At 35.9% G+C, this 62,327-nt stretch overlaps 5 protein-coding genes and 1 long non-coding RNA gene across 8 annotated transcripts; 1 reads left to right on the top strand and 5 right to left on the bottom strand.

The window, feature by feature from the left end:
* Nucleotides 1-2,998: 2,998 nt before the first annotated feature.
* LOC132622906 (F-box protein SKIP23-like) lies at nt 2,999-6,181 on the bottom strand. The gene has a single exon (XM_060337587.1). It carries the CDS (start codon nt 4,516-4,518, stop codon nt 3,235-3,237), a length of 1,284 nt encoding a protein of 427 aa, XP_060193570.1. The 5' UTR covers nt 4,519-6,181; the 3' UTR covers nt 2,999-3,234.
* Nucleotides 6,182-9,450: 3,269 nt separating this feature from the next.
* On the bottom strand, nt 9,451-10,992 carry LOC132623773 (F-box protein SKIP23-like). The gene has a single exon (XM_060338580.1). It carries the CDS (start codon nt 10,785-10,787, stop codon nt 9,567-9,569), a length of 1,221 nt encoding a protein of 406 aa, XP_060194563.1. The 5' UTR covers nt 10,788-10,992; the 3' UTR covers nt 9,451-9,566.
* Nucleotides 10,993-17,329: 6,337 nt separating this feature from the next.
* LOC132623733 (UPF0548 protein At2g17695) lies at nt 17,330-19,077 on the top strand. Its single transcript, XM_060338535.1, has 5 exons — nt 17,330-17,487; nt 17,594-17,674; nt 17,941-18,117; nt 18,233-18,431; nt 18,801-19,077. The coding sequence occupies exons 2-5, from the start codon at nt 17,616-17,618 to the stop codon at nt 18,978-18,980; spliced, it is 615 nt and encodes a 204-aa protein (XP_060194518.1). The 5' UTR covers nt 17,330-17,487; nt 17,594-17,615; the 3' UTR covers nt 18,981-19,077.
* Nucleotides 19,078-19,863: 786 nt separating this feature from the next.
* On the bottom strand, nt 19,864-21,843 carry LOC132623732 (F-box protein SKIP23-like). Its single transcript, XM_060338534.1, has one exon. It carries the CDS (start codon nt 21,783-21,785, stop codon nt 20,739-20,741), a length of 1,047 nt encoding a protein of 348 aa, XP_060194517.1. The 5' UTR covers nt 21,786-21,843; the 3' UTR covers nt 19,864-20,738.
* A 794-nt stretch (nt 21,844-22,637) lies between these two features.
* LOC132624637 (putative F-box protein At5g60060) lies at nt 22,638-26,005 on the bottom strand (the record flags this gene model as incomplete). The annotated part of the gene is made up of 2 exons (XM_060339385.1): nt 22,638-22,900; nt 24,464-26,005. Coding segments are annotated over 2 exons (1,584 nt in total), but the record flags the coding sequence as incomplete, so codon positions are not given.
* A 10,142-nt stretch (nt 26,006-36,147) lies between these two features.
* On the bottom strand, nt 36,148-40,797 carry LOC132623704 (uncharacterized). 3 transcript variants are annotated; one of them, XR_009576342.1, is made up of 6 exons: nt 40,459-40,797; nt 39,413-39,436; nt 39,150-39,270; nt 38,092-38,211; nt 36,868-37,053; nt 36,148-36,555 (listed from the first exon to the last, which is right to left on the bottom strand). It is a non-coding gene; the product is annotated as an uncharacterized LOC132623704 (long non-coding RNA). The 3 variants fall into 3 exon arrangements; XR_009576341.1 differs by having other exon boundaries at nt 36,148-36,524; XR_009576343.1 differs by lacking the exon at nt 40,459-40,797 and adding an exon at nt 40,023-40,451 and having other exon boundaries at nt 36,148-36,524.
* Between the last annotated feature and the right edge of the window lie 21,530 nt (nt 40,798-62,327).

Here is a 62,327-nt window from a genome sequence, read left to right as displayed (position 1 = left end):
CTAAGCTATCAAACTTATTTCAAACCTGTGCAGGCTGCTAGATCAAGCTGACAGGCTTCAGAGATTGGACAAGCAAATTATGGATTTCATGGATTCGTTACATTACTATAATGCAGGGGTTTTAAAAAAGAATCCCAGTATGACAACAAACAGTGATCAAGAGGCTTTTAGAACATAGGCATACAAAAAGAACAATCAAATATTTTGAAACCAACATCATTTTTAGTTAGAGGTTGAAAATATGCTCACTGCCAATTCTTTCATGGAGCAAAATGCTGAATCATAATTAAAGAAATCAAAAGGAGAATCCAATGAACAATCGAACAAACAAAAGTCAATTGAAATCTTCAGCCCATAACACAAGATTATACCAAGATACACACAACAAGCAGATTTCATTCGTGACAAGGTATATCACTTAAACAAACGGAGTAAAAGGGGGACAGTGCTGGCCTGTTTTAAAATCGTATACATGATATACCTAAGATATACACACCATAATGTGTATATCAGACGTATATCGAATGTATACCTTCGCCTTATCTTGATAGCTCATTGTATACCATATGTATATTCGGCTCTAAGTGGGTTCTAAGTTTTGGGAATTCAATCTAAACATCCAAATTACAGTATACCTCTTTTAAATTCATTTTGGCGATTAATGTTTTATCCTAACAGCTCCCAAAACATCAGAAAATAATATGACGACAAAGAAACTACATAACATAAAAATAGCAGAACCAGCAAAAAATTTAACCAAAGCAGAAACTAAAGACTCGAAGTAATAAATGTATCGAATTTTACCTATTTTGTGCGCAATGAACTGGGGCGTCGAGGCCTCAAATCTACTCTCTCGTATGAGCCGATTCGAAACTCGACTCGAAATTAAAATGATTCTGTCGTAGTTAAAGTTCTTTGTCGAACAGCGAGGGAAATTAATCGAATGGTGAGACCTTAACCTCTCATCACAAATCTCGGATTTCAACAAAAGTATTTTCCGATTTGAAGGGTTTAAGAACCGATTTCTGAAAATGAAAGAAAAACTCAAGACTTTTTTAGAAAATACTCATGTATCACCCCTCCCCCCCAAACGATTCAACTTAGGATCCCATTTATAGGGTTTTGTTTGTATTAAATAAAGGGGAGGAGCGTATGAGAGAGACGAAACGGACAGGCGTGAGGGGACAGTGGCGAGTGGAAGTGGCAGGTGCGTGGGGAGACAACAGTGAGTGGAGGTGCAGAGGCGTGGTGGAGACGATGGTGAGTGGGAGCGTGAAGATGACGATGAAAGAGAGGTGGGTAGAGAGAGGGAGGTGAGGGAGGCGGAGAAAGGGAAAAAGAAAGAGAAAGAGAAAGGGATTGGATTTAGGGGGAAAAATGGGGATTGGGCCGGACTGGGTCGGGTAAAAAAATGGGATTGGGCTGGGCGTTGTGGGCTATAATTTGGGCTGAAAATGTGGGTTAAAAATGTGGGTTGTTTATTTGGGTAGGGAAATAATATTGTATTTGTATTTCGGGTCATTAATTTGGCTGAAAATTGTTGGTCTTTCCTCCTCTATTTAATTATTTTTTGGGCATCTAATTTAAGTACTAGTACAATATATACTATGTAAAGATAATTAATATGTAGAAAAATAAGGATTTTAGAAAGTGTTGTCTAGTAATTAATTTAACGAATCCGAACCTGAAAACGAAACGATGACTAACTGTTTAAAATTATGATAAAGTAATGCTCATAATGTTGAAAATAAAAGTAGTGATATTAATAGTAGTAGCAATAAAATATCGTGAAAAATAAAGTATTTAGCTCGTTAGTAAATTCAGAAACCCGAGTAAATTAAATAAAAGAGGGACAAAATTGGGTGTCAACACAACGTCCTGTTTTTCATTATCAAAATCCAACAAGAACTAAAATAAATAGTTGTAAACACTACCAATACTAAAATAAACGGAGTTAAATTTATAAGAATAAAAAATTTTAGGGTAAAATTTGAAAAAGGAAAAACAAAAGCAGTGATCAGAAAGTGAAAATAGTGAAAACATAGTTTTGGTTGTTTTCCAAATTCATTTACAATTTCGTGACCAAACACTAGTTTTCAAAAAAAGTGAAAAAAATTTCGAGAAAAAAGTGAATAATATTCATAGCCAAACAGGTCCGAAACAAATGTTAATTATGCAGAGAATTTGTTCAGAAATCTTTCACAGGGTAAGAGAGAAACATGTGAACACTAACAAGTTTTGTGAGAAGTAAAAGAAATAATGGAGTTGGATTAGGTATAATGGCATGCTATTTTGATGCGCATTTGTTCTGGGGCATTAACGTACAAAACCTTGTATAAAAAAGGAAAAGAAACATGAAACTTTCAGAGTGTGCAGCTCAACACTAGTGTTTCTGTGAAAGTCCATTCATACTCTGCATTTTGTCCCATCCCATCTGATTTTCTTTCTGAAGGAAGGGTATCAGTTCAGTTTCAAGAAAACTTAACCAGAAAGTAAGTGGTTTCGCCAACCACAAATGCCTTTGAAATGCAAGTTAATTACACACTTCGCAGTTTGTACATGCTCCATTGTGGAATTCACTGTTTTCATTTTTGTTTGTCACAGGTCTGGTTCCTTTAAATATGAGAGCAGATGCAGAGGAGCTAATAGGTCAGCTAGGTCCTAGCCTTTTTTCCTTGTTTAACTTTCTTTTGGGCATGGGGACGAAGCCAGAATTTCAATTATATGATTTCTAATTTTAGAACGACGACAATTTCTAATGACTGAGCTCCAAATTTAATATATGTACATATTTAATGAACTTATTATCACAAATTTACTGGTTAAATAAGTGTTATTGGGTTCGAACCTGTATTTGGACTTCTACCTAGGGCCCTTCGTAAGGCCGATGGTCAAAATGGCAAACGGGAAGAGGAGACTTGCTGAGAAGATCACACTTCTATAATGTAGCAACTATCAACTAACAACTCAACGCTCCAGACTATAACTTAAATTGGTTCAAAACTAATTACAAATTCAACAGTACATATACTTTGCCACATTAGACCTCAGAGCTAATTATGAAACTAATGAAAATGTAGTGAATGTTCAATTCAACTAGAATAACTTTTGTCTAGAATTTACTGAAGAACCAGTGCTCTGCACATACAAAATATTTCTCACTTTTTAAGATTCAATTAATCACATATAATGGATCAATGAGTAGTATCTAATCATGGCATTGGAGAGAAGATCTCAGCTGAGCCAGCTAGGGGGTGGCCAGAAAAAATCAGTGTAACCTGGGAAACATGCCATTGGCCCAAGAAATGCATTCTCCATGCGAAATCCGCCAAGTGAGTAATCTTTTTCATGTTTTAGCGCATCCCAAAAATCATGAAGATCTCCATCCTCAGCTTTCCTGAATGGATCTGTGAAGAAAATCAAATTTCCTCTACTCCCTGGAAAATCTTTAGCAGAGACACAGTAGGACCAAAAAGATTCCTCGTCTCCTACAAATATGACTTGGTCGTTCAGGCTTGTAACCTCCTTCCAACATTGCTTCTCTTCCTCAAGTTTATACACTCTGAATCTAACTGCCATGTCATAAACTGGTTCCTTTGTATCATCATCAGAGGCTGCAGCATGTTGTTCGTCATAATTTGTTTGCTCCCATGATTTATCCAAGTATCGGTCTACTAGAATTAGATCTGCATTCCGTGATGATTTTACCAAGTATGACTTGTGGTTACAAGAGAAATCATTACTGTTTTGGAGAAACAGAGGATTTGTAACTAGACTCACGTTCAAACAAGAATCCACCATAACCCCTCGCCCGTATTGATCAATAGCGAACCATTTCCCCTTGTAGTTCACCACATCATGATAAACAGGCTTGTTCAGGTTTTGGTCTCTAAGAAGACGATCCGTTAAATCATTTAAGACAACTTCCCTTCCTGTATTACTTGTAAATAAAGACAATGCTCCACTCTTCCTAAGAAAAGCAGTTGGTCTCCTGCTAGAGGATCGCTGGAGAGTATAAAGATAAACAACTTTACAAGTACGATGAGGAGTTGTATCTGCACGCAAAATCAAGGAAGAATTATGCAGTACAGAGACGCGAAGTTTGTTCAAATTAATCTCTCTCGGAAATGAGGATATAGGAATAGGACTTCCAGTGATTGGGTTCAAGAGGCGGAGTTGGCTTTGGCCGTCTCCACAATATTCTTCCGCCACGGCTATCAAATAACTGGTGGGTGATGATGAGGAAGGTGGAAGTTCTTGAAGATCAAGCCGGCAAATGAATCTTCTCATGTATTTACTAGCGAGAATACGAGGCTTCTTACGGTAGTATTTAGGGACAACGAATAGTCTTTTATGAGGCGGACGTGGAACTGCGGATCTCCAAGCGGTACAAACAGCACGAAAATGACCAACTTGAAATGAGTAGTTTAGGCACTCGCAGATCTTAACAAGTAGTTCTTCAGGAAGATCAGCCCATATGGGCCAAGAATACAACTTCTTTGTCTTTTTCTCATTCATCTTCAGGAAAAGTATAGGTGATTGCAAGTTAAATGAGCTTGAAGAGTTGTTTATAATGGAGATGCATATATATATATATCATAAAACTAGGTGATGGCTTATGGTTTTAAACTCGCAGTTCAGTCCATGAATTACTAAAGCACCAAGCTGTAGCCAGCTGTTAATAGAGATTAAAATGGAATAGAGACATCAGACTTTCGGAGCACACAGCTCAACTATACTTCTTCTGTGAAAGTGTTAGAACCCGTATTTTTGTACAGTGGAATAATCCAGATTTATTTATGATAAGCTAAGGACAAAATTTTTTCGGGATACAAAGTCGGGATTCTTAACCTTCGATTTTATTTTGAGATATAAGTTGTGCATGAATTTATTGGTATGGAACAATTAGGAAAATTTGGGACCAAAGGTGATAAAATTTGAAGTGGAAAGTCATCCACAAATTCCATGTGGTGCCCACACAACTTTGTGTCATCTTTTGAGTGGAACAACTCTTTAATGTGGGCCAAGGGACAATTGTGCAATTCATTAAGTGATAAAAAGATGACCACAATTCATTTACTTCATTCTCCACTTGAACAAAAAAAAAAAAAAAAAAAGAGAAAGAAGCTCCCTCCATTGAAGCTCACGGACAAGAAGGCCAAAAATCATCCCCTCTTTTTAGCTCCTCTAAAATTATTCCATTGATGTAAACCCACTATATTGAGGTCTCTAAGTAGCGTGGAAGCATCGTTGGAGCGATCAACCCATTATTTTTCATCCATTGGAAACCCTAGCATTTTGTGGAATTGAAGAGGATAGGTAAGAGTTGATCTTGCTTTTGTGTTATAAAGGTTGTTTGTATCTTGTAGTATGTTATAATGGAGGAAAATCATGAAATATGAAATGTTGGAGGTGAGTTGTGTATGTGGAGCTTGAGCCGTGTAAATGGGTGTTGTTGTGTTGTGATTGAAATTATGAATTAATGCCTAGTTAGTTGATTATGATCATTGTAAGGTGAAGAACAATTGAGAATCATCCATATATGTATATGTGTAGTGTTAGCCGACAATGGGTCACCTTATGTGCCAAGAATTGAATTAGTATCGCTTATTGTTTAGCCGTCGTCGCCATGAATTCTATGTTGGAAATGAAAGTTTATTGACTCAAATTGATGTTGTAAATATTGCGGACTGATTTGGAAGTTGTTGTACATTTAATGTAAATTGTGTATTGATGAAAATAGCATTGTTAGAATGTAAATTGTAGATACGAACCATGATTTGGAAATGAAGAAAAAGTTAGGGGGGCTGTCTCGGTTAGGGGCTGTTTTGGGTAGCTTGGGAAAATTTATGGATTGTTGGAAAAATTGTATAAATTGCTTAGAATGTCTTGAAATGTTTTTGGTATGGGTTCGGGTTAGTATGTGAGCGTATAAGCGTCGATATTGTGGCTTTAAAGTAAGCCATGGAATTGAATAATTGGGAAGTTGTCGAATGGCGTAAAAGAGAGCTACCATTATTATTTTGCTTTTCGGATTGGTTGTCAATGTTACTAGGTTGGTTATTGTGGTTGTTGTTGTTGATTTTGAGCGAGTTAAATTCTCGGGGTAGCCTATTTACAGGGGAAATGCTGCCCGAATTTCTGTAGAATTAAGGGCGAAATTGGAATTTAATGCCCAAAAAGTCTTTAGCTAATGTTTGGCATTTTATGGCTTGTTTATAGGTCGTGGGCAGCCCGAATCATAGATTGGATTTAGCTTGAGTTTGGATCGTATTGGAGAGCGTTTGAGGTATGTAAAGTAATCTTCCTTCTTCGGCATGCCTTAGTTTAAATAGGCTATGATATAAGCCTCGAGGAAACTCTATTCTCACAATCCGAGCATGTTTATGAATCGCATTTGTTCTTTGGCATCCTTGCCTTGTCATGGCAAAACATTGATCCTTATGTTCTTGGAATCCATAATTTGTAAAGATTACATGAAAGCTGATTTTTGTTTTAAAGTTCATTCTTTAGCGATTCCAAAACTTCAAACGCCCATAATTTCCTCAGAAAAGCTCGGATTGCATTGAAATTTTCGTAGGAGTTTGTATGATATAAAATGAGTATGTTTTTCATAGGCGGGCTCAGTTCGGGTCTATACTCGTCCGTGGGTCCCGCGACGCCCTTTTTGAAATTCGATAACTTTGACACAAAAAGTGATAATTATTATTCCGATTTCGAATATGACTATTTTACTTATCCTTCAGATTTATAATAATGATTTTATGCATATGATTCCTCACTACTCCGCTCGTGCCTACTGTGATATCGTTCACCGGTTCCCGGGCTGGTTCTGTTGTCGTGCGCTTTGTGATACATTCCGGTGTTATGCTGTGATTATGGTTCACCGTGCTCCTCGCTCGAGGGCCGGGTCCCACTTATGTTTGGCGTTATGCTGTGTTTGGCGTTATGCTGTGTTGTGATGTGTGACGGGGATTCGGAGATTTGAAACTTTCTGGTGTTATGCTGTGTTGTGGCGCCATCGACAGGCGGGCGACCACATTTTCCTGTGCCCTATGCATAATTTATACTTTGGAAATAAACATTTTGATATTTTTTTTATATGTATTATTTTCTATATATCTGATTCGATTATTGTTCAGATTTATTTCTGTACCTTCTGCTTTGCATACTCAGTACATATTTCGTACTGACCCCCTTCTCCGGGGGCTGCGTTTCATGCCCGCAGGTACGGACGCACAGCCTGGTGATCCACCTGTTTAGGACACCCTTTCTGCTATTCGGAGTGCTCGTCTCTTTCCGGAGCTTATACTTTTGGTATATATATTTGTTTTATTAGTGCATTTGTATATATTCGTTCATGGGTACGGCGGGGCCCTGTCCCGTCATATGCTTCTGTCGGTCTGTTTAGAGGTCCATGAACATGTTTGTGGGTTAGGGTCTTTCTGTATGGATGTATGTACATGTCGTTTGGGCGATCCCATACGCCGAGGCGGCCGGTCCGCATATGTTTATATATTGCTTGGTTAGCCCTGTGTGGCTTTTGTTGGTATTTTCTGCGTGCAGGGTATATTGGATAGTCCGTAAAACAAAGGAAACTCTGCCGAAATTTTTCTGGAAATTACCTAAATTTGAAATAAAGCCTTGTCGGCTTCCGCCATATACTAGAATGAGTTGATAGAATTTGAGATAATATTTGATAGATGGGTTCGGGTGCCCAGATCGGACACTAGTCACGACCTACGGGGTTGGGTCGTGACAGAAAGTCCCTTCACACTTCTTAAATGTAAGCTACCTAATTTCCTTATAGAGGGAACCTAATACCAAACACATTATATCTCAAGAACTACAGTATCAAGGAGGAACATTTCTTTTACGCCTATATTTCAGCTTTGGTCCCACATTTGGAAAATGAAGAGGGCTAAAGGGTACTCGGTAAATACTTACTCGCCTAAAATTAATGCAGTATACTAGTGACTTAATTAAGTGAAAAATATATAGTATTAGTTAACCATAATTAAGTGATAGTCATATATATCCAAGAGTGCTGTTATTTGTGAGTTTAACAATCTAGCTTAGTATTTCAGTCTGGGTATTATAATAGTTAGAAATCCTATTCTCTAATTTGTGCTTTGGTTTAATTTGAAAGTATAATTCTCCATTAAAATTGGTTCTTCTTCTTTGGTTTCTCCTTGCTTTATCTTTTATTTCCTGCATCATTGTGCGTTTATCTTTAATTTCCAGCATCGTTGTGCGTTTATCTTTAATTTCCAGCATCATTGTGTATTAAAATAGTATGCTATTGGATCTCTAACGGCATGCCCATCTTCTTTCCTCTGAGGAATACACCTCATTTATTGATTGAAGGCAGAAAAAGGACTCAACTACTTGAGACCGTGATCTTTTTCTTCTTCATAACCAATAATAAAACTATAGGTGATGATCAAGAACAAGAAGACAAGAATCTAGAGGCAGTAAAGAACAATGCTTATGCGTTTTAACCGTACCATTAGATGGTCTCCAAATGTTAAATTTCTGCAGAGAATTTGTTCTGAAATCTTTCACAAGGTAAGAGGGAAACATGTGAATGTGTTAAACTGTAGCATTAGATAGTCTCCAAATGTTAAACATGCATGTAAACACTAGTATTAAGTTTGGTGAGAAGTAAAAGAATTAATGGAGTTGGATTAGGTATACGGCATGCTTTTTTTGATGAACACTTGTTCTGTGGCATTAAAGCACAAACTCTTGTGTAAAAAAGGAATAGAGACATAAAACTTTCAGAGCGTGCAGCTCAACACTAGTGTTTCTGTGAAAGTCCATTCAAACTCTGCATTTTTGTCCCATCCCATCTGATCTTCTTTCTGAGGGAAGGGTATCAATTCAGTTTCAAGAAAACTTAACCAGAAAGTATGTGGTTTCGTTAAACCACAAATGCCTTTGAAATGCAAGTTAATTACATACTTTGCAGTTTGTGCATGCCCCGTTGTGGAATTCACTATTTTCATTTTTGTTTGTGACAGATCTGGTTCCTTTAAATATGAGAGCAGATGCAGAGGAGCTAAAAACATACCTATTTTTATAGGTTAGCTAGGCCCTAAGCTTGTTCTTGTTTAACTTAGTTTTATATTTTATAATGACGACTTCAAGTGCTACTAACTAGGTTATAAATCTAATGTATGTATGTATTTAATGAACTTATTAACACAAATGTACTGGGTTCGACCAAACCAGTATTTAGGCTTTTACCTACGCCCCTTCGGAAGGCCAGTGGTGAAAATGGCAAACGGGAAGAGGAGATATGTTGAGAAAATTACACTTCTATAATGTAGCAACTCGATGCTTCAGGCTAACTTAAACTGGTTCAAAACTAATCACAAACTCAACAGTTCATATACTTTTCCCCATTAGACCTCAGAGTAATTATGAAACTATTGAAAATGTAGTAAGTATTCGGTTCAACTAGAATGACTTTTTCACTCTTCAAGATTCAATCCAACATATACAAAATGGATGAAGGATTAGCATTTAACCATGGCATTGGAGAGAAGAAGATCTTAGCTGAGTCAGCTACGGGGTGGCCAGAAAAAATCAGTCATGTGAAATCCACTAAGTGAGTAATCCTTTTTATGTTTTGGCGCGTCCCAAAAGTAACGACGAACTCCATCCTCCTCTTTCCTGAAGAAAATCAAATTTCCTTTACACCCTGGAAAATCTTTAGCAGACACACAATAGGACCAAAAAGATGCTTTATCTCCCACAAATATGACTTGGTCATTCAAGGTTGTAACCTCCTTCCAACATTTCTCCTCTTCCTCAAGCTTATACACTCTGAATCTGACTGTCGTTGGTTTGTTTGTATCATCATCAGAGGTTGCACCATGTTGTTCGGCGTAATTTGTTTGCTCCGATGATTTATCTAAGTACCTGTCCACTAGAAATAGATCTGCATCCCTTGATGATTTCACCAAGTATGACTTGTGGTTCCTAAAGTAACCATTCCCGTTTGGGAGAAACAGAGGATTTGTAACTAGCCTCACTTTCAAAGAAGAATCCACCATAACCCCTCGCCCGTGTTGATCTATAGCGAAAAATTTATTCTTGTAGTTCACCACATCATGATAAGCAGACTTGTTCAGGTTTTGGTCTCTCAGACGAAGACCCATCAAATCATTTAATATAACTTTCTTTCTTCTATTACCTGCAAGTAAATACAATTTTCGACCCCAAAGAGTGGCAGTTGCTTTCCGTATACGTCCCCCAGAGAATCGGTGGCCAGCGTTAAGATAAACAACTTTAGAAGTACGATGAGGTGTTGTATCTGCACCCAAAATCAAGGATGATTTATGCAGTATAGAGACGCGAAATTTGTTCAAATTAATCTCTCTAGGAAACAAGTTTGAGGATATAGGAATAGGACTTGCAGTGACCGGGTTCAAGAGGCGGAGTTGGCTTTGGCCGTCTCCGCGGAGTTGTTCCCCCACGGCTATCAAATAGCTGGTAGGTGATGAAGATGATGATGAAGGTGGAAATTCTTGAAGATCAAGCCGGAAAACGAATCTTCTCATGTATTTACCAGTCCTATGAGACTTCTTACTGGGATTATATTTAGGGACAATGAAGAGGCTTTTATCAGGAGGACGTGGGGCTGCGGCTCTCCAAGAGGTACAAACAACACGGAAGTGACCAACTTGATATGAGTATTTGAGGTACTTGCTGATCTTAACAAGTAGTTCTTCAGGAAGATCAGCCCAAGAATACAGCTTCTTGGTCCTTTTCTCATTCATCTTCAGGAAAAGTATACCTGATTTGCAAAATTGCAAGTTAAATGAGTGGTTTATTTATGGACTGCAATAACAGAAAACTAGGTCATGGCACAAATGCTTTTAATTACTAAAGTACTATTAGTTGAGACTTGAGATAAAAGTGGAATAGAGACATAAAACCTTTGGAGCACACAGCTCAACTATACTTTTTCTGTGAAAAGTCCCTTCACACGTCAAGCTACCTAATTTCCTTATAGAGGGAACTTAACTACCAACGAAGAACACCTCTTTTAATCCCTTTTTCGAGAATCCGCGACTTAAGTAGCACAAAAAAAGAAAAGTTGAACCAAAGTAGTACAGAAAAAAAAAATACATAAATAGTATTCACACATGAAATTCGTGCGTGAAAGGACTAAACTGCAAAAAATGCACTTTGGGCTTTTCACGCACGAAATTCGTGCGTGAATGTAATGATGCCATTATCCTTTCCTTTTTCTTCTGTGTAGTACACTTCTACATATAATAATAAGTGATCCATAGGTTATGCATACATCCATTCTTCTTCATTATGCATTTTTATTACATCTTTTTTATTTAGACACTTAAGTTTTAATTTAACAAGTATCTTTTTATTTTTTGGGGATTGAATAAGCATCTTAACTATAGTTAAAAGGCTAAATTATTGAGAAGTACTTTTAACTTTTGTTATTAAAAAAGGAAGAAGCTATCTCTCCACAATGTTTGGTATTATATCATTAACTACATAACAAAACACATATATGCAAGGTTGCCACATATCCAACTTATAAGCAACTTATAAGTCAATCCACACGGGCTCTAACTCATTTAATACGTAATGTATGATTTTTAAAGGATTTTGAAAAAAAACATGAGATAAAATATGGTTACTCTAAAATATTTATTGCTATTTAAAATTCCAATCATATAAATCATATATTTTGGGTGGGTGAAAGTAGATTCGAATTTAGAATGTTGAGACCGTACTACAATCATATACAAAATTAAATACAAAAAAAAAAAAATCTTTCAGCCCATCCTAACGCCCGCCCGAGTTTTTTTTTTTTTTAATAATAAAAGTTAAAAGTACTTCTCAATAATCTAGCCAATTAGAAAATGTAATTAATGATATAATACCAAACATTGTGGAGAGATAGCTTCTTCTTTTTTTAATAACAAAAGTTAAAAGTACTTCTCAATAATTTAGCTTTTTAACTATAGTTAAGATGCTTATTCAATCTCCAAAAAATAAAAAAATACTTATTAAATTATACTTAAGTGTCTAAATAAAAAAGGTGTAATAAAAATGCATAATGAAGAAGAATGGATGTATGCATAACCTATGGATCACTTATTATTATATGTAGAAGTGTACTACACAGAAGAAAAAGAAAAGGATAATGACATCATTACATTCACGCACGAATTTCGTGCGTGAATACTATTTATGTGTTTTTTTTTTTTGTAATACTTTGGTTCAATTTTTTTTTTTGTGCTATTTAAGTCGCAGATTTCTTTTTCGAGCAATGGTCCCACATTTGCAAAAGGAAGAGGGCTAACAGGCTAAAGTTCTACGCATATGCGTAATTAGGCTGCATCAGTGCACATGAGGTTTGTCTTGTGAGACACATCATATTCCTTTAGTCCTACATCACCATCAAATGTTGGATTTGATCATTTCTATAGAGAGCATAAACATTATAAAAAGCCAAACATAGCACGATTCTATTTTTTACTTTCAAGATTTATTTTCCCTTTATTTCTTCATCAATTAATTCTCATGTTGTGATTTTGCAACATATAATTTTGTAATAAATTATTTACATGCCATTTTTCCTTATTGCGCTAAAGATATCAGTCATTTCAACTTTCTCAAATTGAACTTAGTGTTTTAAATTAAAGGAAATTGGAGCCTCTCATGTGTGGTCTTGTTTCTACTTTATTGTTTTTCTTGGAAAGGTATGTGATGCTTGTTTTTATCTTAGCACAAAAAAAGGATGCATTTATTCAGATTAAATCGAAATATTTAACTGAACTGAAATTTTTATTTGATTTGATATTTTAGTTTCTTTTTTGGCTTTGGTTTGATTTGGATTAAGTTTTTGATTTTTGGTTTTAGTTTTTTTTTTAAAACACAATAAAAAAATCAACTTATTTAATAATTAATCTTGGTGTATAGAATTGATATTATTTTTGTCGTATTATGCGTGCAACTTTATTCTTGTCAGCATGTTGCTTTATGCTTTTTAGGAGACTAGGGCCTAGAAGGGGTATCAACTATCTCATCAAGTATGTATTAACTAGCAAGAGGTTATAGAAAATTCAAATGGAATGTTAAAATGAACTTTTTATATGATTTAGCGAATAGAGAAAGCATAATTGCATTTATATAAATTTAAAAAATCAATTATATATATAGATATCTTAGTAAAATTAGAGCTTAGATGGATGATATTTCGCTATTAGATTATATTTAAAGAAGAAAAAAATTTCTCAAGAACCTTTTCAGTATTTGCATTAGGGTTCAACTAAATTAGATTCGCGCAGCATAACGTCCATTAAATAATTATTTAAATACCCAAAGCTCGAACTCGAAATATCTAGTTAATTAAGGAATCCTCCTTTTTCAGTTTGAGCACCTATAATAAAAAAAAATCAACTAAAACTACATGGATAAAAATTGTTGAAATAACAATCAAATGTTAAAGACATACTCAATTGTTTAGTATACTCTGATGCACCATAAAGTCTTATTCCCCTTTTTTTCTGATATTGCTAGTGCAAATTGGAGCTATTATTTTTTTTATTTTTTTTGGTAATTAACTTGTTTTTATTAATCACCAGTAAGCTTTACAAAACTATAGCAAGTTTATACTCACTTGCTATTTCTGTAGAAGAAAACTACAAGGACTTATGCTAGGATATACCTTCTAGACTTAAAATATAAATTGATGAATAGCAACTGCAGTCCCAGGTCCAGCGCGTCCACTGCATATGTACGCTACTTCCCTTGCAACCAGCTCCCAATCTCGTCGTCTTTGTTCAAAAACTCGTTGGTTCCTTTCTAGCCAAACAGCGTATACAAACTCAGCATAAATCATTCTGAAAATGCATGCATTTGTTGACTTTCCCTTCCCCTTCTGTATGACTTGGTCTATGTACTGTCCCCAATTGTTAGTAGGACCAAACTGATTTTGTGACCAGTGTAGTAGTTTGTCCCAAATAGCTAGTACATAGTCACATTTTGTGTATAAGTGGTCCCTAGATTCTATATGTTGCTCGCACATGACACATTCCTCCTTCACTTGCATTCCCCATCTACGGAGTCGATCAGAAGTCAATAGTTTGTTTTGCAATTGCAACCACATAGTAAAGATAGCTTTCGGTCTAGCAGGATTGTTGAACATTAAGCATTTCCAAGATGGCCTTTGTTGTGACCCAATCAGCTGCAAATAGATGGTTCGGATAAGGGATTTCCCAGCAGTGGCATTACGTTGGATCTGGGCAGTTAATGCTCGAGCCTCCAATATTTTCCTCACCATCCAGCACGCCTGCTGTGGTATGTTTACCTCATGAAATTGCTTTCCTTTGATGTAGAAAGCATGGATCCATCTTATCCATAGCTTATCTGCCTTGTGTTCCAAATCCCAGCAGGTCTTGGCTATGGCAGCCTTGTTCCATAGCTGAAGGTTAATCAAATTCAATCCCCCTGCCGACTTTGGAGTACACACCCTTTCCCATGCCACAATGGCTCTTTTTGTGATGACATTTGTTCCCGACCAAACATAGCTTCGGCAGTATGATTCAATAAGTTTTAAGACCTTGTTAGGGATGATAAAGAGTTGGGCCCAATAGGCCTGAATTCCAAAGATTACAGCTTGCACCAATTGGACTCTACCAGCATAAGATAATTTTTTTGCTGTCCAGGTAGAGATCCTGGCTGTTATCTTTTCAATCAGTGGCAGCCACTGCACTATAGTTAACTTCTTGGTGGATAAAGGAACCCCGAGGTATTTAAATGGAAGTTCCCCACATGAATAGCCAAGCATAGCTAGTATCTCATCTTGCACAGTCTGATTAGTACCCCCAAAGTACACAGAGCTCTTTCCTAGGTTAGCTTGGAGTCCTGACGCCTGAGAAAAGGTGTTGAAACAGTGCTGAAGTGCAGTAACTGAGGCCATATCAGCCTTAGAAAATAGCAAGAGATCGTCAGCAAAGCTTAGGTGGGTGATTCCAAGCTTAGAGCACCGGGGGTGGTATTTGAAAGTTTTACAGTACTTGAGTGCATTCAGAAGTCTGCTTAAATACTCCATCGCTATGGAAAATAGATAAGGGGACAGTGGGTCCCCTTGTCGAAGTCCTCTAGCAGCATCGAACGGTTCAGTAGGTTCCCCATTGACCATGATCGTATAATTGACTGTCCTCACACACTCCATCACCCAACCCAGGAACTTGGTAGGAAATTTCAGCTCCTTAAGAACTTGTTCTAAGTATATCCATTCGATAGAATCGTGTGCTTTCTGTAGATCAATCTTAATGACACATCTAGAGGAAGTATGTTTTCTAGTGTAGGCTCGCACAAGTTCATGGGATAGGATGATGTTATCAGATATTTTCCTTCCGGGGATAAATCCAGCCTGGGCTTCACAAATAATCCCTGCCATAAGCGGTTGTAGTCTAGTAGCAAGAATTTTCCCAATAATCTTATAAAGAATGGTGCAGCAAGCAATGGGTCTAAATTCCTTAACTGTAGCAGGCTTTGGTGTTTTGGGGACCAACGTGATAGATGTGCAATTAATCGCTCGATAGAGTTTCCCAGTGGAGAAGAAATTTCTGGTGGCAGTAATAATGTCATTCTTAACTACAGGCCATGCTTTTTTAAAGAACAGCGAGTTATACCCATCAATACCAGGTGATTTATCATCACCAATAGACCACAATCCCGCAATAATTTCAGCTTCCGTAATCTCTCTACATAGTTGCTTTTGTTGGGCATGGTTGAGTACAAGCCCTTTTCTCATGATCTCTTTGTCAACAGCAGGTAGTGTATGAGAGGATGCACCCATTAATGATTTATAGAAGTTGAGGATTTCAGATTTGATTGCTTCAGGTTCAGTAATTTTTATACCTGTAAGGGAAGTAAGTTCACAAATCTGCTTTCGCTGTGTTCTCTCTTTGATGACCGCATGAAAATACTTGTTATTCCCATCACCAAGTTGTACCCATTTGGCTCTTGATTTTTGTTTGAGTGCACTTTCTTCAAGTAGCGACCATTTTTCCAAATTCAGCATAACTTGTTTCTCTTTATGTAGCAGCATATCACTTGCATGAGTATCAATTTGAGCCTGCACCTCAGCCAATTCCTGTCTAGCTTTAACAATTTTCACTTGTATACCTCGAAATTCTTCGACATTAAGACGCTTTAGGGCTGGCTTGAGTGCCTTGAGTTTCAGCCAGATGTTCCTAATAGTAATAGGATCCAAAGAACGTTTTCCATGTTTAACCAAACAGGAAACCTCTTGGATCCAAATTACCAACAAAAATTACTGATAATATATCAAAGAAGAAAAAGGTTTAAATACCAAATAGGATGACAACTTCCTACCTTTCTTAATTAAATATGGTGACATCTACAAAACAAAATTTAAAGCAACAAAATATTGATAAGGTTTTAAGCTCCAAGTTAAAAAATATTCAAAAATACTTTTTTTTTTGAAAGTTTTGACAAAGAAAAGAAAATCTACTTCAGTAGTATTTCGGATAATGAACAGAGAGACCCAAAGGAATTTTTTTGTCAAAGCATGAACTAATACCTGCATAGCAGATAAGAGCATTTACCTGATTAGAAGAAGCTCAAAAGATCAAATTTATCACAATGATTTCTTTTGTGGTGTGGGTTATAACTATTCACGTCAATTATTTCATATTATTAGAATACAAATTCATCTTGTAACCGAAACTTCAAGTGAGAATATATATTAAATAGGGGAGGGCTAAATATGAGAGCTGTAACCGAAAGCTCAAGCAAAACTGAAAGAGAAATCAATAATAGTAACTTTTCTAATTTTTGCATATTTAGAGAATTAAGATAAGAGGATAAAATGCAAAATATTAAGAAAAAAAGTAAATACCAATGCTGGTCATAAAAATGTGTCTCATCACTTTGTATATGCCTATCTTTATATTATATATAGATATCATCTTATCAATAGTGTGCATTATTCCAATCATGTTAATTAAATTTAGGAAAAATATTTAAGAGATCTGACATTACTATTTTTTTCTATAAGAAATATTCTTTTTCGTCATTTAAATATAACTATTTAATTATATCAAATATATATTATCTTACGTGATACAACCGAATATCAAAAAATATGAACCAAAAAAAAAATCAAACAAAATAAATTAATTTCGGCTCGAATTAAATAACATTTTTTAAACATTGAAAACTGAAGCTAAATCACGCAAGATCAAACTGAAAAAAAACCGAATACACACCCAAATAAATTTCCAATGCTATTTAGCTAATTTTGCTCGCACAGACGCAGTCCCACCCAAATCTGATTTTTACTATTTTCGTTTCTTTTAAAATTTAAAATGGCAAAAATCAGAAAAGAAAAGTGTCCCTAATTAGAATACAAACCCAATTCCAAATCTCTCATCTTCATCAGCTCACTGTGGTGGAGTCTCAACTTATCCGGTAATTTTTTCGCCAATCATACTCTTATCCTATTTATTTCATTGATAAATAATTTCTATATTCCTATTTCAATGTTTTTGATGCTCGTATGTTTTTTCTTTAGCAGAAAATTTACACATTAAGTAGTGATGGTATTTCTTAGCTGGACGCGTCCATCTCCCGAAGAGCAGAAAGCATGTATTAACAAGTAAAGGATATTCCATTATTTGTTATCGACTACTCCCTCTATATCAATTCATGTGACATGGTTCGAATTTGGAGAGTGAATTTTCAATTTTGACAATAAATTCGGACATGAATCTTTAATTTGTTTTGAAATAAAATCTACATATTTAGAAAACACTGCGGTCAAAGAAAAATTTGTTTGAGTCTCAAAATCTACCTCATAAATTGCATTTCCCTTTTAATTGGTTTAATTGTGGGAATCATTGTTGAACATTTCCTGTGTAACAGGTCTGGTTCCTTTAACTATGATAATAAATTCAGAGGAGCTACTGAAAAACCTGCTTCTCTAGTTAAGCAAGACAAGGAGCTTGGAAAGGATGGGTTCTATGTTAATTATGCTCGTGTTTTAGTTGGTTCAGGCCTCGAGACTTTTGAGAAGGGAAAGGATACTCTTCAAAATTGGAGGTTTAGTTATTCTTGAAGAAATATCATTCGCTTGTCTTTATGTGTATGATCACTAAATGCGATCAGTGGTCCTCAAAAGTTAAAATTTTGATTATGCACCGAACCAACTTTGCAGGCATTTTGGATTGAATTGGTCGTTTGTTGATCCGAAAACTCCAATTCAAAGTGGGAGTAAATTCTGTGTTTGTGTGAAGGAGGTCTTCCCGTGGCTAATGATGCCTCTACAAGTGGTTTATGTCAGTGAGAACAAGAACTTGAAAAAAGGGGTGGCTTCATTTAGTTTTGGCAGCGGAACTCTGCAAGGACATTTGCTGGTCAGTTTACTCTCCTTGTTGCAATTGTTTGCTGTTGCGATATTCCTTTCAACTGTTTTGGTTTTCTGGTTATGATATCACTAGCTTCATGTCACTCTAGATATAGTTGCAAAATAAACATTAAGGATTTAAGTTTCTGTTTCAATTACATTCTGCTAAGCCAGCCATTGCAAAATTTTAACATTGAGGAGGGTGGATGGGTTGCGTCTAACGTACTGCAATGTTTATTAGAAATGATAATTTTGTATCCTATTTTCCTTGTTTGATGTTTTAAGTTTGTCTTCACATCTGAGACCTATCACTCTCCTTTATATTGCGGCATGTATAACTTTTTAATATACCAGTTAGTGATACCTATTGTTTGAGCAGGCTGGTGAAGAACGTTTTTCAATAGCATTGGACGAGAACAATCAAGTTTGGTATGAGATACTTTCCTTCTCGAAGCCTGCACATTTGCTATCATATTTTGGATACCCTTATGTACTTCTCAGGCAAAAATACTTTGCTCATCACTCAGGTAGTGCAGTGAGGAAACATCTATCAGCTTAAAATATGTGGGACTGTAGCTGCCAGTTTCCCATTGTAGAAAAGAAACCTTTTAGTTGTAAAAGATCCCCTTCTATAATTATATTGGGTCTTGATTTCATGTTTTTTTGCATGACATGCATGACCTAGTTGCCTATAATGCAATTCTAGTCTATTAGCTCAATAATCAGTTTCACCAATTTAAGTGAATGCATAGAAGAAAATCCGTGCGACCCTTTAGTGAGTACCATTTCAGGAAAATCTCATCCCATAGCATGTGTATTTATCTACTGTTTTTGTCTTCCTTGAATAGCTGTTAGTTATTGTTGTTTTGGCGGATCCACAGAAAATGTTAAATTCAGTTTCATCAATCATTGGACAGTTAATGGCAATTGATCCCATTTTCCGTAGGGTGACCCCCACCCCCACAAACAACCAAAAGAAAAAGAACAAAATGGTCATATACATGCTGAGCTTTTTTTTCTTTTTGACTCTAAGGAGAATTACATTTCACATATTCTCATTTTGCTTTCTCCATTATCTCACAATCCGGATTCTACTGGCAGAAGCATGATCTTGCTGCTACCATGTTAAAATGTTTATCTAAGTTTCTAGGATAGTGCCCATCATGCACCTTATTTGAGCTTTTCTTCAGCTAGCTTAGGTTTTATACTTCGAAGATCCCATGGAGCTTTTAGGAAGAAGAGCATATTACTACAGTGGTCGAGTATGTTTTCTTCTGGGGGGTGAGTGGGTGTCACATGGAAAATAGTATAGGAAATCTTTACAATAAATTTTAGGGGGCACTTGTATATTTTTGAAAGTTAAGCTCAAGAAATGCCGCTGTTTGCTCCATCGTTGATATGCCATACAATTGGACGGTGATCTTTTGAGACAAATTCAGAGAAGTCATTGTAGCTAATTTATGTTAAGAAATCTTACTTTCACGAACTGTTTAGGTGTAATAATTCTAGATAAAAGTGGGGTTGGATAAATGTAAATATGGTGATTGATAGCTGAGCCTAGAGGGAGAGACCAGGGCAGGACTGAGAGTAGAGAGCGCTGCGCCAAAACTGATTCAAATATTCAACGGGGGCTCGCACTTGTGTGTCTGAGCTATGGAGGAACAAGCAGTATGATGTGATTAAGTTCTTGCTTAGTGTAAAGTGCTGAATATTGCAGCTCCCACCCATTATATATGTTACTAGACCTACAAAGCCAAGCAGAGCTTTGTGATTTACCATGTTCCTTTTAGACGTTGTGTAAGTAATAGGCTTGTTCCCAAGGGTCCTTTAGTGAGTTCTTGTAACCTCAAGTTTGGTTCTTAACGTTTTTTTTTATTTTTTTTTTTAACTTCTCTTTTGAGTTAACATGTTTGCTCTTTTGTGCATCTCATCTATGACAAAGCAACATAAAGTGAATAGCAATACCATAGTTGTTGCCAGTGAAAGGCAAAATCCAGGAATTTAAGGCAATATATGTGGAGTCTCATAATTTACTTAAATTTAATAATGGGTTTAGACATAATCAATGAAAAGGTACAAACAAATTAGTTTAAATTCTGAGAGAATATTAACTTTCAGGAAAATATCAAGGCATTGAACATATAGAGGCATAGATCTAACTGAAAAACACTAATATAGCTAGGAAGACAGAGGGTATGCCCTTCTGTCCTCTACTTAAATACCAGGCTTTGTGTAGAGCACTGAACATGTGACATGCGTTTGATCCACCCATCACATGTTGAACTCTTACCAATAGACCAAGGCTTGTGGCTTCAAATTATTGTCCTAAACTGAGGAGACTAGGGTGCTCAAGCCATTTAGGTGGAGGCCAGAATATCTCAAGATGCTCGGGAAAGGACGTTATTCCCCCAAATCTTCTGGTCTCGAGGTCATAAACTTCAGTCTTGGGTCCCCAAAATCTCAAGCGCTCATCATATTCTTTTCCTTCACCTCTATTGAAGTAAACACAATTACCTTTACATCCTGGAAATTCTTGAGCAGAAAGAGAGAAGGAGCAATTTTTACCAATGAAAAATATCCGATCGCCCAAATTTTCCACTTGAATCCAAGCATTTTCTTCCATGTTTAACCTGTAAACTTTAGTCTTCTCCTCGTAGAGCTCAACCAGAAACAGCTCCCCACATGATTCTACTAGCACTTTCCAGCTAACGAACTTGCTCAGATTATCAACCATCGGAGGTGAAATTTCTGTCTCTGCAAACGATGATGAGTCAAAAAGTAGTGTCCTTCCTTCAATGTCAACGGCACAAAACTGTCCCTGGTAGTTGATAATATCATGCCAATCACAGCATATGTCGTTTTTGGTCCACTTTTTTTCTCCTGATTTATAATGATAGAGTTGCATATCATCATCAATAGCCATTGCCGCCAATTCTCTGCCAGCCCTACTGATCTGCAACGCAGATATCCCGCTCTCTCTTTTAGGCGTATAAAACACCTTACACAATTCAGTAACTCGAAGATTCCACAAATTCAGTACACTGCCTCTGGACTCAGATGATTTTGCTCTGTTTTCCAATGGAGCATGGGAAAGAAGACTCTCAAGGCGAAGTTTGTCCCCGGATAATGGTTTACTAACCTCGATGAGGAAGCTTCGTTTAAATCCCTTCATTAGCGGCGAGTTCCATAAATCCTCCTGAATCTGGAGAAGGTAGACGGTTTTTTCGACGAAGTAAGGCTTCTTTCTTGTTTTCGGGCAAAAAGGATCAGGAAGAGTAGGCAAAGAAGGAAGTGGAGGTTTGCGGAGAGGAAGACTAGAGGATCGCCACAAAGAGCAAATTGAGCGAAAACGGAGATGATCCATCTTTCCCGGTACTAGCCTATTGCATATTGCATGTTTTCCAGTTTTTCTACTTTATAAAAGACTCTAGTGCAGCCATATAATCCTAATCTTTGGGGGATGGGTGGCGAGATTAGCCCATGAAAACATGACCCCACTCAAACTTTGGGCTAGTCGCATTTATTAGCTCAACCCATCCAATATTGACCTTGTGAAAGTATTTTTAAAAAGATATTTTTATTTTATATGTTATATATAGCCCTAGGGATTCCACCAGTCGTATCTTCGGGCTACTCCGTATTCAAAATTATAATATTATGATACAATACAATAGGTAACGACCATACGCACAAGTTGTTAGCAATAGTACTACGTCATACATGGAAGATCCGTAGGATTCTTCTTTTGATTCTTTCCTTATACTCAATGTACATACATCTTGTACTTCTAGCAACAATACACGAGAAATTTCTCCATTTCTTTGTCAGATTACACTAATAAATATTTTTGAGTTTACACTGGCAAATAAAAGAATTAATGAAATACATTCTCATTCCTTCCTTTTTCTTATTGAGAAGTGGTCACTAATATACATTCTACCAGTTAATGGGTACTTGGCGGATCTGCAAATATTTCAATTTTAGTTTAATAACTCTGAGGGACATGAGCATTATATGCATAGGTTGGTCGCGGCTATTTATTCATGTTAACAGCTTATTGGCACTTGTCACAGAACAAAGTGCGGTAAATTTTCGAAGGCAGTACCATTTGTGTTACACGGGTATGAGCAGCATTACGCTCGCTCCACTTTTTAACACAGAGTTTAACAATGCAGGCAAATTTTCCCAAATGATAATCAACTTAACGCCAAGGAAATTTATAAATAGGACATACTATAGATTAGTGGAAAAGAACAAAAGAAAATGCGAATAATAGAAAGGCAGCATTGAGTCTTAGAAACGAAGTTCCTAAAATCTTCATTTCATTAACACAAAAGAAAAAAAACAATAGCAAAAGCAAAGGCGAAACGACAAATTAGAAAGAATGGAGAGCCAATATATTTCTGCATCTCTGCCCCGTGACACGATCTTGCTGCCTCATCCTTGTTTACTTATAGATAATAACGACTCTGCAATTTCCTGTAAAGGTACGCACTAATTAATTTTACTAAGTAGTTCCCTGCTCACAAACTCCAGAAATAAATTAAGAAACAGGCCATCGGCAGGAATTGATCGGAGTTGCATGTAGGGGTGTACATGGACCGGGTTCGTTCGGATTTTTTAAAGACCAAACTAAACCAATTGCATCGGGTTTTTAAATCTATACACCAAACCAAACCAACAAAAGTCGGGTTTTTCAACCTCGGGTTTTCTTGATTTTTTCGGGTTGCTCGGGTTTTTCGGGTTTTTTCCGGTAAAGTCTTCATACAAAACATATAACTTGTACTTCAAATATTTCTTTAGTCCTAGTAAGATACGACTATCTAATTAAGATATTTATTAAGAAAATAACACAAAACGTGATGAGAGATGACATTGTACTAAAATATTTAACGAAAAAAATTAATGAAATTGCATAAAATAAAATTTTCATAATCTAAAAGTACTAAGTCATGCTACAATAAATACAACTAATTTATAAGGCATGTAGAAAATGATCATAATCTTAGAGGTCGTTTGGTTCAAAAACAAATTACGCTGGGATAAGTTATGATGAGATTAATTACGTTGGGATAAGTTATGCTGGAATTAGTTATTATGGAGTTATTTTTTATTGACTGTTTGGTATGTTGGACTAAAAGTATTATACATTGGATAATTTCTAAAAAGAAGAGGTTTCTTCCTTATCCCGGGATAACTTATCCTGGGATAACTTATTCCACCCTGTGGCAGGTATAAGTTATCCCAGCACTATTTTTACTCCTGGGATAACTTATCCCATGATTACTAACCAAACGAGGGATAAGAAATTGCTAAATTCTTATCCCAGGACTATTTATGTTTATCCTTCATACCAAACGACCCCTTAAAGTACTACGTCATGCTAAAATAAGTACGACTAATAAGTATTAATTACATGACTAGATATTAAAGAAAAAAATAAAATTAACTTATGTATTTTCACTTTCTAAACTAATATAAAACTAAAGAATAGATATCAAAATTATTGTCATTCTAGTGTTAGATATGAATTTCTTCTGTTAGCATTAGTATTGATTTGATTTTTGTTGAGTTTTATTTGAGTTACTAATATCATTGAGCTATAAAACTTATTAAACCATTCAAAATTTTAATTCCAAGCTTGAAATAATATGTTAAAAGACAAAAAACTATGAAAAAAGTTAAAGAAACATTTATAAATTACATTATAAATAAATATTTCTATGTATAAAATATGTTTGAAATTTTATAAATGTAATGTCGGATTGGTTTGATTCGGTTTGACTTTTTTTAGCTAAAACCAAACCAAACCAATAGTGTTCGGGTTTTTCTTTTTAAAGCCAAGTCAAACCAAACCACTAGTCGGTTTTTTTTTCCGATTTGGTTCAGATTATCGGTTTGGTGCGGTTTGTCGGTTTGTTTTGTACACCCCTAGTTGCATGTATATATTTATAAGCTACAATTAGGTCAAACATTTCTAAAAAGACTGACCATATATAAATTTCTGAATAATGAAACAGAGAGTGAGATTTGAAAACTTACATGATCATGTGAAGGAGTCTGATCCTCCCTATTAAGCCAAGATGGTGGTGGCCATAAAATTTCTGCATAATCAAGGAACGATAACAGCGATCCAAGTTTACCATCTTCTATGGCAAACACACCCGTGTTATGATCAAATACTCCTTCATATATATCTACCGGTTGTTTCTCTCTAAGAGGACCTGATTTGCTACTAGAATCATTAATCTTGTGTTCATCATTGCTAATACTGGTGTTAATCACATCATTCTCACGACCTGATTTGCCACCAGCGTCATTAATCTCGTGATCATCATTGCTAATAGCGTAGCTAATCTCATCACCACCACCTGATCCATTACCAGAGTCATTAATCTTGTGATCATCATAGCTAACAGGGTAGCTAAACTCATCATTACCAGCAACCGGACGGCGATCATCATCACTAAAATCGCAATAACAACAACAGCCAAAATCATCATCACTGTCTTCATCATCATAATACACACCTCCAGTTACATAGTAAATGCAGTTTCCTCTACACTCACCAAAATCACGCAAAGAAACAGAGAAGCAACAGTCATTAGCGGCGAAGAAAATTTGATCACCCAAAGTTTGCACTTCAATCCACTTATTTTGTTCTTCATCCAGTCGGTACATTTTAATTTCCACATTACTGACAAATTCTAAACTACTATCAACCAAAAACAACTGCCCACGTGATTCCACAAGCCGTTTCTTCCTACTAACATCGGATAATCTGGAAGCTACCGTTGTCTCATTAAACGAAGAATCAAATTGCATAGTCACTCCAAATTTATCAACAGCGCAAAAATTACCCTTATACACAATAATATCACCAATATAGGAACTGTCATTTTTTAACTTAGTCCACTTCTCGTCCCCCGACTTCAAATAACGTAACGAACCACCACGATCAATCGCCATTAAAGAAAAGCTACTACTATTGGTCTGATCACTGAGAAGCAAAATTTTCCTAACATGGCCTACATCAAAATCATGTTTGAAGGAAGGTCTGGAGGGATTGAAGTATTGGACATGATAAGATTTGCAAACTTGAGAAACACGAAAGTCAAGTAAATTCAATACCTTAGGCATATGATCAGGCAAAACCCTGATAAGTCTGCCTGTTAGTGGATTCAAAACCCTCAATTTTCCATCAGCTGTTTTTACAACCTTGATCAACCACCCTTTACAAGCGTGATCAAGGGGTTGAAAAATATAAACGGTGCTTTCGATGAGATGATAACCGGTCCTTCCTTTATAAGTCTGAGGATCGTCGAAGGGAATTTGGAGAGGTAAAAGAGGAGAGTTTGCCAAAGGATGCAGAGGAAGGGATGAACGCCATGTTGTGCACACTGCACGAAAGCAAAGGACGTCAATGTGTGTTTCGAGGAGTTTTCCGATCCTCTCAGTGAGTTCTTTGGGAAGATCAGACCAGGGAATTATGAATTTTCCAATGCCCATAGTTTGCTGTATGATGGGCCTGGATTTGATAAAGCTATATATACTGTGAAGACGGTAGAGAAAACGTGAACCGCTCGGGTATCACACTAACGGTTATCAACTTTGCGGATCTTGCGCAAACCGTTTTGTCCGTTTCTATTTTAGCATAAATAAATATTTTAAGTGTACACCTCATAGTTTTGGAATATACATCTTGTCATTCCTCTTTTATATGCTATCTCTGACTCTCTCTCTAGATTTTTTTTCAGTGCACTCCAAAGGCTATGTTTGTGTTTTATTTAGAGGTGGTAAGATAAGTTCATGAAAATATGATAGTTTGATATACATACTTAGTTAATAAATGCATGCATGATAATTATTTGTATATAGATTTTTAACATTTAATTATGGTTAATAACTATAGTAAATTTATATGGTCTGGTGTAATTACTTGGTGGGGTTAATTATATATTTATGGGTTAATAACCCTCTTATTATTATCGGTACATCTTGACCCAAGGACATGACCTTAGATAGAAGGTTAATTATGGAGGACACAAATTAAAATAGAAGGTTAGTGGGTAATTGTGCATTGTCACGCGTATTCTTGCATGCTAGTAGTCGTAGTATTATTGTCCTGCGATTTCTGATATCATCTGATGTTTCTTGTACTTTGATTATCATATTAATCTGTGGTAGTCACAACTCTTTTTTCGGACCGCTCTTCGCTTTTTTTTTTTTTTTTTTTTTGTATTGTTTTGAATTGTCGGTCCTTGTGCCGAGGGTTTAAAGGAAACAACCTCTCAACCTCCCAAAGTAGGGGTAAGGTCTGCGTACACTCTACCCTTCTCAAGACTCCATGCACTTTGTGGGATTTCACTAGGTATGTTGTTGTAGTACATCTTGACCCGACCAAAATTCAGACATCTAAAAGTTGGATTAACTTGGGCTAAGTATGTCGTTCAAATTGACCAATAAGAAAATTTGTCAAAATATTTAAATAATTTTTTAATTTAGTATGTTATATATATTTATAATAATGAAGAAGAAGATGTAACATCTCGTATTTCTACGTTAAGTGTGTCGTAAGTTAGTTGACGTAAGCTTGAAGGGATTAAAGTCATTTATGAGGTTGTAAAGGGTTTATGACAGTGCTATTGTAAGACCTCGTAAGTTTGACAATTTTGATACCGTTAGATATTATTTTGATACGGTGTATATATATTTTCTTTTAAGTTAAACCTTTTAGTAAAGATTTGATAAGTATGATTTCGGGTAGTTACTATTATTACTACTACGGGATATACTTTAAGTTATACAGATGATACGAGGAAGTTCATATATGGGATTTTCTTTATTATAAAGGTAGAAATTATTTTCTCATAAGAAAAGAAAGTTGTTTTTTTACTATTTTGAGAGTTAATGGTACAAAAATTTCTACTCTTGATATAAGGTTGCAAAAAAAGATTGGAATTTGATATATATATATATATATATATATATATTCTTGATGTCCTATTAGTATATGTCTTAATTTTATGAAGTGTTGGTATATATCTTGATTATTATTATTAGTAGTAAGTCACTTGATAATTAAGAATTACAAGTTAACTTACGTGAATATTCTGTATGCATTTGAATGACTTCATAACTAAATTTGCCAAATTGATCACTACTGACCAACATTTAATGTCCTAACTTGCCACATGCAAGCCCCCTTTGTATTAGTCCTTAAAATAAAGTAGTATATTGCTTTAGTATCCAAGAATTCTAGAAAGAGTCACTTATTTTATACTATCTTTGTCCCAATTTATGCGATACACTTTTTCCTTTAGTCTGTCTAAAAAAAAAAAGACATATTTTTTTATTTGACAATAATTTAATTTTAAACTTCATCTTTTACGCTTAACGAAATGATATATAACCACACAAATATTTTTATCTTATTTTCAAACCACAAGATTTAAAAGTTTTTCTTTATTTTTAAAATTTCGTGTCTAGTCAAAGTATATCACATAAATTGAGATAATGAATTATTAAGCAAGGTTGCTTAATACTTCATGGGTAAGGAAGAGGAAATTCCTAGTCATCCACTAGCCTAGCCGACTTACTATTTTTGGTAGTTATTATACCTAGAACTAGGGCTGTACAAGGCAAACCGATAAACCGCACCAAACCGACAAACCGAACCAAACCGGAAAAAAAAACCCGAGCATTATAGGGTTGGTTTGGTTTTAACTAAAAAAAGTCAACCCGAATCCAAACCAACCCGATTATAGATATACTACTTTTAAATTATGTTATACATAAAAATATTTATTAAAATGTAATTTATAAATATTTTCTTAATTTTTTTTTATAATTTTTGTTTTCTTTCTTACATTTAGATTTGGACTTAAAGAAGTCCATCTAAATAATATACAAAAAAAGCCCATAAGGAAATGAACACACCAGAAGTCTAAGTAAATGAAAACACCAGAAGTCCAAAAGCCCCAATCCCCAATTCGGCTACACAAGTACACAACCCTTCTCCCAAAAATCAGATATTCAGATCCCTCTTTTGCTTTCCTCTCAAATCCCTTTCTCATTTCACAAACTTCATCGTTCTCCTTTTCTCATTTCAGATCCCTCTTTTGCTTTCCTCTCAAATCAGCAACCCTACTACAAGACTCAACTTTACACTGTAAGCCTCTTGTTTTTCCTAATTAGCTTTAACGTTTTACAAATTTATTTATATTGCTATCAATTTGTTGATTTATTACAAATTACAACTTTTTTATTATATACAGAAATTGTCTTTGGCGATGGAAGCTACAACTTCTGGAACTAAATCGCTAGTGATTGACAACAACCCTCCGATTGTGCCAACAGAATCTCAACAACAACAAGGTAAGAACATTCCTCATCGACGCACTCCTCCTAAAAAGAAAAAAAGAACAACTCCTAAAGAACCTTCTAAATCTGGGAATAGTGGTAGAGAGACTTCCGAGATTTGGGATCACTTCTCCAAATTTAAAGCTAAAGGAGGTAAAATTAGGGCGAAATGCAATTACTGTCCAAAAACGTTTGCTGCCGAAAGCAAGAATGGGACTACTACATTATGGTCACATCTAACTGGTAAATGTAACAAATCTCCCTTTAGAATCGTTGATAAGAGACAAACAACATTAAAAACTATTAAAGAAGGGTGGACAGAAGGTCTTTCGGGTTCTAATGAAAGGGTAGTGTATAATGCGGATGAAATTAGGAGGGCCATTGCGGAATTTGTAATTATTGATGAGCAGCCATTTAGAGTTGTAGAGGGAGAAGGCTTTAGGAAATTGATGGCTAAAGCCTTACCAAATTTTGAACTACCTTCTCGTGTTACTGTTGCAAGGCATTGCTTGAGGATTTATCAAGAAGAGAAAGATAAGCTTAAATATCTTATCAAGGACCAACGTGTTTGCCTTACTAGTGACACGTGGACATCACTCCAAAATTTGAGTTATATGGTTGTCACCGCACATTGGATTGATGACCGATGGAATTTAAAAAAGAAAATTCTGAACTTTTTTCCAACACCAGATCACAAAGGCGAGACTATTGCTAAGGGAATTGAGGAATGCTTATTGTGTTGGGGCATTGATAACTTGTTTACAGTAACCTTAGACAATGCGACTGCCAATGATGCTGCCATTAAGCATTTGAAGGTGCTAATGGATGATTGGAATGGGGTAATACTTGGAAATAAATTTTTACATGTTAGGTGTAGTGCTCACATATTGAACTTGATTGTAAAAGAAGGGTTAGATGAACAAATTGAACCCATTTCTCGTGTAAGGAATGCGGTAAAATATGTTAGATCTTCTCCTTCAATGTTTGTTTCTTTTAAGTCATTTGTTGAAAAAACTAAGATAGACACTCATGGTCTTGTGAGTCTTGATGTTGAAACTAGATGGAACTCGACATATACAATGTTAGATACAACTATAAAATTTGAAAAAGCCTTTACAAGAATGTATCTGGATGACCATAAATACCAAAAGTATTGTCGAGAAATAAGTGCATTAAGAGGAAATCCATCAGCAAATGATTGGAAGAATGTGAGAGCTTTTGTCAAGTTTCTTGATCTTTTCTACCAGACCACTTTAAAATTTTCAGGGACTTTGTATGTTACTTCCAACTGTTTCTTCCGTGAATTTTTTACTCTTCGAAGTTCTATTAAAAAGTATTCTACATGCGAAGATCTTATTTTGGTTGATATGGCAGACAGGATGAAAAGTAAATTTGAGAAATATTGGGGAAATTTTGAGAATATGAATATGTTATTGCTTGTTGCTGTTGTGTTAGATCCCAGATATAAAATGAAGTATGTAAACTTCACTCTTTCCAAAGCATATGGTCCTTTGTTAGGAAGATTAAAGTCGGAAGATGTGGCAAGTGTTTTAACGCGTTTGTATGATTCTTACAATAACTCTGTCGTTGATGCTTCTTCTAATGACAATATTGGAGGTGATACTAGCATGAGTGAAACCGATGATTTGTTGGAATCTGAATGGGAGAAACATTTGGCAGACGAGGGAAATATTGCAAAAAAAAACTGATCTTCAGATATACTTGATGGATGATGTGGTGAAGAATAAAGATTTTGATATCTTGTCTTGGTGGAAAGTTTCGTCTAGTAAATATCTAGTTGTTTCAAAAATTGCGAGAGATGTTCTTTCTATTCCTATTTCCACTGTTGCATCTGAGTCGGCATTTAGTACAGGTGGTCGAATTCTTGATTCTTACCAGAGTTCTTTATCGCCAAAAACAGTAGAAGCTCTAATTTGTACTCAACAATGGCTACGATCACCTTCTAAAGAATACAATTTTCACGACAGTTTGGAAGAAGTCCAGAACATTGAGCAAGTTGATGAAGGTATTGTCAAATAGCATCTGATGAATATTTGCATGCATGACCCTATTTTTTTATCCTGCTCATGTCCTGATGGTACTTATGAACTGCAGCAGTCAGCAGATATGCAATTCTGCTTTGGCTTCCTTCTTCCATGCAGAAACTGAATTGCACCAATAGTCCAATACCATACAATACTTGTTTAAAAAGTGGATATTTGAGAAAATCAGCTGCAGGCCTGCAGTAGTAGCAGAAGCAAAAAATATTTGGAATCTATGCCTAAATGCATATATGGTTTCTTTTACTTATTTCTCAAAGAGCTGTTGGTTTTCTTTTATGAATGGAGAAAGAAATCATGGACATATAGCATTGATTAGCCAGTTTTCTTTTACTTATTAATTTATTCTTTTTTCTTGCAGAGTATGGAGACTCACCTTTGACTCTTTGAGCATTGATTAGCCAGTTTCGTTCACGATGCACTACCTGTGTGAGAATTGGTATGTTAATTACACAGTGTATATTTCGTGTATATCAATAATTTGTCACCCCTGTACTCTGCAGCTGCAAACCTCTTGGATTTCTGCACTTATTTCTCTGCTGTGTTTTACTGATATTGTTTTCTAGCTGGTGCAATTTTTTTCTCTGCTGGTTTTACTGATATTGTTTTCTGCACACTTATTTCTCTGTTGTGTTTTACTGATATTGTTTTCTAGCTAGTGCAATTGTTTTCTCTGCTGGTTTTACTGATATTGTTTTCTGCAGGTATAAGTGCAGAAATCCAAGAGGTTTGCACTGCTTGATTTTCCTGGCATCAGAAATTTGTACGAAATATAAATGATTTATCTTGTTTTAGAATTGGCATAGAAATGTAGAGAACTAAACAATTACAGTTTTTTGGATCATATGTTGGACTTTAAATTGGATTTTGAACTTTAAGAAAAAGTTTATCATGACCTATAGTTTAGAATTTAGCTGTTTGTTTACTTCTGTTTAAAGGCTTACTAGCAAAAGGACATTGGAGGTTGACTACAGATTTAGTGCTCAATTTAGATCTTTTCTTGTTTGCCTTAGTATCTTTTCTAGATTCAGTTTTCTTCACTGAATTACACTTCATTATTAGGCAATGCACATGCTTCCTTTCTGATCTCTTCAATTGTCAGATTTTATAGATTGAAGGAGTAGTACCTGTGACTCTAAGTGATCAGGAAGCACGAATCAGGAACTGCAATAAAAGTGTTCTTGAGAGGAAAACTCCATCGCCCTTTCCCTTTTTGATTGAAATAAACGAAAGACACTACTGGATTGTACACCGGGTTAGTCACCGCTTTGAGGCAATAGTGTAATATAGAAAATATCACATACTAGACTGCAATGTCTCCATATTGATATGTTGGCACATATTCCCCTCCATCTTTGATCCCCTTGTTTGTTCTTGCCACATACTAGCTTATTGTCAAAGAGTAATAGAGGTTGCTTTCATTGCAAGGGATGAAAGAAAATCTTTGAGTTAAAAGCCATAAGTTTATCCTGTGTAATCTTTCTGGCAGCTATTCGAGTTCTAATAGCTCTTTTTCTTTTTGGAGAACAAAATGCAGACTGAAAGAAGTGTTGATGCTCTGCCGTTCTTATGAGTTATGGCCTTTGTTTTCATGTTATCCGTGGTTCATGCTTTGAGTTTCTTTGGTAACTGAGACTTGCAGAACTAGGACCAAAAGACATAGTACTCAAGGCTTAAGTAGACAATTTGCTTCCCTTTTGTTTTTTAATATTTGGTACTTAATAGCATAAAAGGCTGGAGTTCTGGAACTCTCATATATTTTAATGTTAGTATTTCCAATCAGAGGTAGTAACTTATATGATGAAAAAGAATACTTTAGATAAATCAATTATTAATGTTTTGTTATGCATCTGAGATCGGATTTACCATTTAAGGAATGCTAAAACATGAAATACTTATTCATACTTTGAAGACCATCTGAAGAATGACCTTCCCCCCCCCCCCCCCCCCCCCCTTTACTTTTCAGTGCTATATTTTAATTACTTGGTCCATGAGGAATGGTTTTGTACTGCAATATCCAGTATATTGCACTGCTTTTTCTAGCTGGTGTAAACAGCAGTACTTGCTCAATCTTCAAGCTGCAGTGATTCCTTTCAGTTGCTGACTGCTGTATGTATCTTGCAGGCTGCAGCCTTTGTTTATTTTTGCCCAGTTGCTGTAGTATATTGCACTGATTTGGATTTTTGCCCAATCTTCAAGCTGCAGTGATTTGGATTTTTGCCCAATCTTCAAGTTGCAATGATTCCTTTCAGCTGCTGTAGTATATTGCACTGATTTGGATTTTTGTTTTTGCTACATCTGACATTTTATGGCCATTTGACATTTTAGTTATATTATAAAGTTAAAACTTCAAACAGTGTTTTGCCTCCATCTTATATGTTGATATTTTGTACTAGAACTCTTTTTAAGAAGCACTGCTTTGTGCTTTTCATTAGATACTATGAAAAACTCGAAAAATCCGAGAAAAATTGATATCGAAAAACCCGACTTTTATTGGTTTGGTTTGGTTTATAGATTTAATAACCCGACACAAATGGTTTGGTTTGGTTTATAAAAAATCCGAACCAACCCGGTCCATGTACACCCCTACCTAGAACTGAAGGTCTTCTATAAAAAGGTAAAAAGAAGTTCCGGCCATTTTAAAAGGGCGTATATATATACATGGAGGTTACGGATATGGAGGGGATGAGAATGTTTGATTGATCCCAAAAATTGTCTGAGTATAGCAGTACTTTATTGATATTCTTCGGTTAAAACATTAAGCAGTGGAAAGCGATTAGTATTTTTGGGTCGTTTGGAGCCCGCGGGATTATCGTTAGCTAGGAAACCAAGCTATGCAAGGGTAAAACCTCTTTCTCCATTTGATACAACCTTCCACAAGTATGAGCGATTAAGGTAAATATTTGTTAAGAACTCACGGAATGGTGATAGGCAGTCGTGAGTTCGGGTTGTGATAGTTATGTAACTCATTAAGAAATGTTTTTATGTGGTTCAGAGGTTTGGCTGAGTTTGGTAGCTCGTGTAGAGCTTGTTTCTTGTTAAAAGGAGGTTGGGTGTGGAGTGCACCATTATATATAGCCTCGGGAGCTCATCACTCTTTGATTGCTTGACGATAGTGTTAGTATAGAAGTAGTATTTGGTGGAGCTGTTGTTGTATTGATATTAGCCCGTTTAAACAGGTTGAGTGTATATTGGAATGCTTGACTCTTTGTAGTCATTCGAAGATTGAATTGAGGTACGTAAGGCTATTCCTTGACTCGCGGCTATGGCATGACGTGTATTTATTGTTTCCTACATGAATCATGAAGCCTAGAGTTTATAAGTGTGTTAATTCCATGTTACAAGCCTTATGAGTCTTTTTAAGAAATGCTATATGTCCATGCTCAGCTGTGCTCAAGCGTTTACTCATAGAGTCGAGTTCTGAGTTGTTACGGTGGGATTAGAGTTTCCCTTAAGTAAGATGATCAGTTTATAAGGAATGAGTTACGTGCTCCCAAAATCTAGAGAGTAAGTTTCCCAGAATATATATATATATACACACACACATGCATATATAGTTGCCTTCGGGGCTATACATATACAGGTTCCTTCAGGGCTAAACACATACTTGTCTTCGGGGCTATGAGGCTTGCCTACGAGGCTATTGGCCATACAGATGCCTTCGGGGCTATATAGACGCTTGCTTGCCTTCGGGGCTATGATTATACATACACACTGCCTTCGGGGCTACATTGAGTACCTACAGGGCTAATCATATCATGCATGTCTAGAAGCCTTATACGAGGCTAAGTTGTTTGATATCGTATTATTAGTTATTAGATGTCAGAGGTGAGTAAGTGCAGCTGGATTCTTTATTGACTATTCAGTTTATGTTTAGTTATCTTATATTCCATTTCAGTATTAGTTTCAGTCGCCTTACGTACTCGGTACAATCTTTTTGTACTGACGTCCCTTGGCCAGGGGCGCTGCATTTGTTTATGTTTCACATTGCAGGTTCATGTATACCGAGTGACAGGCATGCATTCTAGATGGTACAAATGTTCAGCGGGATGGTGTAAGCTCCATTTTTTCCTGGAGCTGAGTCAGGTCTTATATTTTTATGTATAGAGATTTTGGGTAGGTCGGGGCCTTGTCCCGACAGCATGTCAGTTATACAGTTTCAGTTATCCTAGAGGCTTCATAGACATCTGTGGTCAGGTTCAATCGAGTACAGGTTTTACTTTTAGTTATACAGACATAGCATCATATAGTTCACATTAACAGATTTACTACGTCATGTAGACAATTACAGTTTCACAATAGATGCCTATAGTATGTATGTAGAATGTAGTCCATCCCAATCGAGACTGGGGTGTGACAGAAGATAAGTTTTATTAATTTTGTTTGATAAGCAAATTATAAGAGGAAAAAAATATTAAAATATGGTAAGAGTTGAATAGATTGGGCTATGACTGAACTGATCATCTCAGTCCAATTAACTTCTAAACATGGTTGGGTAATTACCCACTTATTGCGTCAGCCCACTTTAATTTTTTATTGCGTCAGCCCGCTTTAATTTTTTCTCTTCAACCCATTTTAATCAGTTTAAATTCAGCCCAAATCGACTATTTGTCAGACTTGGCTTTATTACCATACTAGATAGGTGCAGCCCGTGCTGCGCACGGGCCCAACATAATATCATTAAATATATTGCTGCAGTGTAATAAAACAGTATGAAACCATATAAATTCAGATATGATAAGATAATACAATCACATGTCCAAGGAATGATCCAAAATTTTAATAACTTACGAATCATGGTTGAAGTGTGGCTTCTTTTCTGCCTATCTATGGGTAGATTACACATATTTTGCCTCCATTCTTTTAATTTGAAATATTTGTTTATTTGGTCTTCAAAGGCGAATGAACAATATAATTCTAGAGTCTAGCTTTAACAAAGTGAATATTTCCTTTAAGAAAATATATACTATAACGGAAACAAATCACCCAAAGTCTTATGTTATGCCCACTTTAACCCGCACATAAAAATACTAAATGATCTCAAATGGCAACAGAATCCCAAGCTCACCTGATTGTTTGCTATAAATAAATTTAAATCATTGGCTACACTATAATAAAGATCAGTAATCATTGAATATGCTGTAGTATTTATATTTCCCCATAATCAGATTTTAGCAAAGTCATACATATTGACTTTACATATATAAACTTTTAAGCAAACCACACACTTCCAAGATACAACTATAAATAAGTGTGAGTTTTGTTGATTAGCAATATAGAAAGAACTCCCTAAACATATGTTAATTGAGTAAACATCATGCTATCTGTAAATTTCATGTTATTACAGGAAAATACAGAACCAATGAACAAAAAACACAAAGGTAGCTACTTGGTTATTTCAGCCACAAGTCACTTGATAGGAGTTAAGCAGTTCAATTCAACAACACAAAGATGTTATAATACAAAAGGACATGAAGAAGATTTAACGACATGAAAAAGAATTAAACAGAATTTACAAAATTAAGCGTCCGTTTGATTAATTGAATTATGCTATATTCATAAGCTCTCTGTACAACACCTTGGACTAATGTGAGCTCGTCTCCCTCCTCAAAATTCCAAGCAAAGCAATAGCTCAGACACATTCTCCTCCCTACACCGTTTTCCTTGTTTCCCTTTAGTTTCTGCCAGGAAAATATGATCTTCATGAATGCACTGAAAGAGATGTGATACAAAATTCTAGTATCAAAACTAACAAATCTCCCTGTAGCATCCCTACTTTTAGTACTAAATTGATGTAGAAGCTGCACCAGGTATCATAATGCAATCCTAGACCAGTGTACCCAATTCATTCTTTAAAAAAAAAATCGGAGTACTCTATATTTCTCATTAACCATTATATTTAGGAAATGTCGCTAATAAATCAGTTTACGTAGAAAGCTATATGATTATAGACATGATGAAAATAAACAGTATCAAGAGTTGATGCCTTCTGCAGCGTAGAGAGAGATGGTTAGTAGTTAGTACCTCTGGAATCTGCTGCAATGTTGGATACCTTTCTTTAGAAGGTTATTCATACACGATCCTCTTTAGGATGCAAAATCATATGATCCGGGAACAGGTCTTTTTTTGGCCCAAGCAAATCCATATTTTTTGGCAGTATATGTTCGATTTTATCTCAGGATGTTTAAAAATCCCTCCCTTAAATCCAACCTGAAAAAGTGAGCAATCAACAATACTCAACGAAAGTTTATGAAGAAAACTCTCATTACTCTCTACATTCGGCTGAAGTAAACTATTAGCTCGTGCTATTTTCTCTAGGGTATTTTTTAATCAAGTTTCTCTAGGATATTATTTAAGTACCTTTTGAAAGAAATTCGATTGTAGTAGTGTAGGTTACCTGTATTATATTCTTAGACATTAATCATGAATCTGAGAGTGACAATATTGGACACTAAATGAAAACAATTATAAAAAAAAAAAGTTCATTGTTTAAGCCCATGCCCAGAGCAAAATGAATAACAAATCAATTAGACAATGTAATATAAACACCAGATAATGTTAGCGCGCTATAGCTAGCAACATGAAAATTGAATGAGCTGATTTGTCGCTCTTTATAGCTTTGTTCAGCCATTCCATTTGGTCAGTGCCACAGAACCTTTGTCTTTGTATTCATCTTCAATCTCCTTCTATTGAAAGACATGGATGACTTTATAATTTATTACTACTATTTATTTTATAATTTTATCTGCTCGTAAAATGTACGTTCGGGGCATCAAAATCAATTCATGTTACTGAGAAATTTTCTGTTAGTGTTCGCTGAAAATGGAAGTTGTACCATGCTAATACCTATTACAGAAGAAACATTCAATCCATTCCTGGAATCTTTGGTGGTAAACTGGAGAATAAACAAATTCAAATTTAAGACCCGAATTGATGTCCGTGTATATGCAAGTTTTAGTACTTCACCTATTATTTTCTCAACACTCTTGCTGAGTTCCAAAAATTTATGTTGCACTTAAAATGACTAACATATAAACTACATGCGCACACACTCGCATAGAAATTTAAGCGATTTATAATTTTTTAATAACTTTTGTAGCCAAATTTAAACAAAATAAATATCTAAACTCTCGAAAGTGCATCTTTCTAATGAAAACCTTTAAGGTTACCAAAAATATTGACTAAAACTGGAGATACCATATGGAAAATAAATCAAAGATATTTTGCGCATCTGTAAATTACACTTACTTGGGTATAAATTAAGCCGGAGACAATTTGCATGCAGTGATTTCCAGCAAATAACACAGCCTCTGCTTGGGCTTCCACTATCCAAGCTGATTTTCATCTCCATCTTTTGCTACCCAAGCACTGTCATTAAGCACACATAAGAAGGCCTTATGGAAAGAGAAAAAAAAACAACTACAGGTCCATGGCAGAGGAGGCACAAGTAAGAGCAGAGAAGGATCGAAACGGAAAATTTAGATAATGTAGAAGCAAAATCTATAAATAACAAGAAAGTAAAAGGAAGAAAAACGGACGACCTCTAAAATTCCATTGAATACAGGGGAGATGAAATATATGGATTTCTTATTCCCAGATTCAAAGAATTTTTTAATTTCGACTACTCTGTTTCTGTAGACACAATCTCAATCTCAATACAATTCAGCAAACGACAGCACCGGAGACAAACCAAATAACATTGAAATAGCATGTTTGAAAATTTAGCATGGAGTTTGCATCACTGAACTATCTAACTTCTGCCACATAGAAACAAATGCTAACAGGATACAAAAATAAATTTCAGACAAAATAATCAAACAATATAGTGAATCAAAATAAGATGCAATGATATTAACAAAAATGGAATCTTTGTCCATTTAAATGAGGAACAACTATCGGACGCTGATTAAAACGCCACTTTTCTCTAGAACCAAGAAGAGAACCTTTGCTACATTGTCACTTCTCCTACCAAAAATACTCAAAAAAATAAATATATCATTGTATAAAGGGGAAAGTATATAAAAACGAAACCCATTATTGCTTAGCTACTTGCTCCCTCAATTTAATCGCCTGTTTCTTTATAGCCTACATATTCAGTCCCTCCCAGCAATGAGAAAACACAGAAGTAGATGAACAGGAGGAGGATTATAAAAGCATAATGAGGAATCTATCAATCTAGTGTGCAAAACAGTTGAGCAAATAGAACCCCCAAAAGATTTATACCTCAAAAAACAAATTAATCAACAATTATTAGATTTTTCACATGTGTTATGCCTGCCACAAAATAAAAATTCAAGTGGTCAAACCTCAATATTTTCCCATTTAGCCGCCCGAAAAAACTCTTGGGTTAGGAACCGGCTTGAGAATTTCTTTGTTCAGATAAAAAATGAAAGATAATAATCAACACCGAAAAGTATATCAGAGAATCTACAACCAAAAATCAAAGAATTATGCTCAGCTTCAGAAATCAAGAAAACGTAAAATTTAAAAAAAAAAAAAAAAAGAATTAATTGGAGAAAGAGAAAAGAATGTTTCATAAGATTTTGCCAGAAACTTGAGAGTAGCTAACCTGAATAATCAATCTGAGATAGATCTGATAAGAACCAAAAGAAAAAGTGAGTCATACACCACACCCAAAGAATTATATAAAAAATCAATTTCTCGCAATCCCCTTTTGACTCATATCTTGATAATATTTAAAACTTTATGAAACCACAGAACTAAATCCATCAAATGCCCAAATAGATTGAGAAATATAAAGTATAAAGAGTCTTATCAAAACCCATTACATACCTACATCTTTCTAAAGATCATAATAAATCTGTCCATTCAGTTTGCAAACCCATATAGTCCAATACATAAATTTCTCGTAACTGGAATACTTTATTTGGGTTAAAATAACAAAGATGGATAGAAATTGTGCTAACACTCTTGGCATAGACGGTTCAGTCGAAACAGCTAAATTATGCAACAAACTTACCTTTTAATCAAAATGCTATAAAATTGGACAAATAAACAGCAACCACAATGGAACACAAAAAGGGAAATAACAAAAGAAGATAAAAACAACTAAGTGTTAGCAGACAACTACAACAAAAGACGTCCAGGAAAAAAAAAATGAGACAATCTAAGCCTAGGAGTAGTCATGTTTGTGAAGACTGTGATGACTTAATAATTACCAGCCTGGTCTTGATTTTCTCATACTCCCTCCGGATCATAAAAAGTGTCTACTTAGCCCTTTTTCCTTGGGTAAAAAAAAGTATCCACTTATTAAATCAAGAAACAATTAAGCTTTCGAAGCATTTTACCATACATATATTGAGCTTTTAAGATAGGCAGATTAAGCACAACACACTCGAATATTCATTATCAAAATGGTATGGAAGTCAAAATCAACACTCAATATTTTTTATATGGAAGTCAAAATCAACGAAAATCCAACTGGTAGCATCGTACCCATTTTATAACTAAACTTTTTTGTGAGATGATCTTCAAAGTAACAGTTAAAAGACAAAGAATCTCGAATATCCATTATCAAAATGGTATCGAAGTCAAAATTAACACTCAATATTTTTTAGCATTCTTTTTCACCAACAAAACTTCAAAAACAAATACCTGAAAATTGCAGCAACGGCCTGGGCTAGATGATATGAGTGAAAATTACACAATATTTTTCTAAAGCTTCTTGATTTGCTGATAGATTTTTTTTTACAAATAGTGGCGCGTGAAGAAGGTGATTATATTTGTATTTTTAGTACCTACTAAGAAGGAGAAAAGCTTGTGGGTTTGGTTAAAAAGAAGCTTCTGGGTTTGGTTAAAATGTCATAATTTCCCTTAAGACGGACGACGATCCCAGCTTCCACTCATGCTTCTATATTAGTAGAAATTTGATTTGAAGTGTAGAACAATTACAGAAGTAATTCTAACAAATTTTCTCTTTTGGTCTGATCTTTATCTCTTAGCTAGTGTTTAAGTTCTCTTTTATCTTTTAACTTAGTGGTCGTTTGGTGCATGGTCAAAATTATCGCGGGATTATAATTTCGGGATTAATTTATTCTATATCTTGGGACTATTTTATATCATCTTCTACATGGTATAAAATAGTCCCAGGATAAGTGGTATAAGAAGGTATATCCCAGCTTATACCATGAGATGCATTTTATACTTTGTTTGGTACAAGATATAAATTTATCCCAGAATAAATTTATACCTTCTACCAAATATGGTACAAAAAATTAGTGCTGGAATATCCCAGCTTATACCATGCACCAAACACAATCTACCTCGTGCAATGTTGCCTACTTTTGGTCTGAACACACTTCACTTGATGAATGCCATATTTTATAAGTGAATTTCATCTATACTTCTTCTCCTATTTAAAATTACTAGTGGCCCGACTTGATATAATACATGAAAACGCTACATATTGAATAAAGTTAATCTATATATAATATAAAGCTAGACATAGATAAGGTGATGTGACACCCTCTATGACCTCCATTTCTATTTATCTTTTTTTCTCCTTTTTTGGCATTTTTTCAATCATTCTGCTAACTAAAAGGACTATTAAAAAGCCTTAAAAATTCCTAAAGAAAATATCCCCTTGGAACAAAAACCCATTACTGAGTCAGCCACGTAATTGTAATAAATCCTAAGTAATTGTTTCTCTAGGCCAGCCCACGTAGCAGTAATTAAATCCGTTTATATAAAACCTTAATAATCTCAATTATTATCAACTCCAACCTTTCATATTCTATTGTAAATCATTTATATCTATTGATACTTGATTTCTTTAATGATACTTATTTCACATCATTATCATTTTATAACGTAAAAGCTACTAAATATATATAGAGATAGAGGTTATGGGTTGATGTCGTGGATTGTTTGATAACTTGTGAAACAATGAATGCAGGCATGGATGGGAATACTCAAATCTCTCAAAAATAATTTTGTGAATATGCCTTTTTTGATCAGTAAGTTTGATATGCTGCTTCTATTCTTTAAGTAAGCATTTTGTTTTTTTCATTTTTTGGATTTCTCATAAGAAAGCATTTTCACATGCATTCATCGTTCTGAAATGTCTATGCATGTTTACTTACATTTTGATAAGGCATATTCTCATGCAGCTTTAACGGGGAAAGAATAATATTGAGCATAAATTAAGAATTCTTAAGCTATAGAAAAACTTGAAAGACTATCGTTTTGAAGAGCACCCCGACAACTTCTAACTAAAGGTAAAGCAGATCCAGGATTTAAAGCTATATGGGTCAATCTTTTAAGATTTTCACAATTGAATCATTATATGTATCTACTATTTATTGCAATTTTAGTAACTTTTATACACATATTTGAGATCCGCATCGAAAGTTATGTATTCAATTAAACTCGTACTTACAATGGTACATCTGCCCCTGAGAGCAAACATTGAAAGCAACTCACGCCCGTTTGAGCAAAAAAGCGTACAGGTTCTTGAAATTTATTTTCCGCTCTATGACTTTTAATAATTTGAAATGTTATAGCTTCGTTAATTAACTTTTTACGCTTTACAAGTTGTTGTTATTATTTATTACAATGATTCTAAGTGTTAGGTGAAGTGTTCGGTGCATCATAGTCCTCCTTTAGTATATTAAACCTAAGACTATCTTTAAGAAATAATCTGAATGTTTTAAGATTAAAGTGTGAGATAAATTTTAGATATGAAGTGTCGGTTCCCAAATTTTGGTTTAGGAGTAAATTATTTATTATTTATTATTTGTTATATGTGTTACGTCCCGTATTTTTATACATTGGGACAACCCGGATTAACTATGACAATTAAGGGTCAAGACTATTCCGGGATTTGAAGTCGGGACTTTTGACCATTTGATTTTATTTTGAGACATAAATTGAATATTTAATTGAGGGCATTGGACACTTAGGAAAAATTAGGACCACAATTCATAAAATTGGAATTTAAAAATCTTGCACCAAAAGCCATGGTGGCCGTGTGGACTTGAAATGGTCCCACACATTGTGTGGCCAATTTTAATTGGTCCAACACATGTGTGGGCCATAAACAAAGGGAGATATTTGTGGATACTTAAAAAAAAAGAAGACTAAGTCATCTTTCTCATTTCCCACTTCTACACTTAGAGAAAAATAACAAGACTTGGAGAGCCTCCACTCCCCCATGGTTCTCGGCCACAACCAAGAAAAATCAAGTCCCATTTTTGCCTCTCTAAAATTATTTCTTTGGTATAAACCCACTATTTGGAGGTCCCTAAGTAGCGTGGAAGTATTGTTTGGGTCATTCAACCACTCATTTTGCCCATTTGCAAACCCTAGCCTATTGGTGGATTGGAGAATAAAGGTGAGTTCTAATCTTGTTTTTGGAGTTATAAATGTTGTATGCATATTGTAGTATGCTAAAATGGATAAAAATCATGAAATATGAAATGTTGAAGTTGGGTCTTGTGTTGGGTGTGTTGACCGTGTGAAGTATATGTGTGTGGTGTGGTATTGGGTTGATGAATTAATTGCTTGTAGCATATTGATTGTCGTAGAGTGGAGAAGAGAATAAAAATCATCGATACATGTATATGTGTAGTGTAGCCGTGTATATAGCCTCCAAATGGTAGCAAAGAATGAATTAATATCGCTTAGCGTCGTAATGGTTGTAGTGATGATTTGTATGTTGGAAATGAGAGTTAAATGTCCCGAATTGATATAGTAAGCGTTGCGGACTGATTTGGAGAACTTTGTGCATTTAATGCAATCCTTATATATGAGAACCATTAACATATGAATATGTGTAGTGTGAACGAATGTGAGTCATAGATTATGCCGAATATCGCATTATTATCGCTTAAGCGCTTTCGTGTCGTCGTTACGAATTCTAGTTTGGAATTGAGCATTTAATGACTTAAGATTGATGTTGAGATTGTACGGGCTGATTTGAGGGTTATTGTGCGTTGATGTAATTTGTATATTTTATGAAAATGGTATCGTTATATTGTGAATTGTGATACAAAACATGAATTGAAAGTCGGAAGTGTGCCCAGTGGGCTGCTCACGGGTAGGGGATGTTTTCGGCCAAAAATTTGGAGAAATTGTGGATTGCTGGAAAAATTATGTGAATTGTTTAGAATGTTCTCGAATGTTGTTAGTATGAGTTTGGGTTAATAATCGAATGTACGAACGATATTGTGACTTGAAAGTAAGCCATTGAATTGAATAATTGGAAAGTTGTCGAATGGTGTAAAAGAGAGCTACTATTATTATTTTGCCTTTCGAATTGATTATCGATGTTGCTAGGTTGGTTATTGTGGTTGTTGTTGTTGATTTTGAGCGAGTTAAATTCTCGGGATGGCCTATTTACAGGGGAAATGCTGCCGAAATTTCTGTAGAATTTAATGTTAGTTGGAATAAATGGCTTAAGTGCCTATGTTTAATATTGGATATTCGTTGGCATATTTGTAGACCTTGGGGAGCCCGAGGCGTAGATTGGAATTTACTTTAGATTGGCCATCTTGGAGTGCGTACGAGGTATGTAAAGCAACCTCCCTTCTTTTTGGCATGTCTTAGTTTTACATAGGCTAGATTAGAGCCTTAAGGAAATTCCAAATCCGAAATCCGAGCATGATATGATCTATATATGTTCCTTTGCACTCTTATGTATGATTTGATGAAATATGAACCTTTATGTATTTGAAATAATCGCTTTCCGAACTTTGCGCAAAAAGGTTTCACTTTAAAGAACTTCGAAATTTCTGAATGCCATACATTTCACATAAATGCTCGGATTGCTCCAATATTTTTATAAAAGTTTGCATTATGTATGATACGTATGTTTTCCATAGGCGGGCCCGACTTGGGTAAATACCCGTTCGTGGGTCCCGCGACTTTCCTTTATGTAATTCAGAGAATCTTTAAAAGAATTTGGTATGATTATTATTCCGATTTCAAATATGATCATTTTACTTATATTTGAATTTATGATAATGATTTTATGCATATGACTACTCACGACTCTACTCGTGCATTCTGTTATTCCTTTCGCCGAGTCCCGGGCCGGTTCTGTTGTCGTGCGCATTTTGATATACTCCGGAGTTATGCTGTGTTTATGGTTCACCGAGCTACTCGCAAAAGAGGGTCGGGTTCCACCTATATTTGGTGTTATGCTGTGTATGGCGTTATGTTGTGATGTGATATGTGACGGGGATACGGAGATTTGAAACTTTCTGGTGTTATGCTGTGTTATGGCGCCATCGACGGGTGGGCGACCATATTCTTCTGTACCCTATGCATTACTTACATATTTTTGAAAGTAAGCAAATTTTGATATGTTGGATTTGCACTTATGTTTGGTACTTCCATTTCGTTTATGTCTCAGATTTGCTTTCTGTATATTCTGCTTTGCATACTCAGTACATATTTCGTACTGACCCCCTTTCTTCGGGAGCTGCGTTTCATGCCCGCAGGTACAGACGCACAGTTTGGTGATCTACCCATTTAGGACACCCTCTTCTGCTGTTTGGAGTGCTCTTCTCATTTCAGAGCACACATTTTGGTATATATTCGTTCGCTATGTATATATGTATTTGTTCAGGGGCACGGCGGGGCCCTGTCCTGCCATATGATTCGGTTTGTCTGTTTAGAGGTCTATAGACGTATTTGTGGGTGTGTGTGCCTACTTCTGTACGGATGTGTTTGCATGACTCTATTCGTTATGGCAGCCTCGTCGGCGTGCATTTTGTATATGTTTGTGGCAGCCTTGTCGGCGTGCATTTGTATATGCGTTTTGGGCCGTTGTGCCATTTGACAGCCTTGTCGGCTTTTGACATATTTGATAGCCTTGCCGGCTTTTTGATATATGTGCATATGTTCGGCGATGTATATTTCGCCGCCTCTTCTGATTCTGATTTAATGTTTTGTACGCGCAATCGCGCAAGATAATATTCGTTCTCAACTTTGTTTAAAAATGATGATTTAGTTTGTATGTCCGTTTGGGTGCCCAAGTAGGGCACCAGTCGCGGCCCACGGGGCTGGGTCGTGACAGAAGTGGTATCAGAGCGGTTTGTCCTTGGCATGTCTACAGGCCGTGTCTAGTAGAGTCTTGTTTATCGGTGTGTTGTGCACCACATCGATAAACATGAGGCTACAGGGCATTTAGGATGTTTCCTTTCTTTGAATCTTAGATCGTGCGATAGAGCTAGCCGTAGGAAATGAATCTTTTTCTGCTAACCTTTAATTTCAGCTGAGGACGGTATCGACGTAAGAAAGTGACCGATGATATTGGAAGCTATACCGTACACAGGTAAGAAATGGTATGAAAGATGTATGTCAGGGAAACTATTTGAAGTATGACGGAAATATAAAGTTGAAGATTGAAAAGAAAAATAAACAGGAAGATGTCACCGGTGCCGTTTGAGTTGGGCACGTGAGGTAAGTCTCGACATCTGTGTACTTTTGTTTGCAATTGTTAGCCCTGTGTGGCTACGATATGATATATAAATACGTATATGTGTTGGCCCTGTGAGGCATGGTTGGTATTTCCTGTGTACAGGTTTTGGGATAGTAAGAAATACAGAGGAACCTCTGCCCAAATTTTGCTAGAAATATAAAGAGAGAAAATGAGATATAAGTTCTTAACATGTTTTGAAAGTCGATACCGATAGGGTGAATCTGTTATGTTGGATTAAAGTTAAGAGGTACCCTCCATGGCATTCGTAAGAAGCATTAGCCTTGATTGGGAAATTTTATTCCGAGAAAGCATATATGAGTAGCAAATTCGTAATTTATCTAAATGAATCAGAATATGTTCCAACCACATGTTGCTTCAGAAAAGCTTATGTGAAAGGCAAAAATGTCCAACGATTAAGTTTCGATTCATTTGAAGAATACTAAATGTATAACAGGCAGTTGGGAATTGAATGATTCGCTTACGACTCAAAAAAAAAATAAATATATATATATGTATAAATATGGAGGTAATTATGTGAATTAAGTACCAACATATTTCGCGATGTTCGTCGGATTTTAGTGTTCTTTTGTTGGTGGTTGGAGAATGCCTTACAGTAATATTTTATCAGCCTTCATCGAATAATTGGAGATGGAATTTGTAGAATAAAAACTTAAATTTGTGGGATGTTTAAAATTATATATGTATATGCATGAGGAGAAAAATATTGAGGATTTACAGGGGGCGACACGGTGACTATATAGTCAGAAAAGTAAAAGAATTCTCTCTAGATCGGGGTGGGACCCGCTACGAGAACGTTTTGAAAGTTGTTAAGACCCCGATTTGCCTTAAATTACGTGATAAAAGTCGTGCGAGGAAATTGATGCAATTATACCGGCCTTAACGTGTCTAAATGCATTAAAGTTGTAAGGTTAAGCGTGCCAGGGCCAGAGCAATTCTGGGATGGGTGACCCCCCGGGAAATGTACAAAAATTTTCGCAAATATGGACATAAGAGACAAATAGGAAATTTGGAGTAACCAAAAAGGAAATTAGAGTATGTGGAGTGATTAGAAACTTTATAAAGGTCGCGTGGGCTGAGACGGATTAGATTAGTGAAAAAGGGAGAAAGAGCAACGCAACTCCAGAATTAGAATGAGTTTGAACAGATGATTAAAGACACTTTGTAAAAGAAATGCTAGTGATATATATATGTATGTATGTATAGGACTCCCCATTTATGACTATGTCGATCGCTTAGTGAACCTTAATAGTCAGCGTTATAATATATGGGAAACATTAACAGAATAGAATTTATGAGACAAAGTGAAAGGTATGATACAGATGTTACGAGATAAACAGATATTGGTTTTGCTATGGGTTGAGATTGGAAGATGCTAATACGACAATATTTTGGAAGGAAAAGAGAATAATTGAGTGGAAGGTAAAGAGATCAAAGTGTTAGCAAAAGTGAACCGTAAGAAACGTAATTAAGCAGAGCTTCTAAAAGAGTCGACGGGCAAAGCACGAAATTACTTGCGAAAAACGAACTGGAATGTAATAATGCAGGGCAAAAGAAAAAAAAACCTATGGCATGGAATGATGAATCATGCGAATATTAAGTAATTTGACTATCGAGAAAATAGAACGACGGATAAGGAACGGGTATGAAGGAAGGATATGATTATTAAAGGATAAATTGATATATTAATTAAATTATTCGAGTGTCAGCTATCAGATAAGATTTGTACTTTATGAATGAGAATTTCATCACTTCGTAATTTTGTTAAGATCTCGTACGAAGGTAATCAAGTTATAGATTATAAAGGAAAAACATGGATACGGTATAAGCACAACCCCAAAAGAGGGGGAGCGGAGGAAAGTGAAGTAAAATAAGTAGAAATAGAAACAATTGACACACAGAAGATTGAAGCGATCAAAAGTTGGCCTAGGTCTTCGACATAGACCGAAATACGCGGTTTTTGGGGATTAGCCAGGTATTACAGAAAAGTGGTGAAGGACTTTGCTTCTATTACAGCACTATTAACGAAGTTAACTCAGAAGGCCGTGAAATTTCAGTGAACCGGTACGTGTGAATACAGTTTCCAGTACCTGAGGAAAAATTAATTTCAACTCCAGTCTAGCTCTTCTTGAAGGGCCAGCCGGGTATGTTACTTATTATGGTGCTTTTGATATTGGGATAGATTATGAATTAGTGCAGCACATTCAAGTTATGGCCTAAGCTCCCCGGTAGTTCAAATCGCACGAAGGAAATTATCCCATACATAATCTGGAATTAGCCGCGGCGATTCATGTTTTGAGAATGTGGCGGCATTACTTACATGGGGTCTACGCTGGTATTTATACGGACCATAAGAGTCCCAGTATATTTTTAAGCAAAAGGGAGCTAAATCTGCGGCATAAATGGCTTGAATTATTGAAAGATTATGATGTCGATATTCTATATCATCCCGGAAAAGCCAATGTGGTAGCTAATGCACTTAGCCGTAAGTCCATGGGTAGTTTGACTGATGTACAGTTTGATGAGAAAGAATTGGTTCGTGGAAATTTATCAGTTAGCTAGCCTTGGAGTCCGTTTGGTCGATTCTGGAGATATTGGGATTTTGTTCGAGAAGTTGCTGAATCGTCGATTATAGAAGAGGTAAAACAACATCAGTTTGAGGATCCTATCCTTGTACAGTACAAAGATACGACCTTTGATAAAGAAAAGACTTAGTTTGAAATTTCTTCTGAAAGGGATATTATTATACGGAGGCAGATTATGTGTGCCTGACATTGCAGGGCTGTGATGATCAATTATGGGCGAAGCACTTAATGTTCGACATTCTGTTCATTCTGAATCCACAAAAATGTATCATGATCTAAAATATTTATGCTGATGGGATGGTATGAAAAAGGGACACTGCAGAGTTCGCTGGCCAATGTCCAAATTGTCAGTAAGTCAAGATCGAGTATCAAGGGCCCGACTGGTTGCTTCAGGAATTAGAAACTTCAGTTTGGGAACGAGGAACGATTCGCATGAACTTCATTATAGGCTTACCGCGCACTCAACGCGGATACGATTCTATTCGGAGTATTGTTGATAGATTAATGAAATCAGCCCATTTTCTTCCAGTCAGGACTACTTGTTCGGCTGAAGGTTATGACAGAGTGTATATTAATGAGATAATAAGACTTCACGGGATTCCTATATCTATTATAACCGACTGAGGTGCTCAGTTTACGGCTAACTTCTGAAGATCGTCCCAGGAAGGACTGGAGACTCAGATGGGTCATAGCACAATATTTCATCCTCAGTCCGACGGACAGGCCGAATGTGCTATTCAGATACCGGAAGATATGCTATGGGCCTGTGTTATTGATTTTAGAGGTTGTTGGGGTGATCATTGTCGCTAAGTGAATTTGTTTATAATAAAAATCGTTATCACTCCAGTATTCAGATGGCACCATATGAGGCTTTGTATGGCAGGAAAAGCAGATCTCCGATTGGTTGGTTTGTCGTGGGTGAGATTCAGTTAATTGGTCCAGATGTGATCCAGCAAGCAGTCGATAAAGTGAAACTGATTCGAGAGCGACTATTAGCGGCCCCGAGTCGACAGAAATCTTATGCTGATAAACGACGTCGACCGTTAGAGTTCCAGATTGGCGATTGGGTGTTTCTGAAAGAGTCACCTATGAAAGGCGTTATGAGATTTGGCAAGAAAGGAAAGCTCAGTCCGAGATATATTGGGCCTTATCAGATTGTTCGCAAAATAGGCAAGGTGGCCTATGAGTTGGATTTGCCAGCTGATTTGGGAGCGGTACACCCGGTATCCCATGTTTCTATGCTTCGTAAATATATTGGTGACCCTTCCAGAATTTTTCCTACAAACGATATACAGGTCACCGAGGAGCTATTTTATGAAGAGCAACCTATAGCCATATTGGATCCTCAGGTAAGAAAGTTGCGGAATAAAGATGTGGCTTCTGTTAAAGTACTGTGGCAGAATAATAATAACCGCGAGGAATTAACCTGGAAGGCTGAGGAGCAGATGATGAAAAAAAAAAATATCCTCACCTATTTTCGGCACCTTCAGGTAATCCAAATTCTTTGTTTGATTATGTTGATTTGTGATCGATTTGTATATGATGGCTATAAAAGAAACTCCCCCGAATTTGAGTAAGATTAGTAGCATTAATCCAACATTCGAGGACGAATATTCCTAAGGGGGGGAGGATGTTACGTCCCGTATTTTTATACATTGGGACAACCCGGATTAACTATGACAATTAAGGGCCAAGACTATTCCGGGATTTGAAGTCGGGACTTTTGACCATTTGATTTTATTTTGAGACATAAGTTGAATATGAAATTGAGGGCATTGGACACTTAGGAAAAATTGGGACCACAATTCATAAAATTGGAATTTAAAAATCTTGCACCAAAAGCCATGGTGGCCGTGTGGACTTGAAATGGTCCCACACATTGTGTGGCCAATTTTAATTGGTCCAACACATGTGTGGGCCATAAACAAAGGGAGATATTTGTGGATACTTAAAAAAAAAAAAAAAGTCATCTTTCTCATTTCCCACTTCTACACTTAGAGAAAAATAACAAGACTTGGAGAGCCTCCACTCCCCCATGGTTCTCGGCCACAACCAAGAAAAATCAAGTCCCATTTTTGCCTCTCTAAAATTATTTCTTTGGTATAAACCCACTATTTGGAGGTCCCTAAGTAGCGTGGAAGTATTGTTTGGGTCATTCAACCACTCATTTTGCCCATTTGCAAACCCTAGCCTATTGGTGGATTGGAGAATAAAGGTGAGTTCTAATCTTGTTTTTGGAGTTATAAATGTTGTATGCATATTGTAGTATGCTAAAATGGATAAAAATCATGAAATATGAAATGTTGAAGTTGGGTCTTGTGTTGGGTGTGTTGACCGTGTGAAGTATATGTGTGTGGTGTGGTATTGGGTTGATGAATTAATTGCTTGTAGCATATTGATTGTCGTAGAGTGGAGAAGAGAATAAAAATCATCGATACATGTATATGTGTAGTGTAGCCGTGTATATAGCCTCCAAATGGTAGCAAAGAATGAATTAATATCGCTTAGCGTCGTAATGGTTGTTGTGATGATTTGTATGTTGGAAATGAGAGTTAAATGTCCCGAATTGATATAGTAAGCGTTGCGGACTGATTTGGAGAACTTTGTGCATTTAATGCAATCCTTATATATGAGAACCATTAACATATGAATATGTGTAGTGTGAACGAATGTGAGTCATAGATTATGTCGAATATCGCATTATTATCGCTTAAGCGCTTTCGTGTCGTCGTTACGAATTCTAGTTTGGAATTGAGCATTTAATGACTTAAGATTGATGTTGAGATTGTACGGGCTGATTTGAGGGTTATTGTGCGTTGATGTAATTTGTATATTTTATGAAAATGGTATCGTTATATTGTGAATTGTGATACAAAACATGAATTGAAAGTCGGAAGTGTGCCCAGTGGGCTGCTCACGGGTAGGGGCTGTTTTCGGCCAAAAATTTGGAGAAATTGTGGATTGCTGGAAAAATTATGTGAATTGTTTAGAATGTTCTCGAATTTGTTAGTATGAGTTTGGGTTAATAATCGAATGTACGAACTATATTGTGGCTTGAAAGTAAGCCATTGAATTGAATAATTGGAAAGTTGTCGAATGGTGTAAAAGAGAGCTACTATTATTATTTTGCCTTTCGAATTGATTATCGATGTTGCTAGGTTGGTTATTGTGGTTGTTGTTGTTGATTTTGAGCGAGTTAAATTCTCGGGATGGCCTATTTACAGTGGAAATGCTGCCGAATTTTCTGTAGAATTTAATGTTAGTTGGAATAAATGGCTTAAGTGCCTATGTTTAATATTGGATATTCGTTGGCATATTTGTAGACCTTGGGGAGCCCGAGGCGTAGATTGGAATTTACTTTAGATTGGCCATCTTGGAGTGCGTACGAGGTATGTAAAACAACCTCCCTTCTTTTTGGCATGTCTTAGTTTTACATAGGCTAGATTAGAGCCTTAAGGAAATTCCAAATCCGAAATCCGAGCATGATATGATCTATATATGTTCCTTGGCACTCTTATGTATGATTTGATGAAATATGAACCTTTATGTATTTGAAATAATCGCTTTCCGAACTTTGCGCAAAAAGGTTTCACTTTAAAGAACTTCGAAATTTCTGAATTCCATACATTTCACATAAATGCTCGGATTGCTCCAATATTTTTATAAAAGTTTGCATTATGTATGATACGTATGTTTTCCATAGGCGGGCCCGACTTGGGTAAATACCCGTCCGTGGGTCCCGCGACTTTCCTTTATGTAATTCAGAGAATCTGTAAAAGAATTTGGTATGATTATTATTCCGATTTCAAATATGATCATTTTACTTATATTTGAATTTATGATAATGATTTTATGCATATGACTACTCACGTCTCTACTCGTGCATTCTGTTATTCCTTTCGCCGAGTCCCGGGCCGGTTCTGTTGTCGTGCGCATTTTGATATACTCCGGAGTTATGCTGTGTTTATGGTTCACCGAGCTACTCGCAAAAGAGGGTCGGGTTCCACCTATATTTGGTGTTATGCTGTGTATGGCGTTATGTTGTGATGTGATATGTGACGGGGATACGGAGATTTGAAACTTTCTGGTGTTATGCTGTGTTATGGCGCCATCGACGGGTGGGCGACCATATTCTTCTGTACCCTATGCATTACTTACATATTTTTGAAAGTAAGCAAATTTTGATATGTTGGATTTGCACTTATGTTTGGTACTTCCATTTCGTTTATGTCTCAGATTTGCTTTCTGTATATTCTGCTTTGCATACTCAGTACATATTTCGTACTGACCCCCTTTCTTCGAGGGCTGCGTTTCATGCCCGCAGGTACAGACGCACAGTTTGGTGATCTACCCATTTAGGACACCCTCTTCTGCTGTTTGGAGTGCTCTTCTCATTTCAGAGCACACATTTTGGTATATATTCGTTCGCTATGTATATATGTATTTGTTCAGGGGCACGGCGGGGCCCTGTCCCGCCATATGATTCGGTTTGTCTGTTTAGAGGTCTGTAGACGTATTTGTGGGTGTGTGTGCCTACTTCTGTACGGATGTGTTTGCATGACTCTATTCGTTATGGCAGCCTCGTCGGCGTGCATTTTGTATATGTTTGTGGCAGCCTTGTCGGCGTGCATTTGTATATGTTTGTGGCAGCCTTGTCGGCGTGCATTTGTATATGATATAATGTTTTGTACGCGCAATGCGCAAGATAATATTCGTTCTCAACTTTGTTTAAAAATGATGATTTAGTTTGTATGTCCGTTTGGGTGCCCAAGTAGGGCACCAGTCGCGGCCCACGGGGCTGGATCGTGACAATATGTAATATAAACCTACTAATAATTCTTTAATTATTAACTTGAAATAGTACTTATTGATATAAGTTCATATCAAAAGCTAACTCTTTAATAAAAAGGAGAAAATGTTTGTACATATACTAAATGTACAAAGAAAATCATACTCTAGAATTTATTTCACCTATGCATGTATAGAGAAGCTATTTTAAAAAAAAAAACTTTTCCTTCTTTACATGTTTTTTAAGACAATGTAAACCTTTTAAGTGATGAGAAATTTGAGAAACGTATGAAATTACGTGTTAATAATAAAATCTATTAGAACATTGTACCTACAGTTGGATCTAGAGATTAAACTATTTTGCTATACAATTATTAGAAAGTAAAAAATATTTATGATCGCGCGAAGCGCGAACAATTTCACTAGTGTATAATAAAGAAAGAATACGGTGAAGACTTGTTTCAAATTCTCAGCAGACAGAGAGCCCGTTTGGATTAGCTTATAAGTTGCTTATAAGCTGTTTTCAGCTTTTTTGAGTGTTTGGCTGGCCAGCTTAAAGTCATTTTGTGCTTAAAATAAGCTCAAAAAAATAATTGGGCCCATTTGACTTAGCTTATCTAAAGCAGCTTATAAGCTGAAAACAGCTTATAAGCCAACAAAAATAAGTTAGACTACTCCAACTTATTTTTTTTAGCTTATAAGCTGTTTGCAGCTTATAGGCATAAGCCCATCCAAACAGGCTCAGAGTTGGGCCTCCTACAGGTATTATATCATCTTCGGTCAAGCTTCTCCAATGCTGTAAGTGTTTTTTTTCAAGTTGAGGTGTTTGGTCAAACTTTTATGAGAAGAAGAAATGTTTTAGAGTTGACGCAGAAATAGTTTTTGAGAAGCGAAAAAAAGCAGTTTTTTCCATAAAAGTACATTTTTTGAATAACACTTTTGAGAAAAAAATTAAGAGAAAAGACATGTTTTAACCCTTGAACTTGGCACGAAAACTCACTTTAGCAACTAAACTTAACTTCTATTTATTTACCACCCTTAACAACTTACGTTTCAATTGTTTTCCACCCCAAATGCTGACGTGGCAAAAAAAAACAAAAAAATAATAATTAAGACAGTGAAAAACAAAAAAAGTGGACCCGCTCATATATATATTATTATAAATTAAAAAATAAAATAAAGGTTATACAATTAAAAAATAAAATAAACATTATACAATTAAAAAATAAAATAAAAATAAAAATAAAAACCATCACCATCTTCTTCACAATCCCCCTCCCACTCCACAACCCCACCCACCATCTTCTTCCCACTCCACAGCCCCCCCACCCCCCCGCCACAGCCCCGCCCCCAGCTGCTTCTTCTTCACAAATCCTTCTTTCTCTCTATATTCTCATCATTCTTTTCTTTTCATTTTCACCATTTTTTGGTTTCTTGATTTTGATTTTGATTTTGATTTTCTTTCAAAAATAAAGTTATGGAAGAAATAGGTTTGCTAATAATGGTGGTGGAAGAAATGGGTTTGCTAGAAATGGTGGTGGAAGAAATGGGTTTGCTAGAAATGGTGGTGGTTGTGGATGTGGGTTAAAGATGGTGATGGTGATTTTTTTTTCTTTTAAGGAATTTGATGAAATTTGGTGGGGAGATGATGGTGGTGGTGGTGGGTGTGGGTTAAAGATGATGGTGATGATTTTTTTTTTTAAGGGTAATTCGTCCAATTTTTTGCGGCGGCGGCAGCGGCGCAGTGGTTGATAAAAGTAGGGTGAGGATGAGGAGAAAGAAGAAGAAAGAGAAAGAAAAAAAAGAATAAAAGAAAAATAAAAAATGATGTGTTGGTAATTTTGACATGGCAACGACGTGGCAATGATGTGGCAATGACGTGGCGCGAGTGTAATACATCTCCCATTGTGAGAGTGGTATTATTTTTTTAGGGTGGAAAATAATTAAAACGTAAGTTGTTAAAGGGGGTAAATAAATAGAAGTTAAGTTTAGTTGCTAAAGTGAGTTTTCGTGCCAAGTTCAGGGGTTAAAACATGTCTTTTCTCAAAAATTAATGAAATAATAAGTGTTTTTCTTTTCTTCAAAAGAGGATTTGTTTTCAAAGTTAAGATGTTTGGCCATGCTTTTAGGAGAATAAAAAATGTTTGAAGGAGAAATTGTTTTTGAAAATCTTAAAATAGTAGCTCCTTCCCTTAAAATACTTTATTGAATAACACTTGGAGCATTTTTAAAAGTTTGAACAAGCAAAGGCTCTCGCTTAGCCGTAGATTTCGGAAGTTTTTATTTCAAAATAAAAAAATTCTATAAGTTTTGACCCAACAAAGTTATTAGTTAGAAGGCAATACATAGATTAGTATGGCTATTAATTATTCATTCTAACATTCAGGCTTATTGGCACGTGTGGTCTGCATATCCAAGTGCCGCATATTCTCGAAGGCATGGTATGCTTTGCCTTACATAAGTATAGCAAAGCAAGTAAAATTTTCCAAATAACTACCAAATTAAAGGCAAAGTTAAATATTACTTCTACGTCATTAGCCAGTAGAAAAGTTAAATATTACTTCTACGTCATTAGCCAGTAGTAACACGAGAAACAATTTGAAATCAAACGCAAAGGCGAAATGACAAAGATAAGGAAGAAAGGTTAGTTAGTGTTATCAAACCTGTGTTCAAATTCAAAAAACAGAAACCAACAACCGGAAATGAAAAAAACCAGAAACTGGGAAAAACCCAAAAAATCAGAAACTGGAAAAATAATGCAGAAAGTAAGAAAATATCCGAGACCACAGAATTCACTGTGTGTCCTTGAGGAATTTAATCCCCTCACTGTACCTGAGGTTATGAATTACTTCCTCCCAGGATAAAACGGATATACATGTCGCAAGAGTGACGGTACCTCAAACGCCTACGACTTCGTCGAACTCAAATTTGGCAACGAAACACACTAAGACTCGATAGTTTTATTTCTAGAAAAAGAATGCAGAATTTGCAATGCTGGAAAAAAATTCAGTAGTTGAAAAATGAGGCAGTGCCTCAGTTTATATAGCCACGAAACATACTTGTTCAAAACAGGTTTGGTGGCTGTTCGGAAAGGCCTTGCCTTTTCCAAAAAATAAGAATGTTGGGAACGTTGGGATTTAAATTTAATTAATTACCAATTAACCAATTAATATTTTCCCGCGGAAATAAAAAATAATTTCAGAGAATGAAGATTGAATTTTAAATAAATTTGGTCCAAAAAGATTATCAATCAAATCATTTGACCAAATCCGAAGCCGAAGCCGAAGCCGAAGCCGAGCCGAGCGACGACGGCGCGAGGGGAGTCCCTCTTCTCAACCCTTTAAGAGCTAGAAGAAGTGCTTTCTAATATAAGCACATAACTTTCCCTTTCTACCACCAATGTGGTACAAAACTCCTTTTCAAAGGAACTTTGCTTTAAACTTTATTTTCCTTCCATTGTCTTTTTCCCTCCATTTCTCATTCATACCAACTTAGCTAGCTTCAATCATTAACTAGCTTTAACAATCCCCCACATGAATGGGGAATGGCTATATGATGAAAAACATGCATGACAAAAAACTGTGTGATTTGTAAGCAAGGATTAATCGCATCTAGATAAGTAGATTTCTCTTTGAACTTTCCGTAGTGAACATATGTCGGATATACTCGGTCAATCGGTAGATTTGATATCTTTGAACCGTCGAGCTTTGGTGTATACCTAGACAACCACATGTCACACAATTAACCATTTAACCGTCTTTGGTTCTCATTGTTTTGTTCGTTTCAGCTATGAACACTGCCTGGTTCATAAGTGCGTAGAGAACTGGCCTTACCGAATTCTCTTTGAAGCGACTTACACTTCACACTTACATAGGTGATTCCTAAATGTGTCATCTCGTAGATACACTATATGATATACCCCGTATCAAACTTAGAAACCATTAAAAAGCCTTAATGCTTTATCCTGGTACTGAACATTGTCTCATCACGAGAATGAACCAAAAAGTTATTGTGACAATGTTGAACCGTCATCAATGACTTTGTTTGATCTCTTTGAACCTAGATCTTGGGATCTCCAGTCTTCTAGGTAAAGTTACCGCTGCGATAACTTGTCCTCGGCCATAGTCCCATTCCCCTCGATGATCTTTCAACCACCTCTCTAGTTAGGCCTTTAGTTAGTGGATCCGACACATTATCTCTTGACTTAACATAGTCAATTGTGATAATTCCACTATAGAGTAGTTGTCTAACGGTATTATGTCTTCGTCGTATATGACGAGACTTTTCGTTGTACATAACGCTCCCGGCTCTTCCTATTGCCGCTTGGCTATCGCAATGTATGCATATAGGAGCCAACGGTTTGCGCCAAAATGGAATATCTTCTAAGAAATTCCGGAGCCATTCAGCTTCTTCACCGGCTTTGTCTAAAGCTATGAACTTAGATTCCATTGTAGAGCAGGCGATACATGTCTGTTTGGATGACTTCCAAGACACTGCTCCTCCACCTATGGTAAAAACGTATCCACTTGTGGATTTAGTTTCAGTTGAACCGGTGATCCAATTTGCATCATTGTATCCTTCAATAACTGCAGGATACCTGTTATAATGCAAAGCAAAGTTTTGAGTATATTTCAAATACCCTAAAATTCGTTTCATTGCCAACCAATGATTTTGGTCGGGATTACTAGTGTAGCGACTTAGTTTACTTATAGCACACGCAATATCAGGTCGTGTACAGTTCATGATATACATCAAATTTCCCAACACTCTGCATAATCCAATTGAGAATGACTTTCACTTTTATTCTTTGCAAGAGCAAGGTTCATCTCAATTGGCGTCTTTGCAACTTTAAAGTCCAAATACTTGAACTTTTCAATAAATTGAGATTGAGACAATGCTAGACCTTGAGGAGTCTTATGGATTTAATTCCCAGATTTAAATCGGCGGCTCCTAAGTCTTTCATATCAAACTTACTGTCACACCCCTTTTTAACCGGAGTCAAAATTAGAAGTACGACATATTGGAGATTCCTGTTTTGTTTGTATTAAGGAGTCGCCACCTAATTATTTATGGTGAATTAGGACACCTAAAGTTTATTAAAGTTATTTCTCTAAAGTCGGCTCTGTTTAAGGTCTGCGAAACTTAAGATTCTAGGTAAGGGTTCAATTAGTCTAAAGGGAAGGTATTAAGCACCCTTCAAGACCCATTAACAATGGTTAACCGACCGGACTAAAAGTAATTAGGCTGAGTGTAAATATGATGTTTCAAATGTTTAAGAAGATATCTTATAAGTATTCCTAAAGTTATTTAAAGTAAAATTTGTAGAAGAATAATAGTTGCATAAAGAGTTTAAAATAGATTAAAAGAAAACAGGACATGTGACGTTTATGTGTATTTGAAGGAAAAAGTGAGTTATGCCGACTCACAAATTTAAAGAGTTATTGTGAGATTAATGTTAAAATAAAATTTTAAAGGTTTCATATAGAGACTAATGGTTAAATGTATATATTGCGCTAAGGTTGTTTCAACAAATATGCATTCCAAATGTTGGGAGAAGGATTAAAGTGAAAAGTTATCCGTTAAAACTAATTGGTTTTTATTTCTTAGAATAAATTAACGTTAGTGTAAGATTTGTTATGTTTCAAACTTCTAAGGTAGTAGGAGTGGATGTTGATTCTTTTAGCTTGAAGATATGTAGGCATACCATTTTGAAAATATCAATTACTCCAAGTAAATATTATAGATACTATAATAATTTAGAAAATAGAATGGAATGTAATTTTTGTGGAATTAACTACCCATAACTAAACTAAAACTCTTAATATTACTAAAGTTTATATTAGTCAACAAGCATAAACGTTAGTCATACAACATAAATTAGATGCACAAAAAATAAGATAGAAGAGCAAATAGATCAAATGGGCTCAGCCCATTTCCAGGGACTGCTGCTGTGGGCTGTCCGTTTACTGTTGGCAGTGATTGGGCTTGGGTCCAAATTGTATTTCCTCATTTTTTGACTTTAGGTTGACTGACTTGGAAGAGAAATTTTGCGTTGGGTTTTAGCCCAACACCGAATGCGGGAGAAAAACGAGTCCCTCGAACTCGTATGCGACATGCATGAAAAGACAAAGGATTAGTAAATAAACAATAAATAATACTAAACATGTATAATGTAAATGATTCATGTATATACCAGGTATACTCTTATGTATATATCCTAATATATACATGATGTCTCCTAAACCAATGCTTCAGTTTATTTACAGAGGCTAACAAGCAGAACAACAAAGTATTTCATATCATGAACATGGGAGGGGCAATCGTCACCAGATCATGTCATGATTTTAGAACTTCAAACACAACACTCACATCATTCAGCTAAATAAAAAAAATGCAAGTGTGGTACATAACCCACTCTTTGAAATTCTTTACAGATTTCCTTCATAATTTAACAGATGGCATATTTCGAACCCATGCGAGACAAAACAGAACCGAGACCATGCATTATCACCCCAAATGTGCCTGTTTATATCATGTCAAACTAGATATAATTATTATGATCCTTAATCTCAGCAGGTTATATTATGATGCAATCGAAAACATTTACGACATCATGGCAGCTATATCACTTCATGGTATGAACAACAGCAAGACATGAAATATGTTTAAGCAAACAAGCATAATCCGTATATAGGAAGATACATTTTCTTCCTAAACTAGTTATTTCGAATCATACCAACTCGAGAAGGGAAACACCTACTTAGAACAAAGTTATTCTCACTAGAAAGTATCTTAACTTAACTATATTTTACTTTCTTAAACTAACAAGGTGCGCCTGGAAATTCACAAGTCATCTTTTGAATCGTCAATATAAGCATACGGCAATAGTGACCACTACCTTTCTTTAAACTGTCATGCAATATTCCCCTGCTTCCTTTTAGTAGCTCATGAGAAGTTAAATGGAAAAGGGAGACTACTTAAACTAAAAAAAAAAACTCCTTAATTACCGGATGAGAACTTCTACTAGACCTTAACAGATTTGAACTATCTCAAAACCACACAAGATGAAACAGATGTCTGAGACTAACCCTCTTTTCACATATGCTCTTATAGGAAATTCTTTAAAGTTTAATGGACTGAAATTAGGCAACGTTCAGGCCGACTTATTCCCATAAAATATATACACCAATTGCTAGCATAACAGACACAAGCAGGCAAACAAATGTACATTTAATGAAGGCAGCATACAAAATCATATACAAGGTAATGCGGCACACAACTTACAGATTTCGTCAACAAAGACTTCAAACACTTCTATAAGGCTCCAACAGAGCACTGACACAAATTCGTAAATGTTAACAAAATTTAAATCTCGTCATGAACATGTCCGACTGAATGACATAAAGAAAACATGCACAATCACTACTAAATTACCCGCGAAGCCCCTTCGATTACGCTAGCATAGTATACTGCCTAATATTAACAGAACTATTACTAAATCAATTCACAAAAAAAAAAAAAAGCTCATGAACAAACTAAACTATTAGAATGAAAATAGACTAAGGCGAGGACAGATTCAAATGAAAACAGGACTATGAAACCAAACACCTACACATTTGAAGGCTAAACCATATAATCTATAGCCCAGACTAAATCATTTTGAACAGATGAAAAAATATATACTAAAAGCTGTAAATGATTCATGCTTCTCAATTCGTATACTGAAACTACGTAATACTAAGATGCTTATAAAATCAAATCGACCAAACCATGTCGCACGTTAAACAAGCAGCAAACAAAGCAGAAAATTAATTGGAAACCACCAAGATAGCAACAAAACTCTGCAGTTTATACAGGCCGAAAACATCAGCAACTTAACATATGATTTCTAAAAAAAATGAATTCTATCCAAATGACACAGGTATCGATAAGAGGAATGCTCGATATCTATTTTCACAATATATCAACATAACAGATGTTTGAATATCAACAAAAGCATCCCATATACGACATTAGCTTATGCCGAAGGCATGATTTTACACTAAAGACCCGAATTCATGTTTTTATTTCAAATAGGCAGATTCATCCGTGAAAGTAAAAGAAAACAGAGAAAAGGGTTAAAGCTTAGAATTCACTGACCTTTTGTGGGAGCAGTGAAGTGGGGATCGTCGAGGTCTCGAATCTACTCGAAGACGACGAACAAACGATGCTTCGATTAAAACCCAAAATTTGATTGTATAAAATATGGTGATTTTAGAGTAATATCCGGCTAAAGTTCACCGGAAAAGTGAAAACTATGGTTGGAAAATGGTGTGTGTCCCTAAACACTGAATCAATTCCTAAAAATCAAAAATTCTTCAAGATACCCCCAAAAATCCCCCCCTTTGACAGAACAATTCGTCCTAGATTTATAGGGTTTTCGATTCGGTTTGAGGAAGAGAGAGAGGAGCGTAGAAGAGAATAGTGGGGGACCGAGGGAAGTGGAGCAGAAATGGTGGGAGATTGGAGCGGCGGCGAAAGGGAGAGAGAGATAAGGGAGGCGGAAAAAGAAGAAGAGAAAAGAAAAGGAGGAGCGGGAATGAGGGAAAGGGAGGAAGGGGTGCGGCGGTGTGAAATGAGGAGATGAAGGGGAAACCCTAAAAAGGGTT

Source organism: Lycium barbarum, chromosome 12, assembly GCF_019175385.1.
Source record: "Lycium barbarum isolate Lr01 chromosome 12, ASM1917538v2, whole genome shotgun sequence".
In the NCBI taxonomy this organism is placed as follows: domain Eukaryota; kingdom Viridiplantae; phylum Streptophyta; class Magnoliopsida; order Solanales; family Solanaceae; genus Lycium; species Lycium barbarum.
The sequence above is the reverse complement of the archived record's forward strand: the minus strand, read 5'-3'. Positions and strand labels throughout refer to the sequence as shown.

What these genes read in the sequence shown, in the direction of transcription:
- LOC132623732 (XM_060338534.1), bottom strand. Translation starts at nt 21,785, where the DNA reads ATGGATCATCTCCGTTTTCGCTCAATTTGCTCTTTGTGGCGATCCTCT.
- LOC132623773 (XM_060338580.1), bottom strand. Translation starts at nt 10,787, where the DNA reads ATGAATGAGAAAAGGACCAAGAAGCTGTATTCTTGGGCTGATCTTCCT.
- LOC132623733 (XM_060338535.1), top strand. Translation starts at nt 17,616, where the DNA reads ATGGTATTTCTTAGCTGGACGCGTCCATCTCCCGAAGAGCAGAAAGCA. An exon ending in CAGAAAGCATGTATTAACAA is followed by an intron (nt 17,675 to 17,940) that starts GTAAAGGATATT and finishes CCTGTGTAACAG; the next exon opens with GTCTGGTTCCTTTAACTATG. An exon ending in CTCTGCAAGGACATTTGCTG is followed by an intron (nt 18,432 to 18,800) that starts GTCAGTTTACTC and finishes TTGTTTGAGCAG; the next exon opens with GCTGGTGAAGAACGTTTTTC.
- LOC132622906 (XM_060337587.1), bottom strand. Translation starts at nt 4,518, where the DNA reads ATGAATGAGAAAAAGACAAAGAAGTTGTATTCTTGGCCCATATGGGCT.